The sequence below is a fragment of the Lagopus leucura genome, unplaced genomic scaffold, assembly GCF_019238085.1.
Source record: "Lagopus leucura isolate 7727_CA_CO unplaced genomic scaffold, USGS_WTPT01 Super-Scaffold_806, whole genome shotgun sequence".
Lineage (NCBI taxonomy): Eukaryota > Metazoa > Chordata > Aves > Galliformes > Phasianidae > Lagopus > Lagopus leucura.
Window position 1 is genome coordinate 6,960,893 of NW_024962260.1, and position 72,089 is coordinate 7,032,981.

Here is a 72,089-nt window from a genome sequence, read left to right on the forward strand (position 1 = left end):
TATGTTGACTTCACTCTGAGGGACAGCAAGTTTTAAAAAAAAAAACTGGGACTCCACTCAAATTACTGGACTAGAACTGAAAATCTGGAGCTAGTCATCAGTATTGCTGTACTCTTTGTGCACTGCTTGAACATCTTCTGAACAAGGATGACGACAAAAGTCTCCTTTCCTCAGGTTAGACCTGCCTTGATCCCGCATGGAACTGACTCCTTGCAGTTGGTAGATCACCAACAGTAAGTAGGTGGAAGTTACTCGAGACAATCTATTTGCATCTTTATATCTTCAGGGTGTGATCAGATTTCTCTGTACAAAAGATCTGTGGGGTTTAATCCCCACAAGTAGTGTAGAATCGAGGAAACAAACCCCAAAAGAGACAATATGCTTCTGTGAAATTAGGTTTGTGTAACAAACTACAACACATTCATAAAGTGTCTCAAACCATACATTAATCCTGCATGAAGCACAAAACAGCACGCGACCAAAGATGCATCTAGGCATGCAGCACAACGGCTACTATCTATCACCGAAATAGATGAGAAAAGTTGCCAGCAAGTGCTGCCAACTGCTGTTCTAATAAACAATATTTCTCTCAACACAAAGGCAGCACCATGCGCTGATTTATGGTAAGTGTGCCACTTTCTCTGTGCTATCAGAACTGAAGACAATAACAAGTAGTTTAGAGCACAAGAATACATTTTTATAAAAGCAAAACAAAGGGTGTTGGCACAGCAGCTTATCTCCTCTATGTGAGTGGAGAAACATTTGATTTGCCCCAGTGGACGCCCTAAGATCCTTTATTACACTTATGCTGCTGATTTCCTGAGCGCTGCTTAGAGAATGAAGACCCGTAAATCATCGGTGAACAGTGCTCAGCAATATATTTGACACAGTTGGATCTATGGATAGAAAGTCAAATCAAAGGCTGTGAAGCATAGCAGAGGTTACACCCTGCTGCAGAGGTGAGTCATGCGTACAGCCTGAACACAACAGCAGACGTTAAGAGCTGAGCAAATGCTCTGCTTCACAGATTAATTTGTTGGAATTCTTTATGTGTTTTCTGAATGCCTGCTATTCAATTACCATTGCTCATAAATGGAAAAGGAGTCTCCAGAACAGTGTGCTCCCTCGTCATCATTAACAGCTGATGAGGAAGCATCCCGTTTAGGAGAGTGCATTAGCCTACACAAGTGTGAAGCTGCAATGTTCCCATCTCCCATGATGTTCAAGATGTTGTCACGGTAGGCTATTAGCGTGGTAGCTGTACTAATGCTGTTACTGCATGGTGTGTGATGTAGGTTGCTCAGTCTCCCAGGAACGCCCTTTGGCTGGCTGTTTCCACAAACAAAACATCCTCCTGAGGCCCCCCACAGCTTCCATTCACATTTTCCCAAGATCTAATACCAAACATGAACTCTGCAGCTCCGCAGCTCTGCTCCGAGCTCTGCTGGAGGCAGCTGTGCTCCGTCCTGAGCCAGCTGCCCAGGAGGTCGAACCACATGGCTGTCTGCAAAAGTATCACACTTAGACCAAGAGCAATTACTTACATCTGACTAAAGCTTAACTCATATTTTGCTAAAGTTAATCTTCCAGAAAGATATTTAACCTTAGCTCAAAGACATTTCGGGGCAGAGAACTATGGATCAATCTCAGCAGTTGTAACATATCTCTGATCTTTTTAATTGGCATATGTTTGCCTTTAGTTTCCATTTTACAGTTTCTATGAAAACACTGTTTAGGACTTAACAGATTTTCCCCATGAAAATGCTTCCTCATTGTAATTGAAACATTCCAATCTCTTTAAAAAATACACTCAATAAAAAAGTGAAAAGCTCAGCTCACTTCCAGTTAAACTTGCAATCTTGGCTATATGCATTTCCAAACCATCCTCCCTTCCCAAAATGGGATTATACAAATTAATTTTGTTTTAATTTCCCCAAACAACAAGGTTTCAACTGGTGCTGAGAAGCATTCACTGCAGCCTCCTAACAGATCCTCTTCTGACTGGAGATAAAAGGCACTCACTGGGGAGAGTTTGATTGACGAGATCCTGCTTAGAGACGATAGTTATCTTCACAGATTATGATTCTAAAATTTTAATTAACCATGCTTGCAGGAAAATAAGATAGGGATGGTAACATTCACAGCAATTACTGCTCAGGCAGATGCTGGCAGAAATTTCAAGAAAGCCTTCAATTCTTTTGTCTGCTTAAAGCTGCCTTTTTGTATGTTGGTTTCTCCAAAAGCAACTCCTCTTATTTATTTTCATGGAAAATACAACAGGTAAAAAGAGCACAATTTGATGGAGCAAATTCTCAGCTACAAAATATTTTTCACCACAGTCATTACCATTAGCTATGCAATTTTTCTGGCAATGAACAAGAGCCTGCATGCAGCACTCACAAAAATCTGAAGCAGCAGAGGTGACCCACTGTCACTGATGCCAAAAGGCACCACCCACCTCCTCGCTGGCTTACATCCACTCTTTGATCCCCAAAAGCATTCAGCAAGCATTGATAAGTGTCAGTGGATGCTATTTTCTCCACATGGAGGAATTCAATGGCACACCTTTGCTTCCTACACACTTCAGACACCATTCTGTCAGACTGCCCATATGCTGCCATCTGTCACATGGCAACAAAATGTGAGGGAATTTTGTTGGGAAGGTTCAGCCTCTGTTTCCATACCACTAGCATCCGCCTCTGACATCATGGACCAACATAATAAAATAGGAGACCTTACTTTCAGAGCAGCCCTCGTACATTTAAAGTCCACGCTTTTTCATTAACAAACAACAGGGGTGGGTAAGAGTAGAATAAATGTATTTTGTCCCACAAATTCCCACCTGGAGAAGTGGGCAGAGCACAACAGTCAGCACTGGCAGCTCTCAGGCTGAGGGCAGCAGCAGGCACTCGTGGGGCAGGAGGCCCCATTTCTTTCCCAGAGCTTGGCTGAATCTCCGGCTAACACAGAGCAATGCCAATGCGACCATAGCTAGGTGATGCTTAAAAGGAGGCTTTTAGAAGCACAAGGAAGATTAATTTTCACATATTGCATATAAAAGGGAGCATTCCTCACGAAAAGAATCTTTTTACAACACATTGTCAAAGAGAGGTTCTGTCTTTTTAATTAAGGCTTTCATATCTCTCAAACACAAGCATTTATTTACAGAGAGGTTCTAAAATAGCATGTTAAGGAGAAACTTAGATGAAATTCAGTTTTATTCATCTGAAATCAGAAGAGGTCACAACTGGCTAATAAGCTACTTCTTATTCCTCGTCGCATAGTGTAAGTAATTAGATCAAGAGTAAACTTTTACTTGGTGTTTGAAGACTTTTTAAGCAGAAAATTGACTGTACAATATGCATACATTAAATCATAATCATGAAAATATTTCCTATGCAAATTTTAATTTATTTTAAATTGCAGTTAATTTTGTCCTTAAATTTACAATTAATGAAAAATATATCAAGGAATGAAGTAACTTACACAGGACCACATGTTTGTTTGAGACCTACCAAACCATCTAACAGATCTGGGCAGAGAAAACATACAGTCCTTTAAGTGAAGTGCAAAATTGTGGTTGGCATTATGTGAGAAAACTGAAAGCTGGAGTCTTCCACTATTGAAACGGACAGAATACCTTCCTGACCCTGGCATTAGGCAAAGGCAACGGAGGGGCTTGTGCAGTCAGGTTTAATGTGTGGGAATTATCAAAGAAGACAATAGGTTGAATATGTCTTTAATTGCACTATTTAGTACACCATTTGGCCTTCTTTGGCTTGGTGCTCTCAAGTTAAAAGCAAAAGAACACATCTTTATACACATAATGTTGCCAAAACATGTCACATGTCCCTCACAGTTTTAACTTCTAAAACAGTTTTTGGGGAGAAAAAAATAGGAAAAAAAAAGTAGAAAAAGAAGATTCAGGATGAAAAATTATGCAGAAGTGGAAAGAACCACACTCAACATTGAAGTGCAGTAGTGTGGCAGTTTTGGAAGCTGAAAATTATTTTTCGGGATACATTTTCAGGCAGCCTTAGAAGAGCTGCAAGGCTAATTTAACACTTTTGGTTTTTTATGTTTCGGTTGGCCAGGTCTGAAGTTATTTATACTCATATTGCACTCAGCTTTCTCTCAGCAATACCTCAATAACATTGGAGATGGTTGCCTAAGGAAGAAACCAGGTAAAAATGCCGGAATAATTGCACAGAAAATAATTAAACACCATGCTGCAGCTTCACACTAAGAAGTCACACTTCACTAGCTGAATACACAACATCATTTGGGAATTGTATTTTTATTTATTGTGAGCTTCATTATGTCTGAGGAAGATATGCTCTCAGGGAGATAAGTGGGTTGTAGTGGATTTATGGTACAAATACAAAATCCAGTAAAGGAAAGATGTACTGCGGATCTCGTAAGACTTGTGTTTGTTTTAAAGAAAACCTAAGATCAGATGCAGTGTGGAATTGATGTTGGAGGGGATGAAAAGATTATCATTTCCTTGTCTTGTGAGAACAGCAAGTCTCAGATGAACCTTACTAGTCTTCAGGAGTGGTTAGAGCAGATTACCACAGAGGAGAATAGAGTCATTTCTGGCATTACAGTTGCGGCAGCCTGAACTTTAAGACTTGTTTTGTTAAAAAAAGAAGTCTTATAACATTTAGTTATTCCAAATAACTGCTCAGCATAAGCCTTTGAAAAACAATAATATTAGCAGTAAGAAGAAGAAAGACATGAACTATGGTAAAGTTGCTTCGAGAACAAGTTGTTGTGGAGAGACAGGAAAGTGTTGCTTCCTGAGCCTGCCAATACAGAGACTCCCCAAGAGAAAGTCAGCTGTAAATAATCCAACAGAGTACATACATGTATGGGAAGACTGTGTGGTCAGATTGAGTCACCTCTGTTGGCAGAAATGCACGCAGTGGTTTCTCAGGTAAAGTATCTCAGCAGACAACTGTGCATTTGAGAACAAAATGAGATTTGCTTCTTGCATTTATAAAATAGTTTGCCCTCTTCAAATGTACTGCAGTTAGTGTGCAGTAAAACTACAAGGAAAAAACATGGACGTGCTCCAAGCAGGTATATTTGATGTGGCTGGAAGTATGAGCTTTTTATAAGCACAGTTTGTTTGATTTTTTTCCCCCCAAACATCCAGCGCTAATTAGGCAGGAACAAATGATTCACTTATGGATTTCTTCTCCCCAAAGGTGAATGATCAGCTAAAATCCTCCCTTGTAAGTTGCTCCAAGTTGCCAAACCAAGGAGAAATGGAGAAGTGGAGAATTTTCTCTAAGCATTAAGTTTTTTGCTAACGTTTGCAGGGCAGATTGCAAGCCAGCTCTTTCTTTTGAAGGTCAGAAAGTGTGGTATGGACAACTGGCATAATGTGAAGATCTCTAGATAGTGCTAATTGCACACAGCCTAAAACTTCAGATTCCTTGGTTGAAAAGTATTAGTTCTGTGAAATGTAGGTTTTGAAATACTACTTTACATGTGAGTTTTACTGTAACAGTTTCCCTCTTTACACTGAAAAAAAAAAAAAGAGTGAAAAGCGGGCACATCGCACCAGGCTAGCAAATGCCCAAGGGGTAAAGTGCTTTCTGAAGGGCATTTCACCTCCTGTTCAGAGCCAGGCAAAGCTAAGCCTTGGTTTCCAGTGTCTCCACTGAACACCATATCAAGAGTTTTTTCTACTTCAAAATTGTTCACTTCCCATTTCTATTGCTCTCTATGTGCTTGGTTGCTTATGTTCAATGCTGTCCATGAAGAATACAGTCAAAGTCTGCTTTGTGAGTGAAGCCATGAAGACTAACACCACAAACTACTCCATTGCTAGAACATATTCCAAACCATACTGACCCTTTGTGAATACAATTAGTTCAATAATTAATTAATGTAGAATGACCCAGAAACAAATGTTATCAAGACAGCAGGTTGTCAGGAATCACCCAGATACGAAACAACCAAAAAAAGCAGAGTGTCTTTGCTCTGTCACAATATAAAGATGATCCCATTCTGTCTCTAATAAATCACGTAATTTTTTGAGCACAGTAAATTTAGGTTCCTTCAGATTTGCTCAGAAGTTGCTAGGTCTGACAGCAGCTTTTTCTTAAGGTTTTCCTCTGTTGTGGAGGAAAGCCTTCCAGTTTAGTCTGCTGTCCTGTTCCAGTTTTTCTAATCCTGATGTCCTCTTTACACGAACTGATATTTTCCTATGTTTGAGACATTTGTTCTGCTGTCAAAGATCTCCCACAAAAGCTTTCAATTTTAGCCTCTGTGTTTTAAAAGAAAATACATTCTACATCTTCAGCTTAACGTCTGCATTCCGCACAAAGTTTTCACTGCTATAGTTCAATGCCTGGTTTGTACCTCAACCACTCAGCTCAGTGATCAAAGCTGGCTGATGTTCACTCAGCTTCGCAGCTCAAACTCGGTCCCTTCACTGGTTTCTGCACACAGAAATCCAATGATCAATATTCCTAAGTAAAACACAACCAGTTATTAATATGGTGTAATCCTTGATAGCCTTCCTCTGGTACTCCATTTAAAGGCCCTTTAAATCCACTCTTGGGTCACAAAACAAGAGCAGAAATTTAAGAAAGTAAGCACTCTTCGTTCCCCTGTTGCTAGCAAGAAAATCACACTCTCTCATCTGTATGGGGGTTACACACCCAAATATGCTATTTAACATTAAGAGCTTTTCATTGATCGGCATCTTGGCAGAAGTGCAGAAAAGTGATTCATGTAGCTGTACTACTGTCCACGTTGCTCAATGAAATGCTAATCTTGAAGCTTGTCATCTCACCTGCTGGCAACAGTGAGTTCCCAGGAAATGCAACAGGGAAAGAATAACTGCTCTGAAAAGAAGGGGAAAAAAATGAGGACCCTTCAGCAATGCTAGCTTCCTGCATTGCATGTTTTTTATTTCAGCCTTGATAATAAAGAAAAATGTAACCTCAGTCAAAATGCTGGTGAACAAGTGAAACTCTCCAGCTACAGAGGAAAACTTCAAAAGCAAATAAAATCCCTACGGCTCATTTTGGTTTTATAGCAGCATAGTTCCCACTCTCTACTCCTTGCTACCTGCACGCCCAGGAGACCTACTTGAAATTAATGGGATCCTGTATTCTTCACACCACGTATGTGTCAGTGGAAGAGACGTGTGGATTCACAGGATAATTCAGATCAGAAGAGACTTCAGGAGGTCATCAGTTCAACCTCCTGCCTGAAACAGTGACTATGAGGTCTGACAAAGTTACTCGAGGCTTCAGCCAAATCCTTGGGCTGGATATTCTATGTCTTTCAGAACTTCTTATTTGTTACTATTTTCTGAAGATGCTTTTCTTTCCAGAAACTGATTATATAGAAACTGTATAAAGCTTTCAAAAATCAACATTAAAGCATCCTGGAAAATTAGAGGTTTTCTGTGAAATAGCAACCCAGGACATGAAGAAGAGTTTCATTATTCCAGACTTTAGGGATCTGTGTGGCTGATTCTATTTATTTACTTGGTTTTATCAAAGAGTTAAAGAGTTTTACAATATACTAACATGCATAATTAACATTCTCATTTCAGTTTGCATGTTATTGTTGTCCATCTTAACTTGAGTGCCCATTACCAAAATACTGCTGCATGTGCCATAAATTAGATCTCTAAGACATTAATTTTATTTCCCAAGACACATCAAGAACCTACATTATGTTATTGCTTTATTTCCCTTTGAAACACGAACCAGCTGTCTGATCCAATATTTCAAACCCGTAAGTTCTTAACCAGAAACCACTAAGGTACTGAATATAAATGACTTTTACTGGAAGGAACTTCTGGAATGAGCAACTGCTGAGCAGCATTTATTTCCTTTCTGTGTTAACAACATTTAGGTGTGCTCTCCTTCACTCTGACACCTATTTAACAAGGTAAGATATGAACAAGTTTATGCAGATCAGAACAGAAGTGATACAGAGCTAATTATCGAGTCCTTCTGCCTCAGGTCTCTAGCAGTGGAAACCCTTGGGCTTACTGAAGAAGTTAACACTGATTGACCTTCAACACACCTATTTCTTTTAAAGTTCTTCTTTGACACATCAGGTTATTAAAGAACCAGAATCACAGGGTAACTGAATAATTCTGAGATGAGATTGACTGCCTTGGGTACACACATATTCACATTCAGAATGTGAATAAATAAAGATTTAGGATTGCAAACACTAAAAAGCCATGAAAAAAACTTTACTAAAAGTCTCATCTTACAGCTGGACAAGCACAGGCACAACCTGCCTGGGCAGCAGTGCTGATACACAGATCGTTTGGGCTGCACAGATGCAGATGCTAGGCTGCAGTCTCCCTCTGAAGTTCTCCTGTATTATGATGCCTAGCAAAATAAGAAAAATGACTTAAGACTTGGACTGCTTGTACACTGAGACTTCAACTTATCATGCTGATCAATACTGACTTCTTCTTATGCATACATTCCCTAGATGCTAAAATTACACACAGTTTGGAGATAGCAAATGCATCCTGTCTGCGTGCCTGTGGTAACCATAGCAGATTCTACTAACTTACTCAGCACGATGAAGCATCTGTTTTTGCTTCTCCAGTACAGGTAAGTCATATTGACTGCAATGCCTTCAGCAGTTCAGACTTTCAAGTTAAGAAAACCATAACCATTGCATTGGGCAGAGGGGCATCTTTCAGAAGCATCAAGAGAACCTGGACTGGTTTTTTTCCAGATGTGGTAGCTCAGTTTTTTTCCACTCAGAGCAATAATGCTTTGAGACTTACACACAGAATTATACATTATGAAAAGCAGTAATTAAAAACAGCAGAAAGAAGCTGTGGAAAGCAACACCAATGGAGGAAGACAGCAGGACAGGCACCACTTTGAACTCAGTGCTGAGATATTTCTGAGTAGAAAACGATGATTAGGTGATGAAAGAGGCATTCTATATCAGAATTTATTACTCTAAGATTTATTAACGTTTTTTGCAGATTGAAGTATTTGAAATAAATCATAGAATAGTTAGGTTGGAAGGGACTTTAAAGATCACCTAGTTCCACACCCCCTACAAATCACTGGGTACAAGTGCATGCCTGAAAGTACAGCTATCTTCTCCATCTTCATCCATTTTCAGAAATAGATGTTACCTCAATCAAACAGCAGAGGATAAAGCATTTAGGCACACTTCAACAAACAGCTGCACTGAGCTTTTTTGTTACTGCACCATGGAAACGCTGGCAGTTTATACACAGCAGATCCAGCACCAAGGTCTGACAGCTCCAATGGCCTCCTGTGTTCACCACTTGATCCCAAAGTGTGAATGAGAAAGGCAATAGTTGTGTGCTATGGATGATGACAAATCGCACTAGAGAAAAAAAGCACATGAATAAAGTGGCAAATTACATATAGTTTAACACAGACTGATCTGAAGGCGCAGTGCATACAATACTCTGAAACCACCACCTGTTGAGCATGAAACTTTTGACACTGCTGAGACACTTGGAAGCTAAATATTTAACACTGAAAGAAAAACCTAAGGAGTTTTCATCCAAGAAAACTTGAAGCATTGGAGAGACAAAAAAGGTCTGATTACTTGAACAGGCAATAACAATATGAAGGCCCTTCAGCCTTCTCATTTGATATCTCTCTGAATCATACAGCCTTACAGAAAGAAGACAGTGCAGCTAAAGGTCTTCTTTGCTCAATAGACAACTTCAGGATGCAGACAACAGTTGCAGCATGTTATCCGACTGTGCCATCTGGCACTGATTAATGCATCATCAGCAACTGCTTTCACACTCCCACCTATGAAACTTTTTATCAGGTTACAGTCAATGATAGGATTTTGGGAAAATATTTTAAAATTAGGTGCAAATAAAATGAAAAATAATCCACAGAACAGAAGATCAAAGTCCATTAAAGCTAATGAGCAATACAAACTGCTGCTTCCTTATCTTTTTTTCTCTAGGAATGAATAGTGGTCTACCAGGCCCAAATCTTTAGTAATTATGTCCACACTGGAATGCAGCATTGATTTTTTCTAAAGCACACAGCATCATTTAAGAGAGAAGGCTCAAAAAGCAGTGGCACCTTAAGAGTAACATTCATTTCATTTGCAAAAAGAAGAATTTGCAGAACCACAAACTTTGCAAGTAACTAGCTTCTACATTCATTTGATAATATGAAATGACAGCTATTTGTAATCTGTATTCCCTTGTTGTTACTAGTAATAAATACAGCCTCACAATCCATTAAAGCTAATGAATGTCTTCAGTTCTTTAAGTGTGCTATTATAAATAAATAGTAGTGGTTATAACCCAAGCTTACACGAGGCAGACTTGGATCTTCTGACATATGTATAATCTAACAGTGTAAAGTAAAAAATAAAAATCAGACAGCTTTCATTTCCTCATGTATGAAGCGTGGTTCTCTTCAAGCAGCAGATGAACAGTTGCCAAGGTTTGGTTAGGAACGCTATTGCACCACAACAAATGGTGCTCCTCACAGGAAAAATAAGCCTATTTTCCACATGCAATAAACTTACTCAGCTATGACCTTCTGAAAAGAAGAGAGGATTCCTCTTAATGGCTAAGAAGAGATTAAATACAATTGGACAGACTGTACCACAGGGTTGGAAGCTTTGTTGCATAAAGAATTCAGCATAAAAACTCCTTGCAGTAAGACAGATCTGCTATCAACTTTGAAGGTTGCTCTTAAAACATAACTATGGTATCGAGAAAGTAGCAGTCCATTTTGATTACTTTATCTGCAAGATGGAACATTACTTTAAAAAACAACACGAACACAAGACATAAAATGGAATGCAAGCTAATTTCCAGTGATATTATGTTTTGCAAACAACTTATGCCATGGGCTTCCACAATAACAACAAAAGCAAATATATAATGAAAGCTGAAACTAAGGAATTTGATTAATTATAAACTGAATATATTTTAAAACTATTTAACTTGCTCTTTAAATCTTTTGGAGAGTAAAAGAAAAGGTTTGTTACACATTTTAACTGCAGTGTCTCATACACAAATCACCGTTCTGGGGAAAAAACAGCATGAAAACAGAGCTACTGCTATAAGAGAATTCAGGAGCAAATTCAGCATTGATTGTTAGTGCTACTCATAAACCTTAATTTACTCTTTCCAGGCACACAGTAGTAAAATGCCTTTGATGATACAACAGCAAAGATGATTTTGAATAAAGAAATGGAACGGGGAAAAAAGGACAAGTTTATTTAATTTTGTTGTGTTTTGTCATCAGCTGCACATTGAATTCTAGTCCATCAAAATGAAAGTAACTGAAATTTCTTCAACCAAATGACAGCACCTACTAGCTGAGCTATGTTGCTCAGTCCTGTGACGAGGAGTGTCTGATAGAACCTGATGGGCATTTTCAAGGCAAACACCTCAGGGAAAAACGTTACACATTTTCCCAGATGCTCCCCACTCCCTTCCCCCTCCCTTTTATTCCTGCTTTAGTATAACATTTTCTGTTTATATTTATGTGCATCTTTTTTCTTAAAATCACTGTCATGGTTTTATGATTTTTGGTCATCAGTATTCCACACCATAACATCATGTAATGCATTGGGGGTGGGGTTTGATATCTGCCGAATGTTCGTCTGTCGGAGAAGAACTACATTTCCCCAGGAGACTTTGCGGTCAGCAAGGGGATATAACTCCAAGCAAGGTCACCTGATCCTTCTTCTTCGCCTGCTCTTCACTGTCTGCGCTTCGCTATCTGCGCTTCGCTGCCTGCGCTTCGCCATCTGCACTTCGCCGTCTGCACTTCAGTCTCTCAACTGGACTGCACTTCTCACCCCAGCATTGTGGTGAGGTCTATACAATTCAAACAGACTCTCTCTCTCTCTCTCTCTCTCTCATTGTATTTTACTAATACTATATTTAGTAAAATCATTTGTTCCACCTCAGATCAGTGCTGTTGTTTTCAAGTATTTTGGGGTCCCCTGCTTCCCCTTTCCCAGAGGCGCGGATCCGCAGATCCCTCCGCCCTGCTGGTCACGGAACTGGGCCGGACCAGCCCATAAACCGTTGACAATCACCCTCAATAAAGCAGACCTATGGCCAGAAGATCATAACCAGATAAATTAGTCATAGAAATTGGCAGCTGTGAAATGCACCTACACAGAAGAAAGAACCCAACAGAGGATACATAAAAAATATATAAAACACTATTCCTCAATAGATATAATGGTTGCATCAAAAAGAAGAAAGCATTTAACCTTATATTTTTATACAAACAAGCAAATATAAGCTTTACATAAGTAGTAAGTAACTCTCCAGAAATAAAGTAACTAAACTATGAATTACAGAAAGCTTGTAATAGAAAGAGCCAGAAATCCTCAGCCATTACTCTGTTACTCTGCTCCCAGTCATTAATGTGGCCAGTTACACACTACAGCATTGCCATACCTCTAAGTTGTTTACCTAGACACGTTTCATAGCAATTCTGTGTTTAAAATGTGATAAAATGGACTGGAATTACTGTATGTTTTACATGGGGATTCTACAGTAACGGCAGAAGTAACAGTAACATCTGCTTAAAAAGGCATGATAATCTAGAGCATATCTTCTTTAAGAGATTAATTATATACAATTTTAATGTTCAAGTAAAGCTCACTGATTCTATGCATACTTCCCTAAAGAACGCAGCAGCTCTTTCATTATAAGATACCACTGAGATAGAATAAAGACATCTGACAGAAGTGTGAGTTCACACCATGTTCTGTAATAAACAAGAAACCTTACATCTTGGCTGCAGCTTAAGTAGAGCATTTTCTACAAAAATAACAAACCTACTTTGAGCCCCAGTCTCAAAACTGATATAATGATATGTAAGCTTTCCATTTTTACTACAAAGGACAGTATGTGTGTGTTGATCAACAATGATCTTTTATGGTAGCACTCTCATATGCAGTTTTGTCTCCCTATAACCAAAATAAAGGAATTGAATCCCTTTCTTTGAATTTATATAAATCCCCACCCCCAAATTACAGCTTCTTCATTGCCAAAAAATAGCACATTTCTATTTGGAACTGCTTACCCTGTCTTTGCTTAGTTTTCAGTGAGGTCTCTTAACTCCAGCACTTGAGATTTCTTTCTTTCCTGTTTGACTGGAATAACACTGGATGCATTCTTTTGGTACACTTGAAATTTCTTTTATATCGCTGAAGGACAAAAAGTGAGGCAAACAGTATTTTTCTTTAGAATCAGCCCAACCCACTTTTCTTTCAAACCTACTTCAGAACTGAGATATAATATGGTTTTCTACACTTTTAGCTAAAGGTAAACTGCATGATACTAGATGACTACAGTTCTGTGATGGAGGAAATAAAGATAGGTATGAGCTCCAAAAAGAAGGGCTTCCTACCTCCAACAGAGTAAAAATAGAAAAACCAAGAGGGAGAAAGATTCATATTTACATTTGTTACAGATAGCTGCTCTTTCTCCCAGCCAGTTGAGCTAGAACTGAGTGTCTACATGAAATAATACACGCATTCTACTATACAAAGACCTCAAAATAGAAGCCTACCATCATTTCAGGTTGTATTTTCTTATTAGCTGGTATTAAAGTTCAATGTCTTTAAATGCAGTAAATAAGAAAACACAACATACCCTACAACTAGCACCAAGTTTCCTTTCCGACTATGATGATGACATATATTAGAATAAAAAATAAAAATGGGGAGGTTTACTTACACTTTAAAAATAAATCTATTACAGATATTTTTGTTACAGTGCAAATGTACCATCATGTGCTTTCTTAAACTAAGATCTCTAAATGTAGTTTGCTCATGTTCCTACATTTTTCCTTGAGTACTTTACAATTTGAAAGTAATCATTGTGCTGTACACGCCTGTTCCTTGAGCAGGCTAACTACATGTGAACAAATAGCCTAGAATCACTTGCTGTAATGAACAGTGAGATGATGCTAGAGCCCTTAGGTCTCACTTTATCCTCTTTCAAAAACAGACACACACTTGCTCTTACCCATTTCTCTACATTATTTTCACATCACCAAATAAACACACATTAGCTTTTATAGTCTTGGAGTTAGCATATCCCCTCCCGTTCTTAATAATTCAGTGGAAACATTGTCAGCACCTGGCGCCGTATTGTTCCTGGGTGTTCTGATTGCCTCTTGATTCTTCTACAAAAAGCTCAGCTGACTGGAAATTCGCTGTTTGTTCGCCTTTATCCATTTTAACATTAAAGAACTCATTAGAATATTCCCTCCATCTTTCTGTAATTGCATTCTTTGTAACTAAGATTTCCATGTTTGTCCTTCATCTGACTCACGCACAGCTCGCACGCTCATCTCAAATGCTGATATCCTGGTAAAATATTCTGAAGTTCACTTATTAGAAGATCACTTCAACTGCTCAGAGCCATTTTGGTGCTGTATTATCTTTATGCTGAGACACTTGCATTACCAGACTTAAGGAAGTAATGAAAACATCACCACATATCAATATTAAATTATTTTCATACACCCTCTCGTAAACAGTCTATTGTTTGTCCTTTGACTTCTGATGTTTTCTCTCTTTTTTTTTTTACTACAAGTTTTCCCAAGGGCACATTGTGAAGTGATGTTCAAGCCTGTTCCCATGCATCTCCTTGGTATTCATATTTTCAAAGAGGAACACAATAATAACTTCTCTCTTCTTTAAAACAATAGATCTTTAACAGATTTCCTCACTGAGGGCTGTGAAGCCATCAGATAGTTACCAAAACTTCCAATATTCATCATGAAGTTTGTTCCTAGGGATTTACAAATTTGTAAACTTCAGGAATTTCACTTTTTAATCATTTATTGGACGTGGAACTGCAGGTGCATTACATCACAATTACCTATAAGAAGTATTATGAAGTTTACTTCAACGTTGCAATTCAGTGTCAGAGATATGGTAGAATCCCAATGGATTCTGTTTTCAATTGCTTGGCCACTACTGAAACAAATAACTGTCCAAAGAAAGCTTTAATTTCTTCAATACAGGCACACGGTAGCAGTATTTCTTGATGCTGACACAAGCTGCACATTTGCTTCCCAGTGTCCAGGCACTGCTTTTCTCAGCCTGCTTTATGTCTTCCCTTCCATGCAGTGATGTCACTACTCTTTGTACAGGATTAAGAAAGAAAAAAAAAAAAAAAGGAAGAAAGAAAAAACATGTGTGTCCAGAATTGTTGTTAACAAAGGCTATGGACCAACCCCATTTCAGAGTGGGAAACATGATGCGCTTAATTACAACGTTTATTACAACACAGACAAATCATTTCCTCACAGCGAATTCTTGAAGAGCTCTGCTTTACTGAGGTGAAGAAAGTCATCACGCTGAGGTAAACACTACTGAAAATTCTGTCCCGGACTACGTGCTTTTAGCAGAAGTGTAGTTTTTCAATTGTTGGAAAAAATCTTCAGCGCAGCTATCCTCCTCCATTCCGGTTCCGGGGTTGCTATGCCCCGACTGTGAGCAAACCCGACGGGCTGCAATTCCCCACAGCCGCACGCCCTGGCCGCGCCGCACCGCGCCGCTCCTCCTGCTCAGCTCCCGCCCGCGAGCCCGCGAGCCCGCGCCCCCTCCCTCAGCACAGCGCACCGCCCCGCACGGCCTCAGCGCTTTGCCTGACGCACACGCGAAAGGCGCCTCAAGCAGGCCCGAGCTCCCACCCCCACTCTGCACTTTCGCCACGCCCTTGACGTTAGAATCCTCTCTAGACAACCGACCGTTCTGGTCACGCCGCCTCGAACTACCCGCACCGCGGCCGTTGGCAGCACGGAGTCCGTCCACGCTGCACGCTCGCTTAATTTCTCGCTGGAGTCCCAGAAATTTGAGGCGAATCTATCGAGTGCCGGAAACCAGGCAGTTCTGTGCCCAGCCAGCGGAAGCGGAAGGCTCGCCATTTTGTTTCGGGTGATGGCGACTGTGCTGTCCTGGAGCTGTGGAGTTTAGCGCGGGCCCGGCCTCCTGGGGGACTCGCAGCTCGGACAGTCATTGTTACTGCGAGTTTCTTCCTCCTCGTCGCGCCCTCCGCCGATATACGGAGGGGTCGGGGGCTTTCGACGGATCGCAGAAGAGGCAGGCCCGCCGCCCCTCATGTTGTTGTCAGGCGGGGGAGCGGCTCCCGGGCCCCCCGGAGGAGGTGGAGGAGGAGGAGGAGGTGGAGGTGGGAATAGCCGTGTGGAGCTGCTGGTGTTCGGCTATGCCTGCAAGCTGTTTCGAGATGATGAGAAGGCTCAGTACCAGGAGCAGGGGCGACACCTTATTCCTTGGATGGGAGACCCCAAGATCATGATCGATAGGTCGGTGTAACACAACCCCTAGACTGTGCTGCGAGATCTCCTGTTATAGCCTCTTTCTGTGCCTCCCCTTGTGCTGTGGGCAAGTGAGGGCGGGGGATGAGCGGAGGGCTCGCTGCCAGATGTGTGGGGATCTTCATTGGCAGCGTTGGAGGGCCGCGCCTCTTGCTAGGCTGCTTCCAGTGCTGTGTGTGGAACGCTGCTGTCCTCGGCAATGGGAACTTGGGGTTCCCCTCTCTGGCAGTGTTGGGAAGTTCCCTTCTTTTTGACACCATTATGCGGGGTCTTCCTCCTCCACTTGCTCGGTCTGAGTTTGCGCAGTGGAAGGGGGGAATGATCTGTTTTCCATGCAAACCACAGACATCTTTTCTCACTTGAAAACCAAGAGAACATGGGAGCTTTTATTAGGAGCGTTATGCATTCTCTTAGCAAGCAGGGTGCAGTGTGGGAAGTGAAAAGATGTCTACCCACCTTGCAGAAAATGAGATTTATTTCTGTATAATCTTGACTACAAGCTGTTGATGGAGTACCCCAAGAGCAATTCTTTGTCTGATTGCATTTTCCTTGTGCCATGTGTGAATCACGGTATCAACCAGAATGGCCCTGGTTTGGGGCGCTTGCTTTTCAAATTTTATGTTGTAGGTGGCTTTTTAGGTTGTTGAGGAATAGGTACCAGAGAGTACCATGGCTAGAGAGTGTATCAGAATCTGGTGGTTTGAGTTTTGTTCTGGTTTCTTAGCAATATCAGCGGTGCAGAGTGGGATTTAGAAACAGTTTATTCAGATAAATTTTCTGAGCATTTACCTGGAGAAAAAAAATTAGAAGTCAAGTTGGGTATACATGAGTGGAGCTCTAAAAGTACAGTTCAATACAATTTAAGAAGAGTTATGTCTGAGCCTGACCACCTCACTGGGAAAGATGGCAGGATTTTGGCTTGAAAAGGATCACATGGCATACTCTGCATATTTGTTCCCTCAATTTCATCGTTGATTTAATGCTAAGCATGATTTTTCTTGTTTCAATTTAATGCAACTCAAGACAATGCAATTATCTTGAAAACAATCCTCAAGAGTGGAGAAAAAAGAAACAACCTTGGTGCAATGTTGGATTCTTATGGTTGAAGTTTATGTGTTAAATTTGAGTAAATGTGAATATGTGAAAAGAACAATTGTATATTGATATTATGTTGCACTTCTTATTTACATGAGAAGTGTTACAATACAGCAGCTCACTTCTGTGGTAGAGGCCATTTTGTGGTTATATACAGCAGTAACCCAGTTTGTGGTAGTCACAGAAATTGTTGGGAGCAAAAATAAGTATGTGCATGTACGTACATACATACAATACCCCAAAAATTAACATACATGCTTAAGTTAAGGAAGCTTGCATTTACTAATCCTATAGACTCCTTTAGAAGCTTAGATTCTTTTTATCTCCAGCAGCAGGAAGTCTTCATTTTCACCATTTTGAGAAAAGCACGTTGCTGTGGGAAGACATGAGTTGAAGGTTCTCTAACAGAGCTTGATTAACCAGACCTACATGTTTCATTAACTTTTTGCTATTAGAATATTTACTTTCTTTGTTTTTGGTCTAGCAAGTTGGCACAAGTCAAGAGTTGTGTGTGGGAAGACACCTCAGCGGAGTGGACTTTACTGACACTTTTCAATCAGTTTCTTTTATGATGCACACACCTTATCCCAATGCAATGCTTTTCCTGCAAATAAAATTATTTCTGCGTAGTAGAAAGGAAGTGTACATCATTGATCTTTGCCGTTTTTACGGTGAACCTCCTTAAATTGCATGTATATGTTACTGTTCCTATGTATGTGTGTCTCTCTATCACATAACCCAGAACTTATTTCCTCAGCCAAATGGCTAGGGGCCGAGCCTAGCCATGATTTTACCTCCAATGGACGCAAGTTTCTATGGTGAAGATATCTCCTGAGAGTTCGGGACTAGCAGAAAGAAGCGAGGAAATTTCGACCGTTTGGTTCTTACGGATAGGTATTTATGTATTCGGGTTTGTGTGAATGTAAGCTATTTGACTTTCCAGAAAACGATATTTTGCAAGTGACGTTGATTGGTTGGTTGAACCACGTACGGTAAGAGCTGTTAAGGAAATGGATCCCGCTTAACTATTAAAGGATAGCTTTGCCTTTAATTGTAATAATTTTTTAGTTTCTTTGAGAGGAATTTAGACTATTAAACAAATTTTCAGTAGTTGGTGACAAATGATAAGCAAAATTAAATGTAAATTCTAAAAGGAAATATGCTTTAACATAAAAGTGCTTTTTTTGTTGTTGTTTTTTTTTTTTTTTTCACTTTTAATGGGTAAGTATTTAAGTAGTCACATGAACTCAAGCCCTAAGTTCTTTGCATTGACCAGCTTTTTCGTCCTGCAGGTATGATGGGCGCGGTCACCTGCATGACCTTTCTGAGTATGATGCTGAATATTCTACGTGGAACAGAGATTATCAGTTATCTGAAGAGGAAGCTAGAATAGAGGCCCTCTGTGATGAAGAGAGGTATTTAGCCTTGCATACGGACTTGCTTGAGGAGGAGGCGAGGCAAGGTATTGCTCAAGGAAACTTCCTTAGTTAGCACATGTTTAAATAAATAATTATGAAATTAAATTAACTCCTACTTATTTTATACTCTCTTTTTTCTGATGTTATCTTGACAGTATCCAGTGGATTCGAAAAACGGGAGTCTTTGCGTATGTGAGAGGACCACAGGATAGTTTAAATATAGATCCACACAGAAATTGCCCTGATTCTGAGGGCACTGGGATTTCAACCCCTCCCCCCAAAAAGAATAAAATAAACACATCCTGCTTCTTTTCCAGTGTCATATAACTGAAAGCCATTGTTCTTGTCTGCATAATTGCGTTAGAGTGTCTTAACCAGCAGCCTTTGTCTCTTCAGGGAGATATCAGTAGTCAGCATACGTACGTGCTGCCTTTCTCTATTTAATTTTTAATGAAAGTTAAATTGATTAGGTGAAAACGTCTCATCTGAAAACTTAAGTAAGAGTCATTACCTTTTATTTTATTTTATTTTTTTATGATGTAAGCTTTTAAATATGTTGTATTAATTGATAATTGTGTTTTTGTTCAAGAGGAGGAATATAAAAGACTGAGCGAAGCTTTGGCTGAAGATGGTACCTATAATGCAGTGGGATTTCGTTATGGCAGTGATTATTATGACCCTTCAGAACCCACTGAGGAGGAGGAGCATCAGCCTGCAAAACAAAGAGGTAAGGCATAAAAATAGTGAGCCTTAGTGAAGGGGAAGAGCACAGCTCTTCTGTCTCCTGTGATAATCTTTAGTTGAAGTCAGTTGCGTTTTAACATGAAATCTTAAGGAACCTTTCAAGTGTCTTAGTGAAGTTAGGATTGTTTGATTAGTGATTGGGCTTGCTTAACTTATGTTACTGGGTTACTGAGATGGGAGATGTGCTTGTTTTACCAAGGTATGGGATATAATGCAGCATTGATGGTCATTTGTTTGTTCTTGCTGTTGTGTGGGAAGGCTGGCTGTGTCAGAGCAGTGGCACTGGTGCTTGCATTCCACCAAGGGGGCTTTCCTCTGCTCTTCAGTACTGATGTTGAATTTGCATTGTCGTCTTCAATATATAATAATTTGTTTTATTCCCTTATGTTTGGTAGATTGCGTAACTGAATACTTTCCATGTCTTCTTTGCTTACAGTTTTTTAGTGTTTCTTGTCACGTATTTGTTTTGCATATTGTGAGGATTTGTGTACAGCTTACACTTGCAAAAAAATTGGGGATTGTTAAGAACATGTTTTTAGTTTGGCTGCCACATTAGAGAAGTGAATGTTCCCCTCTCTGTTGGTTGCTAAAAATGGAATCTGTTGAACCGTATAGCATGTCTTCATTGGAAGAAGCATTTGCAAAGCTGTGATAACATGCTGTAGTGTTACAGTAAAAGAGTAAGAGTTGTGAGTTCTAGTTTTATGTGGGTTGCTGTACATGTTTCTCTTTCTGGAACGGTGAGATACCTAGAAGGATATATTTCAGTTTTAGTGGAATCATTCTTGCAGGAGTAAGGTACAGCTTGAACATTACTGAGTCATTGAAAAAAAGAGAATTATTCCAATCTTCAAGTTAATATTTATTTAATCAATATTTGATACTGCATGATAGCGCCATACTAAACTATTACAAAATCTTTCATTGTAATGTGAGAGTTCTAATGCTGCTGACAAGAAGCAGAAGTCCTCATAGTAGCTCATGGGAGCATTATCTTAGTTGTTAATTTTCTTATCAGACTATGAATTGAAAACTTATAGTAATGATGGATGACAAAGGGGCACGTCCTAGTGGTATTTGAGAGTAGTTGGAGAAGAAGAGAGAAACATCAGTATCATGTTTTGCTGTAGTTGAAACTGTACAGCTTTTTAATAGATTGTTGTATGGTAGCCATTTCCAATAATATAGGACTATAAATCCTTAAATTGGTTGTTATAGATTGTAATAGAGTAAAATTCAGTATTGGAAGATGCATGTAACTGTAACGCGAATTACAGACCGTACTTCTGTGAACACTTCAAATACTGGCTGGAGCTGCTGCCAAATGACACAGAGCTGTTCTTTGTATGCTGCTTCTTCCTTTCCCTAATGTCAAAATTTCCGTGTACCTTTGTGGACTTTAAAATGGTTGAATCCATTAAAAAAAAATTGCATATAACAATAGAGAAGTTTGCTGTCTTTCTTGCATGGTAACAGTTTGCATGCGAGCAGTCACTATGGCTCCTGGTGCACAAGTAGGCTGTTCTGTTGCCTGTGTCCATAGTTTTCCTGACCCATTGGAGGTTACTAGTAGTTTACAGTGTGTAAAAGCATCTAGACTGCACGTGCATTTTCTAAAGGGCACAAAATATTGACTTGAACTTTCCTGCATGTATTACTGTACAAATGTCATTGCTTTATTTACACTTCTTGTTCCTGCAAAGTGAGTTTGCATTTAACTGTTTGTAACTTCTTGAAGCTGACCAGTAATAAAAATGTAACATCAGAATGATACCATGTTACCTTAAAGTACAGGCATAGACCTCTGTGTCCAAGTTACATTTTATCTCCCTTAAGGTTTCGTTTTATTTGTACTCTCTACATTGCTAGAATACAACTGACGTTCATTTTTCCTTAGAATGTTTAAACTATAATTAGAAGAATAGACAATACTGAAAGTTGCGTTTAAATGTAAACCACTTGAATTAGTATATTGTATAAAGCAAGATGTTTTTTGAGTAATATTTCTGATACAGCTCGTAATAGGATGCAACTGACCTTTGTAAGGCAATGGCTATTTTAGATGAGTCATTCATGTAATAAATCTGTTAAATATTTGGCTATGCTGAAGTTGATACGAAAGCAACCATACACCAACTTGAGGCTGAGCTCTAAGATGAATAGCAACATTTATTTAATCAATTATTAAGGCAACTACTGGTGTATCTCTATAGGTTATGAAAGTGGGTTTTATTCTCTCTATTGCGTTCTTCTACAGTTTTCATTAGGGTAAGGAATTGGTGAAAGTACTTTGGCTTGTTTGTATGTACTGAAATGGTAGATAACAAGGAACCGAAGTCAGACCTGATGCGTGGATCTTAATAGCCTTAGAGATGCTGGGTGTCTATATTTTGTTATGAGAAGATTCACCCAATGCATTAATTCTGTGTAGATTTTCTTGTAAAAACAAGGAGTAACAGTAATGAGAGTGCGTGTTTTCAGTTTGACTTGAGACTTATCTGTCTCCAATTCTGCAGTCAGGTCTGATGTGTATAGGTTTCTCTTCTTCCTAATACCTAATCTATGCAACCTTAGTCAAATTGAGTATAAACAGAACTGCATGTAACATCAGGCAGAGGAATCATATCTGCATGTCTTTAGTGTTACTGTTTACAGTTTCATCTGAGAAATTTCTGCAGTGTGTATCCTTTTAGATAAACTCTGTTGTAGTAATTTTTTGTTAACATTTGGTTACACTGTCATGTTATGTGCTTTAATAATTTCCTCTGTCATTTGTTGTAGAAACAGCTCAGACAGAAAATGTGGAAGAAAATGAAGAACCTTTTGTTGCCCCTCCAGGACTGAATGTACCTTCTGATGTGGAACTGGTATGTGTGTACTTCTAATATATACTGCATTTCTCTGGATTTTCAAGGAGTTTGTGGTGCTTTTTTTTTATTAATTTCATTTTGGTGGACTTGAAATTATTCTCAACTTGTAGCTTCATTTCAAATGTACTTCTTTAATTTTTAAGTTTTCTTTAAGTCTCTTGAATCTTCTTGTTCGTGCTGAAGTTATGACTGTGCTTACACTAAGTGTATTTAGTATCACTTCAGGTCACAGATCATGTGGAAAGATGGATGTGCAGTCCCAGTCTGAAGGGTATAGGAAGTGACTGGACATAAAGGCTGCATTTAGACTAACTTAGACAAAGAGGAAAGTAATAGTTTATTTTTAGAAGATTCTGAAATAACTTCAGAGTTGTGGAAGCTTTTCCCTACGTGTGATTGTACCAGGATTTGCTACATTCTAAACTATGGGCTTAATGGCAGCTTGCATGTTTTCCTTGAGGGATGCTGAACAGTTCTTTTCCTTCCAAGATTCTTCACTGAAGTAATACCGGTGTTTCAGTACAGTTGTAAACATGAAGACTTTAATTTCAAGTTTCATAAAGATACTGGAAAGTCTCATAAAATTCTTCTATACTGTGCTTGGCTTTGGCTTGCCTTCTCAGCTTGATAATCTTGGATAGTCAAGACATAAAGCAATTTCTTAGAATAACTGATCATGAACACAGCGTATTTGTTTGAGACTGTTCATCTGTTTCATTAGCCATTAATTGAAAATTCCTGCTTTGTTTTGTTTCTAATATATGACTAAGAGCTGTTTAACATCTCTATTATACAACTTTTCCAGCTTTTTTTCTGTGCAATCTTACAGTATATTTCAACAGTTAAGTGCTTGCAAACTTGCTGCTGAGTTCAGGTTTTTGTACATTATTGCCTTTATATTAGCAGTTACCCTTTAGTCTTAGGAGTGTTGAGTTCTTGGTCAGAAACTGCTTATTTGGCATTTGTGTGCAGTTTCCAAAAAGTGTCTGCAGGTGAAAGAAAGTTTTCTTGTTTAGAAATCTGCTTTGCTGACTTTTGTTCTGAAACTACTTATAAATTATACAGTTGCAGAGTGGAGTCTGGTGCTTAACGGAGTAATTTCTCATGTAAGTCAGCTATGGAAATTCAGTGTATTCAAATGAACAGAAAGTGAATGGGGGTGTTTAGTTTGGGTTTTAAAACAAACCAACAAATCCAGAAAAGTCTAGACAGTAACTCTAAAAACAATGCGTGCTTGATCCTGGACAGGAAATTTTGGGAATATTTTTGTAGCCGTGGTGATGATGATGATGTTGTTGTTCCAAGCAAATAATTCAGTTTTAATATTGAAAGTTTATATTCTGTTGGGGTTTTTTTTGCGTGTGTTAATTCAATTGCTGTGAAGCATATTGCACACTGTACCCAGCTGTCTAGAAATAATAATAATTTGCCATTACGTTGATTCACAATTTATTGGCAAACATGTACAGATGCATTGCATTTTGTAAACACTGCTGTTTAAATGAAGATCCAGAGGCTGAGTTGTTGAATGTTGAGCGTATGGAACTCCAGCTGCAGCAGTGATGTCATTCTGGAACATAAAAAACAAGAGTTATGTCATGCATACATGTCATCTACTGCTTAGATTGTGGTCTGGGTTCATGGGCAGAGTTTTCACCACTGCATTTTAAGAAGCCTGTGGATGCCATGGAAGTGTGCAACAAGAGGATATTATCAGTTTTATAAAGAAAGTTTGAAAATTGCTGTGTTTTCTCAAAAAAGAGCATATTTGAGAGGCAAGAGAAGATTTCCAGGCTCAGTCAAGAGTGAAGGGTTGTTGTTTAGCTAGCAGTGAGGAATACTCACTTGGGAAAAATTTTTTAATTACCATAGTAATTAAAGATTGGAACAGAATATGAGACTAGATGATAGCACATCCATAATTTGACTATTTTTCTGTGTTCTGGCAGGTAGTCTTGCTTTTAGAAGTTATAACAAATAGTTCTAATTAGTTTAATTCAGTCTTTTTTATTAAATGTTGTAGGAAAGTAAAATATATCTGTGACTTCTGCATTTACTTGATGGTGATTTAATGCATTTTGCTTTGTAAAATTTCTGAAGTTGTGCAGATCACTGGTGTTTCAGAGCTTATAAACAATATCAGTTTCCAATTCAAAGCCAGATAGTAATTTCTAGTACGATCTTTCTTGAGCTTCCTTGCTGATTTGTTGCCTCGTTCGTAAATCTCTAGGCCTTGAAATGCATGCTGTATTTCAGTGTAAGAACTGCAGGAGAGGATAAATTTCATATACGACTAAATTGTGAAACAGGCAATGAACAAAACAGTCGTTTGTTGAGAATCTCATTATCTCTAATTAAAATAATCTTCAGTAGTGTTCTAGAGGGACAAGTGAAATTTGAAACAACTAATTATTTTTCCTGATTGAACATGTTGTTCTAATATAGATTCCAAAATAATTTCTAAATATGTGCTGTTTAGTGTCATTCAGACTTTCTCCCTGAATAGAGCACCACTATCTCTTGTGCTTCTGATCTTCTGAAAAAGATTTTCTGAGATCTGTGGCATACATCTGCGTTTGGACCAATAAGAATTCAAAGCTGAAATGAATTCTTAGTGTGACGTTTCATTTGCTATAGGAATGCACAGTTTGTTGAGCACGAGAAAAAAAGACCTATCAAAGTATGAAATTAAGAACAGTTAATGGTAAATTTATTCATTCTTGCTCTTCTCACTTCTTGACATAGCATAGGATTGCAGGAATGGAAATGCATAGATGCTACTTCGATTTCTTCATTTTCTTTTATTGCTAAAGTAGCTAATGACTCTTTATGGGACATGATAGCACATAGAACTGCAGTATGTTTGCCTTACAATGCAACATGTCCCTTCCAAGAAAAGACAGAGTCATGGAATAGCTTGGGCCGGAAAACACCTTAAAGGTCATCTAGGCCTGAGCTCAATGCTCCAGATTGGGCCTCACAAGGGCAACGTTGTAAAAGATTTTTATAGCTAGGGGACAATACTTGCACTTTTAGAGATAAGACCATGTGTGGTGGATCTCCAGGATCCATGGTGGATCTGAAGGTAGATCCACTGTATGTTGGCACTGCTGTGTCAACAAGCATGTCTGTCGCCTCTCGTGTGCTGCCTGTGGTATGGCTCTGGACTGTGCCTGGCTTTAAAGAATGTTTTTGCTGCATCAAGCTCAACCAGAATTTGTTCCCTAGTTCAGTTTGGTGTGAAAGATGCAGAGCGTTTTGCAGAAGAAAATGAATGAGCTGCTGGGGGAGGTGGGGACTGTTCTTTTCTTTCTCATTGTTGATATGCTTCCACCAGTTGAAAGTGATGATGATACTGTTGGTAGAGGAAGCTGAGAAGCTGGTCAGGGAACTGCTGCTCTTTCTACTTCCTTCTGGAGTTTGGAGACTCTACAAGCTGCTTATGAAAATATAAATACATGTTATTTTACTCCCACAGCCACCAACAGCAAAAATGCATGCGATTATAGAACGAACTGCAAATTTTGTCTGCAAGCAGGGAGCTCAGTTTGAGATTATGCTGAAAGCCAAGCAAGCACGCAACTCCCAGTTTGACTTCTTGCGATTTGATCACTACCTCAATCCCTACTACAAATTCATTCAGAAGGCTATGAAGGAGGGGCGATACGCTGCTCCTTCTGAAAATAAAGCAGACGAGAAAAAACGTAAGTAGTTGCTTGTTAAATAAATGGCTTTGGGGTGTGAATCGTTGGGACATCCACTGATCTTTTTAGGTAACATAGCCATATATTTTGGGGGTATTGTAGTAGCAGCAGTTACACTGTAGCTGACATTGATGTGATGATTCAGAATTTTCCTTAAATTGGATAAGCTGTTCTAGAAGAAAAAAGTTTAGGAAAACTTGCTCATACAAAACTGCTGCAGTCTTGGAGCTTTTATAAACACTTCCATAGCACTAGTCCAACAGAAGGTTTACTGATGACTGGCAGTGTCGTCATTTATCTGTGTTTTTGTGAACAAGCAGATTTATGAAAAATGTTGTTACTTAAAAGAACATATGCTTGTCCTGTCCCCTCTTCCTCTCCCAATAAAAATGTGTAGCAAACCCAAGTTAAATTCAGACATTGCTTTTATTCAGATTCGAAAGTCAAATCTGAGGAGGAGGATGATGATGATGATGACGATGATGGAAACTATCTGCATCCGAGTCTCTTTGCATCTAAAAAATCCAGTAGACTTGAAGAGCTTGTGAAGGTACTTCATTGTATTAAAGTAACTTTCTAAAACATCTGCTTACAGGGCATAAAGGTTACGATGTGCAGGTGTTAATCTCCTGCTGACAAGTTTAGCTGTCCTTGAAACAAATTTATTTTGATAAAAACTGAAATGGAACGTTTTCAGATTTTAATAAATAAAATCTTGACATAATGTAACAATTTTAGTGAATAACTTTTCAGCATAATTATTGCTGCTCTTAAAGTGTAGGTCAGATTCTGTGTCTTATTCCAGCACTGTATGTAAGCAATAAAATAATAACCACTTATTTATTCATGATATGGATCCATGTTTCTATCAAATTAAAGTTTGGGGTTTGGTTTGGTTTTTGTTTTTTTTTTAACACAAGTTTTTGAAAAATAAGCCGATTCTGATATAGGAGCTACAGAAACAGTAATTTCAGTATTTGGACGATATTATTGATATTTAATTAACGTAACGTAATCCAAATTAGATTGACCATACCATGTCTTGTTAAATATGTACTTCAAGTTTTAACCTATTCTTACTCTCAAAATTTGTTCAGCCTTTGAAGGTAGTAGATCCTGATCATCCACTTGCAGCGCTGGTCCGCAAAGCACAATCAGATAATAATTCATCAACACCGCAATCAACAGATGGGGCAGCTGTACAAACATCACAAGTGGAATATTCCTCTGATTGTAAGTGCATTGTGATTAGGCAGCTGGTGGTGTGCAGAGGCTAGTGGGAAGAAAATATGTTGAATTCATATTTGATCACTCATAACTGATATTTATTCTTTTCCAATCTCCTCAGTCTTTGAAGGTGCATTCTTCCACTGAGTAGCCATCAAATTGCTACCATCTTAGAAAAAGCTTAAATGGAGTGGGGGGGGATGGGCAGATATTTAAACCTCATGCAGTTCTTGTGAATTCTCATAACCAAAAAAGTGAGGTCAAAATTAGTTGTATTTATGTGCCTCTAATTCTTTTCAAAGTCCCTAATGCTGAAAACCTTTGATTTCTTAAATATAAAAATACACTTTTTTCATTTATGTAAGTGGATATACAGTTGTAATAACATTGATACCAAACCTGGTAATGCAGATGTATTTGCCAGATCAGAAGAAAAACTGTTTAAGCATTCAAAACAGATTTTTACTAGCTTTACATAGCTGTAGTACTTTTATTTTGACTGATAGTATTTAGAAGGGTTGTTAATAAAGTGAAACTTGAAACAAGAGAACTTTAAAGTTAGTTTTCTGTATTGAAAATACATTTTGCTCTTATAGCAATGCTGTAATTTAATTAATTGGCCAGTGATAATATCCATCTAATTCCTCAGTGTTAGTTTTGAATATATGCTCATCTTTCTTAATGCATGTACAATTTTAACTAAGCTAAACTGCCTGAGGTGAGTTAGTTTAGGAGGAATTATTTTATATTAGTTTGTTTCTTGTAGGCTTCCTCTGGTTCACTTTTGTAAATTATTTCTACCTATTTGGCTTCCAGCTGTCTCTCAGTTTATTCTGATTCTGTCTTTGTTCCTATGCATTCCTTCACTTTTTAACATGATGAATTAGATACCATTTCTTAGTGTGTTGCATGAATCTAAATTCTCGTGGTTTTGTACTAATGTAGTTGTTACTTTATTTTTTTTATTAGATGTCTTTCTTTTAAAAGAAAATTATTCTTAAATAAGTGTTTTAAATGTTTCCTTTATAGCAACTGTGGCAGCCATGTATTATAGTTACTATATGCTACCTGATGGAACCTACTGCCTCGCGCCTCCACCTCCAGGAATAGATGTTGCCACCTACTACAATGCCTTGCCTGCAGGGGTGACTGTATCCAGCACTACAGGGGTAGGAACTGTACCTCCACCACCTGGTACGACACCTCCACCTCCCCCTGACACATCTGATAGCAGCAGTGGGTTGACCTCTACCACAACTTCTACAAGGTACCACGTAATTTTATAGATATGCTTGTTTGGTGGAGGAATCTTTTTCCTACACTGCAGTACAAAATATTTAGTGGCAGCTTTGTGGTTGGTGATGCCTCAGTCATGTTGCCATTATCAGTACAGCTTTGGTTACCTGGTTTCACTTTGGTCTTTGATATTATGGGTGGGTTATTTTATTTGTCTTCTGTGAAGTTTTTGCTAGTTGGAAAATCAGCAGTTGCTTTAACTGCATAATGAGACCAGAACAAGCCTCTATTTCATGTTTTTTGTTAAAACAGGAGACTGAAAGGTGTTTATATTCTATTTATAAAAACAGTGTATTTTTTATATTTTCAGCACAATTACTCCAGTGGTTGCCATTATACCTCCACCCCCAGATATCCAACCTGTTATTGACAAGCTGGCTGAGTATGTTGCTAGGAATGGGATAAAATTTGAAACAAGTGTTCGTGCCAAGAATGATCTCAGGTAAGAGAAAACATTATTTCACTCTTTATTTTAAAAGTTGAGGATTTTATTTGCAAGTATATTAAAATGGCGTGCAGATCTCAAGAAGGGGATTACTTTTATTTATTTATTTATTTTTAATGAAATTCAGGGACCTACTGAAAGCTAATGCCAGAGTATTATTGCTCCAGTCGTCAAAGCAACCAGGCAACCAGAAAGCTTCTGTAGAAACCGTGCTTTCAGCATATAAGACCTGGAAGTTTATGCATACATTACAGTCCTTCCAAATACCAAATAGGGTTCCATCTGCAAGAAAGATTTAGACAGCAGTGGATTGTTGGTATTTACTGTGTTCATGTGCATTTTCACAAATTCAGTTTTCCTTTAACAGATTTGAGTTCCTACAACCATGGCACCAGTATAACCCATATTATGAATTTAAAAAGCAGTTCTTCCTTCAGAAAGAGAGCAGTGACAACTGTCAGGTATGTGCGTTAAACTGCAGTGTAAGTGAGCAAAGGACTTGCTTACCGAGTGTATTGCTGTGAGACTTGTTAAGAATTGAACTCTGAATGATGGAGAACTTGTTCAGCAAAGGATGTGAATGCTTTTTTTGTTGCTTTTTAATTTTGTATAGCATTTAATTTGGGATATGTGATATTTAGTTCTTGCTTTTTAGTGTGATCAGCCACTCACTGTGGTTGTATTCTAAAATGGCAAGCCATGAATGTTTTGAATATATGCCTTGTGGAGGTCTAGAGACTTGTAGAATTAGGATTTGTGTTCTTTTTTCAGAAAGGTGAGATATAAATTTTTAACAGCTTCATGATTCTTTGTAAAGTAGTAGCTAAACTATGTTTTTGGCATGATTTTTTTTCTAAGGGAGATTTTAGAAGGGAAGAATACTGGCACGACTGACTGAAAAATACTGGACCTTCAAAATCTCATACAGCTTATTACTTCCTTTGCTTACTCTACTCGTGTAATTAGAAGATAGTATCCAGACTTGGCATCCTTATTTCTAACCGTTCTCATGTTAGCTAATAGCATTAGATTGTTTGTTCTCTTACTGAAAAGAAAATTGCAAATATTATCAGAAATATTTTATCTGATGTTAACTTTTCATGGGAAAGAGCTATTTTCTTTTTAGGCCCTATGTCATTTGTCATCTCAAGGCTTATATTGGAGTGCTCAACAATTAATTACTTAAACTGAAAGAAGGTAGGCCTGTGGGTATACTCCTCAAAATAACTTTCTGGAAAATGAAGAAATTCAATAATATTCAATGTTTGAAACACTTGTCTCATATTTTAACTGTGAAAAATGCTTTGAAAACACTGTTTTTAAAGATAAGCTGTAGTAAATATAATCTTATTCAGTTGATAAGTTACACGCAAAATCATCCTGTACCACAATGATAGCTTTTATTCTAGAATTTCTTACTTGCAAACTAGTTTGTTGAATTCATACGAGTTACCTAATTAATTAATTAATTGGGACTTAATATTTACTTTCTGGGGAAACTGCACCCCAACCGAAAATGTAATGACAGGAGTTTCCTTTTAGGTGTTCCTTTTAGGAACCTTTTCCTCCTAGGTGCTTGCTAAGAAGTGAGCAGAAAAACTGGTTCAGGTTCCCTGAGGTTGTATCTGGCAGTGTATATCATCCTACTGCAAGATTTTGTAGATAATGCCATTCTTTTTAATTTTTTAGAATAAAGATTTCAATATTATTTTTATGCTTTAATAACATAAGTATAGGCAACTAATGCAATTGTTTATTCTCAATTTGGCCATTAAAGTTAATAGAGAATTGTACTATTGGCTTCAGTAAATACACGAAGTCCATTTCTTCCCCAGGGATTTTCAGTAATTAGTTCTGTTGGTAAGGGAAGAGCTTCAGGGAGCAATGAATCTCTTCAACGCTTTATATTTCAATATTAAATATATTTAACACCATGTTGAGAGAGACTCATTTAAACGTTAAATTATTTAATCTGATCGCCCAACTTGCTGTGTAAATATGTTTAATATTCTACAACATCTGTCTTAGTATTTTTATAGTATGAGTTTAGAAGTTTTCTTGAACGATTCAGTCACATAACAGTGACTGCTTACTGTTCTGAAAATCTTAGAAGATCTGTACTACATCAATTTAATGCCACAAAAGCCATCAATAGGTCTGATGTTCTTCAGCAAAAGGCTAGAAGTCATCAAACATTAACCTGTGTTCATCTCTATAATAACTTGACTTTGTAAAGAAAGTATCGTGCAATTATATAGTAGCAAAAAATGTCAGGAGCTTTCATTCTGTCACTGTCAGTCAACTGTAATGGATTTTGTCCTGGGCCCTGGAGATCGAGACCTAAAAGGATATACTTTGGAAAGAAAGTGTATGCTTTTAGGGTCTAGTTTTAAAAAGCACCATTTTTAAAGCAGTTGCTTGGCAGAAGTGTACTGGCTGAAGAACGTTTCCTTACCTGTAAAATAACGTCTTGCTGCAGATCTTCTGTCTATGCAGCCTGTGGGTTTATGTGAAGCAGCGTGTTATAAGAAGCAGGCTTTCAGTCTTAACTGCTTACAGAGTACAATTAGCTGTTGATAGTGATTTTTGAAATGGCTGGCAGAATTGCAGCTCCCCAGGCACTGTGTTAACTCTGCCATAAGCTGTTCGGTAGGTAAGTTTGCGTATTTCTTTTGAAAAGGGAGTATCTTCATCCGAAGATGTTCCAGCAGATTCTACCACTGATGCACCAAGTGAAACTCAGCTTGCAGATGGGCACACACCTGACGATGCATCTGAGCCAAGTGCTAAGGGAGCTCTAGAAACTAAAAAGGATGTTCCTCCTAAAACTGTCAGTGATGGCAAATTGGTAAAAGGTATGTTGGCACAGTTTGTTGGCCATAAAAATATTTGTCAGCACGTATTGAAGAAAAAAAAAAAAGGGGGTGGTGGAGGTTGTGGGAAAGAATTTCAGCATGCAGAAAGCATTTTCATTAAAAGCGTCAAAAAGAAACAAATAATCAATTTGCTTGTTTTCATATTTTTTTATCAGACTCTGAGGTATTTACTGTCTGACAGAATAAATTGTTTTGTTTCAATTTTGTGCAAAGTTGAAAGCTTTCATCAGTGTTCACAATAGAATCTTATTTTTGTCATTTAAAACTTGACAGTTATAACCTCTGCGTGAGAAAGGAGTTATTCCTTCTGAATAAAAGCAACACTCTTAGAAACCACATGTGTGGAGGAAGTGCACTAGGCTTATTGGTTAATCAACATGTTGGACAGTAGTCATACTGGGAAAAAAAGACCCTTTTTGTGTCCAAGTGGACTGTTGTTCCTCTTGCATTTGTAGCAGCAGAGGGATAATGTGGAAGGATTTCTTGAAAGACAGTCACTAACACACTCTTGTTATTGTGTGAGACACATAATTTTGAGTGTGGGAGACCCTCAGCTAATTTTGAATAAATGGAGAAACATTTTAATAACCATATAATATGCTTGTGTCTAGAAGATGGTTTGTATCTGAAATATGGAGATTTTTAATTTGAGACTGAACATTACAGGGCAAATGAAGTTTCCAAAATTTCTTCAATGAAAAAGAGAAAGAATGGCTATGTTGTCTTCTCCCCCAGAATAAAATCACAGTGTGAGGATTATACAAGCTTACAAGCTTTTTTTGTTTGGTTGGTTGGTTGGTTTCTTTCATAGTACAGGCCACAGATGTTATGGATGGTTAAGTCAAATTCAACTTGCATTCCACTGTAGTCTAATGATGTGTAAAATCTAACCCATTCATTCACAGCATCATTTGCTCCAATAAGCTTTGCAATCAAGGCCAAAGAAAATGACCTTCTTCCTTTGGAGAAAAACCGTGTCAAATTAGATGATGACAGTGATGAGGAGGAAGAAGAGGGCAAGGAAGGCCAGGAGAATGCTAATAGTGCTTCAAATAATACTCCAGCTGTTACCACTCCTTGTGTTGCTGCTGAAGAGAAAAAGCCTCAACTTACACAGGAGGAGTTGGAAGCTAAACAAGGTATCTCATGTTACACTAAAAAGAAAATGACAGATTGAGTCCTTCGTAAAGCATAGCGTTTGGAGTATTTTCAGTCATCACTCTGTCATGTTAGTAGGAATTGGGTTCTTTTTTCCTATTCCCACAGTTCCTTGTTTATTTTTAATACAAATTTTCATTGGTTGCTCAACTAAAACTGGCACTGTAATATGTTGTCACTGAATGTTTTGACCTAATGCGTGATCTTACTGTTACTTATTTTATTCACAGCCTTGAAATAAAGCACTAAACTTCTGGTTTCCAGTTTGCATTAACACAGTCCACAAAAAGACATGTCCATTTCTCATTTTCTTCGCAGAACAGTGAAATGCTTCCAGCTATTTTTCAATAATGTAGCATGCCCATATACACTAATATCACCTTGCTGATGTTTTGCTGCTCTTACAATGAAGTGCCATTAAATCTTTGTATGGGTTTTTCTGTTACTGTGTTTGTGTATGTAAGGGCACAAAGGTAGGTTGTGTGAATTGGAATGAAATGGTCTTTTAAAGGAATCATCCCCCAGGCAGTTGCACAGTAGAGATTGTTTAATAAAGTAGAGATGCTGTCATGTGTACCAGCTTAAAAACTTCATATTTTTTTAGAACTGTAAGTATGACAGTGGAATTTAATTTTTTCATTTTCAAAATATACTTTTTTCACTCCTGAGTAGTAGTTTCTTTCAGTATGCTGTAGTGGTACAGATCTAAAGCAAATAGGAAATATTTTCCATGATAATACATGAAGCGTGAGAGATGACTGGAAAAAGCTGTATGGGGGTAAACTGCAACTAACCAAATAAGTTATGCTGTATGCACACAGAACACAAAACTGGAAGTGTAAGATGAAACAGGTTAGGCAAAATTTCCATTAGATGCGTGACTAAATGAAGTGGGTTGTTTTCTTTAATCACATAACAGTAATCGTTGCTTGTGACAATGGCAAACAGTTTCTGAAGCTATCTGGTAGTAAGTACCTTTTACTAGTGCTTTGAAAGGAGGTACTAGAAAAGGTTTGAGTATATAGCTGGGGAACTGTTTGGCTAGTCTATTGGGTTTTGTTTCTTTGAAGGAAACTGAAGTTGCAGATGTGTGGTTCACACTAAACTTAATGTTTGTCTCTCTTAGCAAAACAGAAACTTGAGGATAGACTAGCAGCTGCAGCAAGAGAGAAGCTTGCACAGGCCTCCAAGGAGTCAAAGGAAAAGCAGCTACAAGCAGAGCGCAAAAGGAAAGCTGCACTGTTCTTGCAGACCCTGAAAAATCCTCTGTCAGAGGCAGAAACCGAGAAGGTTGAGGAGAATTCCTTCAGTGTTGAGGTAAGGAGATAAATTTCTCTTTACCGTAAAGCTAGCAGAAGACTTACTTGCAAGATGTTAATCTGACAGTATTTTTTATCAGATTGACTGAAGAGATGGAAGATCTTTCCAGAAGGAGAGAGAGTTATGTTTTAAACACTATTAATCTTTTTCAGTTATCTGAGATGTTTCTTACATGTCAGTTGAGTACTGGTAGAGAAATACAATGTGAAACTCAGAGTTCAGTTTGTCAGTTAGAGAAAGCAAAATAAGCTAGCAAAATCAACTCTGCAGTAGTGGCCCCTGAATTTGAATGTTTCCCTTTCAAATTTATTTAGGTATTTATTTTAATGTTTGCTTATTTAATGTGTTTTGTTGTGAGTAGACATCTTCAAGATTTTGAGATAGTTCTCAGCAACTGAGCTTACTTTTCACTTATTTTGGTGCGTTTGTTGATTATTTTTTAATTTTATTTTATTAATTTAGCTGATGTAAAACTGTGACAGAAAGGTAGGGAATTGATCCATACAATTTAAGGCTTCTAGCTTGAGAAAATAAATGTGTAGATAGGAAGAATCTAGACTCTATCATGATTGTTACTCATCATTAAGTTAGTTGAATGTTTCATGCAGATGCTTTAAAAGACAATGCTAAGAGATTTTCCTCTTAGGCTAAATTTTAGTATAAGACTTAGTATAAGAGATTTATTATTGCTATAGTTATTAGACTTTAAAAATAAAACAGTTTATGAATAGTGGTGCAAAATTCAAACGTGTTTGTACATGCTCCTTTCTGGGCAGATTGTCAATAAAGAGTCAAAACAAGAAGTTCAAATTGAAGTGATTGAGCTCACCAAGTGAGATCAACATTGGTTCAAAATGCTTATTTCTGTGTTGTTTTAAAAAGAAAGAAATAGTCTGCAAGAGAAAAGAACTCGAAGTACAAGCTATTGAGAAATTCAGATTACAAATTTGTGTTTTATATTAATGAAGACAAAACTGGAATTGAAGTCTCAGCTTTTTCTTTGGTAATTTTTGTTTATTGTACTTCAGTCACGTTCAGCACTCTAGTAACAGTGAAATACGTTTTGTTGACTTACTCCAGTAGACTCTTTACTGTAACAGTATATTCATAACTTTGATTTGCATCTTCAAGATCACTATACAGAAATTGAGAGATGGTGTTTCCAGAATTTATCATTTCCAGTTTGTTGAAATCTGGATTAGATAAGAAGCATACAAATACTGCATTCTTCATCTCCCTTCTTTAGCTACTTCTAGAAATACTTCTCTGCAAATTTTATTCTTGAAATATAAAGCAAACTCTACAAAACTTGATTAATCAAAGCCACAGATCTGCTTTTTTTTCCTGTTAATGAATGAAAATTGCCATTCATGATAACTAAGAATTAACATATTTCACATAGACATTTTTGATTGCAGTAAAATAATCACAATTTTAAAAGCCTAAATAAAGGATTTACATTTATTATATAGGAAAATCCTTCTAGTATTGATTTCTTTATACACCGTAGCTCTGTCCTGAAGCTTTTCTCTCCGTCTGTAGGTTTTGGCAGCAGAGCAGTAATTTCAATCCAAATATCACATTCCCACATGCATTGTATATTTTCCATTCAAGTTTTTCTTTGCTTAACTTCATCCTTTCCCTAGAGGAGAAGGAGCTGGTTTTCTTCTTGGCTTTTGTTCTTTTTTTTTCTCTCTCATTCTGGCTATTACAGTGAGCCACTCTCTTTCTGCCAGCGCTTGTCATAGTTTATGAAGTGATAACTTTACTTCCAGGAGTGTCACCCTTTTTTTTTCCTTTCAGCCTGAACATTGTTTCATCATAACACATTCCAATCCAGTATGATGTCATGCATGCCTGCCAAAAGATGTGGCTGTGTGTTTTCAGCATCTGCATGGTCACTTCCAGCAAGTCCAGGCAACCTCTTTTCCTAATGGGAAAAAAAAAAATCACGTCAAAACCAATTTTCAGTGAAATAGGCTTAGACTCAGGGCTTTACTGCAGTAGCTGTCAGTGCCTGTGGGGAGAAGATAGGAATGAGATCTGGTGTAGGCTGTGTAGGTACCTGTAACTCAACATAAATTGGGTCTGAAGTTTATGTAGTTTCAAGGTATCGTTATGGGTCTTACACCAGCCAGAAAGATATTTTTGTGTTTGTCTATATGTGCTGCAGTTAGACTTACCGTGCATATTGCAAACACAAATACTGTGGGGAAATAGAACCTCAGTTTTCTGGTTTTGGAACTATGCCACTCCTAGAAAGGCCAGCAAGAAATTCTTGATTGCATTGATCAAGCAAAACTTTGGGTAGTGATTGAAAATTTCAGGTAATAACTGTGACATGCTGGAACATGAGTGAATGATGTGGCTTTCAATCATGTCCACTCCCACAGAAAGAATTCCAGTGCAAATACTTCATTGTCCAGTTCTTGATTTTTTTCCAAATAAATCATGAATTATCCTTCAAAAAACTTTTAGGAGAAGAGACATGTGAAAGAGAATTACATGTATTTTAGTTAAACCATATCAGCAGTGGCTGATTGGTGGCAGATTTGTGAATTAAAGTGACCACATGCTAAAAGAAATCCTGTTCAGGATTCTCATTGCTAATGCTAATGAATTTTCCCTGTGATTGGCACACATTCAGTATATTTTTCCAGTTATCTGTTGAAGTGTGAATGCAAAGAGACCATGCCAGTGCAGAATTCTTGAGTCTTTCAGTCTGTTCTTCTTAAGGGATTTTTTCAAGGACATAGATATTTCTAAGCTAAGATTCTTTTGTCATTTTTCTTTAAGGGAATGCTTGAAAAAATCAATAATTTTTCAGTAACAGTTGTGTCTTTTTCAGAAGAGCAGATGAGTGCCCCCACTCGCATCTGAAATTTCTGAAGTTCTAAGTTGAACTTATTAGAAAACAGGTCAACTTGGCAACAAAATCTCACTCTTATTCCACTTCTAAGCAAGCTTACTTGCTAAAAACATCTGTTTTTCTTCTACCACGTATGTGCAGTTTCAGAGAAGGCATTTCTTTTTCTCACAGATGAAGTCTGGTATATCTCAGAATTTTAAAGCAACCTGTTTCACTGCTTCTTACCAGTAGAAAAGGTTGGGAAGAAAATTATTTGTTTGTAAATGGGCTTATTTAGAATTTCAAATGTATATTGAAGTGTTACTGATGTGCCCTTCATTTTTGAAATAAAACTGGGAGTGCCAGTACTGGCTTACTGAGCAGGCATTTGCTGTAGTCAGTGCTCAGAATCCAGTAAGCTGCATCATGATATCCACGTCTATTTATAAAGGAATACATAGCACAGTTTTGTTTTGTTTATTTTAATTTATTTTAATTTAATGTTTTATTTTAATGTTTTTTATTTTAATGTCTTTTTCAGTCATGTTTTAGAAAGATTCATTTGAGAACACAGCTGGTCAAAGTATTCTCCAATAATAAAAGGTCACTACAGTAGCTGTAATCAAGGAAATACATGCAATCAGTAGAAAGAGAGATGTAAAACTAATTTTGCAGTTTGGTCAGTGGAACTAAAAGAAATTTAGTAAAATGAAAACATAAGCATTTTAGTCTACCAAAAATACCACTTAGCATATTTCACCTCCCTTTTGTGAATAGAAGCAACCAGTGTGGATCCAGGGAGCAAAAGTTGATATGCAGTGGTCATAGAGTTAATGTAGTACAGTGGTTTTTTGTAGCTTAAAATCTGTCTCAAACATTGCATAAGTGGTTGAAAAATACAATAAGGCATGAAAGTGGGTTGAGAATTTCCATGGGAGATGCATAATTCCCATGAGATTGTCCTTGCCAAAATACTGCATAAAAACTAGTCATGCTATTTATGCGTATTCTCAGCGTAGAGTGATGCTGAAAACCTTTATCACACTGTGTAGAAATGCATTAAATGAGCAAAGCTTTTTTGACCTCTGTCAGATTTTCCTGATACCTTGCTTTTCTTAAGAAAATGGCTGATATTGAGTATATGTTACATCTTTGAAAACAATTGATTGCACTAACTGCATGTGAAGGGCAGTCGATACCATAGAATATAGAGCGTGGAAGCTTTTTGGCTTCAGATGGATCACAAAAACAGTTAGATCCACTTTTTCCCCTAGCTCAATTCTTTGTTTTATATTGTTTCCTGCTTTCCTTTAAAGTGAAATGAAGCAAGAGGAGCAGAAAGCTAATAATTGAGCTTGAGCAGCGAAGCAGCACAGCTTTTCTGAAACAGATCCTCACCCTTCTTTGGAGTGTTGCAGGAGAACAGTCAGGGTACAGCCTAGTCCTTCCTCTGAGCCGTAAAACATGGCACTAGCTCGGTTTCCCAAGCTGATCAGCTTCCAGTAACATTGCAGCATGTGAAGCCTGCCCTTTTTGGAGACATGAGTAACAGCAACCGAGTAGCCTCTCCCTTTCTGTGTTCATGTATGAGATCAGTGCATGCTTTTGTAGCAAGAAAATCATGCTGAGAAATCTGCGGGGTTTGTCAATAAAGAGAAATTGCAGTCAGTCAGACACAAATGCAGAGGTATATTCTTTGTCAGAGAAAGAAGTCTTAAGCAACCATTGGAGTCAGTTAAGAGAGAAGGCATCTCCTAGAATTTACTGGTACAACAGACAACATGGGACAGTGGTGACAAAAATAGGAGGGAGCAGTGCTGGTGGCTGGCTGGGCAGAGCTTTATGTGCTCCCTGCAGCTTGGTCTATTAGACTTCTTCAAAGCAGCTATGTAGTGCACTGGCGGGTGTTCTGCATGTGTAGGACAGTGTAATTTTTGTATACGAGGCATGATTTACCTAATAGCATGTCTAGTGATGGTTATCACTGATGATGGTTATCAACTAGTGAGTATTCTGCTCATCTCTCGTGCTTTATCTTGTCAGAAATGCTTTATGGATAAGTACTTTAATCTGTATGTAAAAGACAGTTGGCTGTATCCAAACTGTTACCTATATAAACTCTAAAATCAAACTTAAACAAGGGGAAAAAGTCCACTATCATAGTGCTGCAAAAACAAGCAAGCACATGATTTGATTGGCTTGTCCCTAATGTCATCTGCTATTGTGCCTCTGAATATAAAGATTCTGTAGAACAAAGCAATACTTAACTTGTTTTGGCTCTTTCATCCTTTCTCTTTTGAAGACCTGGTTTTTGCTTGTTTCTCAGATGGCTGGTCCTTACTTTCGTCCTGTGTATAACAGTATTCTTTTCTGTGTGTGTGCAGACTGGTCTGTTTACAAGAGACATAGAAGCTGTAGTACAGGTTTAAAAACAAGGTGTTATTCAAGTTTTTCCAAGCTTAACAGGGTTATCAAGAACTGCAGGTCACATGCATCTTTCACATTTTCTGCTGTAGATGATCCTGCTTTTTGAGCAATAGGCAGTAGGTGTTACTGTATGCTTCCCTAGAATAATGATCATTTATAACATAATATTCTGTTTGCATGTAAATTTAATAAAAAATCGGTTTGTGATCAGAATGTATATAAGAATATCAGAATATAAGATCAGAATGTATATAATGAATCCCATATTCTTAGTATTCAGAGGAACAAAAAAGCTTTCAAACATTTTAGGGTCATCCATTTCTCACTTGACAGTTTGTTCAGAGTATATGTATCATCTTCTGTTTAACATGGAATGATTGGTGGGGTTGTTAGCTAGTCTGTTTGGAAATTTCCTTTATTTTACTTTTTCAGAAGACTGCATACTGGTGTGGCATTGGGGGCACAAGTAGTGGAGATCTTGCTGGCATTTAGAACTTGTTTTTTTTTTTACTGCAAGAACCTATCATTAAAAACAAAACAAAAACCTACGTGAGAGTTGTACTTCTTTACACTGTAATTACTAGGAATGTTCTACGGCTTGAATTTTATCCTTCGTGTTACTGAGGGTAAAAAGGCATACAGCTCCATGTAACTAACACAGATTCACAACCACAGGTTTTTTGGTGTGTGTGTGGGTTTTTTTGTTTTTTTTTTTCAGTGGCCTTTCAGAATTGAAAATGAGAAGTTCTGTTTTCAAAGAAATTCTCATGGTCAGTGCAGTGTTAATTGCTGTACATCCGTGCAGCAGCTGAACAGAGATGAAACAGTTGGGTCTTTGAGTATCTAGTATTTAATTTGTTCTATAAGAACAAGTGTTTTTATCACTCTTTTAATTGCTTTGGGGTAATTTATTTTATTTAGGGTAGGACTAATGAAATCTTCTTAAGGTAATAACTCTGCTCTCTTTGGTGCACAAAGCAATACTATGTTTTCATTGCTGGTAGACAGTTACTTATTACTTCTCTGTCAGGGAATATTTCAGCATAGTCTTTGGGGGAATCTGCAGTGAAAAAGGTTCTGTGGTAGAGCAGGGTGTGAAGCGATTTCACATTTCAGTAGAGTTATTAACTCTTTGCAGTTGTAACATCCTTCTCTCTTTCCAACTTTGATCTAATAAAGATTCAAATTAATGCAAAATAAAGCTGTTCGGAGCAGAAAAAATACTGTCCAGCTGCAGGAGTGTTAGTTAAGTTGTAATGCTCTTTACCAGTTAATTTAATTTGCACCTGGAACAGTGCCAGTGTTTTGTTCTGCTGTGATAGGCACCTTTTTGGTTCACTTCAGATGTTGCTTTTGAGTATTGATTAGGTAATGTAACCCCTGAAAAACTGTGTGTGTCCTGCTCTTATGGATACGGCAAATAACTAAGTGCCTTGTTATGAACTGGTCTTCTGGTTTTGTTCTCACGTAGCTGTAAAGCCTTCCTGAGAGAGAGAGAGCTCTTTCCTAACCCATTGCTGCTAAAGAAGAGTTGTTTGGTCATCTTTGTTTTCTGAAGAAGCATGTTTGAATTGTTTCTCACAAGGAATGTTTATTTTAGGAAGCTTTCTTTTAGAGGAATTTCCCTCAGTGATCCAAATACAACACTGAGGAGGAACTCCTATAGTCTGACACTATATATTTAAGGAGGGCTGAAAAAAGAGGCTGTTGTCCTAGGTGGGCAAAGAAATGTGGTTCGTTGAACGCTTCCTGGAAAATTTCCTAGCAGAGCTCTCAAAAAATGTTAATCTGTCTTCCCTTGAGATGCATCGTAAATCTTGTCGGGGAACCAGCTTGCTGCCACACTTCCTGAAATTGCATTCTGCTGACCTGCAGGTTTGCACAGTCTGATCAGTAACACAGCATTTTGGAAATGCTTAGCCAGTATCTGCACTGGCTTTGAGTTTTTGTTTATTTGCTCCACTGCTCCACTCCCGCTTCCAATCTCTTGCATTTGTTACCTTAGTTTGCACGGATCAGTTTTCCCTTGTAAAAGCTCAAGTCGCTGACAGCATCTTCCATTTGTGAGACACAAGGCAGTTTTGTTTTCTTTCAAAGATTTATTCTGAAGCAGTATTTATATACACTGAAATTTTTGTGTGTGCCCTGGCAACTTGCTGGCATTTAGTTATTTCACAGAGCTCCGCTTCCAGGTCTGTTTCCAGCCATTTTGTTGATGATTTTTGTGTTGATGGCAAACAGAGCTGCAGCTGAGGGGCTCAGCATGTTTATTGGCAGCTGATCCTGCTGTTGGAACCTGAAGACTTCTGAGCACCTGGTCCCAGCAGTGCTGCCTCAGCTTGGCTGATATGTGGCTTCTCTCTCTGTGTTAGCTGTAGTCTTTCACTTGGGACCTACGTGTTCATTTGGAGGATCTTTCCATTATCTCAGTATGGTTTCTGCTGGAGCTTTCCAAATATGGTTCATTAGTAAGTTGGAGCAGCTAAGAGATGAACACTCTAGGAGTGGTGAGTGTCCTGTAAGACAAGGGGAGACCTCCATTTCAGCACCCAGTGCTTTTGGTATCTATGTAGGGATACTTAGCATTGGAGGGGGTTCTTCATTTTGATTGCTGAAATAGTCTCTGAGTGTAAGCTAAAAGTACCCGTGTTGTTCAGTTATTAACTTCCTTTTTGGTAGTGGTATAATAGCTGATGTTTCATGCAGCCAAATAAACTCGGGCACTGAAAAATGTTGTTTTTTCTTTCTCATCTTGTTTGCCTCTTAACTCTACTTTGCCTACAGCTATTTTGTTTCAGGCTATTAGAGTTATCTACTTCAAGGCAAAATGGTCTATTACATATTCAGCAGTGTTCAAAGAAAAGGCTGGGGTACTGTATAAAGACATGAATAACATTGTGAAGGAACAAAAGTAGGCTGCAGTAGTCTCTGAGGAAACCCTTGAGTTTGGAAATGAGGTGTCTGGAATTGCACGTGGATTGTGAAGTTAGTGAAATTGGAAATAGGCCACCAGTAAACCAGTCACTCAAATGATCATGACTGAAAATATTTACAGCCCTTGAAGCAAACCACTTTAGTGCTGCTTTATTGCTGTTTTTGTAAATATTGTGATAACAGTTATCAGTTAAATCTCAGGAAAGAGTCATTGCTCTAACGTAAAGCAAAACCAAATTTCTTATTATTCAAACGTACTCAATTATTGCCTTGACATATTCACAGTAGGAGAGGGGTAAAGAGAGAGGAAAAGATCACCTGCTTGTAATTTGGTTACTTTGGCTTTTAATGTATTAGTTTCCATTCTGGTCACGGTGAGCGTTCTTGTATCAAACAGTGAAAGTGTCAGATCAGGTGGAGCAGAAATTATGATAGGGAAACTGTTTTTTTCCAGTTGCCTTGAAATGGCAGCTGAGGGAATGACAGATTTTGAAATGAGGAGCGTATCAACAGTGCCTGACTTGAATTGTTCTACACAAGGTGCTGAGCAGAATACTTTTGGGTATGAGCAGATAATTTGAAAACTTCTTGGAGTGTGGTAGGTTTTGCTTAATTGACTTAATTGTAGTCAGAATTACTGACTGACTAAACATGATTTGAGCAAGGACCTGCTCCATCGTTAGGATTATAACTTTTGTCTTTGTTCCAACCCTATACATGCAAGAAAACTTATTTCAAATGACTTCTATCAGCTGTATTTCATTTTGCTGTTTTCCTTGAGGTTCTTATCAAACTAACAGAGCTCAGGGAGGAAACTGACTTCAAAACTTGATGTTGAGTATCAGTAGATCCTGATTGTATTCTTAAATTTAGCCCTTTATAAATGAAGGGACAAATGGATAAAAAGCTATCTGATAGTACCCATTTTTTAGAATACATTTCTTCTAAAAGTTAAAGATGAAAACGTCAGGACTGTGTCCTAGTTAAGGTGACAGCCTTAGCATGTGTGTTACAGCTTGCCTGTATAACTGTGAGGGACTGTATGAGCCTCCATTAAATGCTGTTAGATCCGTACTTTTGGAGATGTGAACCTTACTTACACGTGCTTTACGTAATGCTGATGCACTGAGGATTTAAAACAGTAATGGAAGGTTAAACTGTTATTGATTTAACAACTGTTTTCTTAAGATGGTTGTATTTTTCACAAAATGAGTTAAAAAAAAATATAAGAATATTATTAGTTACTATCTTCCTTGCTGTTGTACTTGTTATCCTGCTTTTCTTCTATTTAAATGTATATAGATGTATATTGACAAGGCTACCAAGTGGGATATCTGAAGTTTCTTTGCTGGAAGTGTGTACTTATGTGTCATGCACAGGAGTAGATGTAGCCCTCTGTTAGTATAAAGGATTGGAGACACTTATGCATTGCTTACACGTGTATGACTTTTTGAAGATCTGTATGCAACTTAAAGATCTGAATGCTGTTGTTCTTTGTTTACATTTAATTTCAGAGTGTCAGTAGTATATCATGTCCTGTGACTGCAGTCAGAACGTTACCTGCCTTAGAAGTCAGCAGAACTTCTGCAGCAGAAAGGCCTTCAAGCAAAAGCAGAGATCCTCCTCGGGATGAAGAAAAAGAAAAAAAGAGAAAAAAACACAAGAAAAGATCTCGGTCAAGATCTCGATCACCTTTCAAGTATCATTCATCATCTAAGACCAGATCTAGATCACATTCAAAAGCAAAGCACTCACTTCCCACTGCCTATAGGACTGTCAGGCATTCAAGGTGGGTTTGGAAACCAACCATGTTCTTTAGTGCTGTGTGGCTAATACTGAAAATGTTTTTGCACTTCTTTAATTATGTTTCATTTTCATACCCATTAGATGAGATATAGTCACCCTGAAGACAGTGAGCAAATATGAACGGTGGAAAAGCTCTGAAAATATTTTTTAATGAACTTTCTCTGAAAATATTTTCTAATGGAATAATCATTCATTTCTAATTACACAGTGCAAAATGTTCATCAGTAAATTTCACTCTGGTCTGTGAAGTACTTGGCAATATTGTATAGGAGTCTGATTATAACAAAAGGAGGAATTTGTGCCTGTTGCTGCAGTACAGTAACAATATGTCCCAGCTGAAACCAGGACACGATATTAACGCAAGAAATAAGGAAAGAGAACCAGGTAGTTGAACAGCAAAGTTCAGAAGGAAGGCAAGCAATTGGGTAGCATATGAAAAGATGTGATTGATGAATTGACTGGAGAGATGTGGCAGGCATCCAAGAAGGGTGAAAACAGAGTTGGTGAAGGAAGCCATAGGAGAGTGTAGCCCAGCACAGTTCACTGTATATTTGGTTATTAATAAGGGTAAATACATTATGTTAATTATCCAGCTGTAAGCTAATACATATTATGTTCCATTAATGTTGTTAATTACATCTAAGACTTTTGAGTCTCAGAACCTTTAAAGTTTGCTGTGTGTAAACTTTGTCTTGTCCTAACGTCAGGCCACGTAGCAGTCACTGCAGTTGGTCAGAAAGGCATATTATTGGGGTTATAGTCTCTGGATCATGCAATAGAATACCTAAACAGTACTTCTGTAACTTGTAGTTCAAATGAATTGTGCCTATAAATACTACCTTAGCTATGTGTGTGTCTGATGCAGAATTATTTATTATCTTAGTGGACATGCCTGTGGCTTAAATGCTTCTTCCCCAGAAACAGATGGCCCAGTTATTTCTCAATTTTTTTCTAGCTCTTGATGGTGATGTGACAGATCTGCTCGTCATATATCTTCCCTGTACTTTTGTTGCTGTTGTTTATTTAACAAAGTGTCTATGTATGGTAATGTGAGCAAGTGTTAATGCTTTACAACATGTTACTTTCTACTGTTTTTTTTTAGGTTTGGTATGGTACTTTACAGAGATGAAGACATCTCTGTTGTTCAGAGATGAAAGAAATTAAATGAGCATAACTTGGCCTTAAACAATCAGTCTGACACACTGCTTATTCAACTAACTGGAAGTCACAGTACTATGTATGTTATTAGCTGCATTCCAGAATCTGGTACCATTCCTTTTTTGTACGTAACTAATGTGTAAATGGAATGGTGCTAAATTAAGCTTTCCTTGCATATGAATTGAATATGAGTCTTTTCAGAGTTAAAGATATCTTGAGGAGAAATCTCATCAACTGAATCACTTTCTTTTTTTTTTGACTCCCTGTCAAGTATCTTCACTCGGAGCTCCAGCATCTCTTAATTCAAGCTATGATTCGTATTTTTATCCATTATTTTATTTATCAGTGGTAAAAATAAGAATAGAATTAGTAACATGAGTGTGATGATTTTAAAAAAATATATTCTTTTCTAGCACCTTGAAAAAGAATCATCTGAGAAGATTCTTATCAGCACCTGTGTATGCTGCTCAGTGACGCTGATCTTTGTGTGCGATGCTGAACACGCCTTCTGGCACAAATTGATTAATAGTTACATAGTAGTCCTAATGTAATGAATCAACACAACACCTAATTAAGTTTGGATGGATTTTTCCTAGGTCTCTGTTGAATGATACACTTGAGAAGTCCAGTGTTTTTGCTGGCTGGCTGAATTTTCAGAACTGCACCAATTCTTGCACTGAGAACATTTTGCACATCATAAAACTTTAGCCAGGTTAGAACTGAACAGGAGAGGACTCTCATTTATCATATTTTCTGATCCAAGTGTACCAGTTCAAAGACCTCTGGAGGGTCTTCCGTTCAGAAACCAATTGAGTACAGGAACTTAAGGCAGTATCATCAGTGCTGAGTGGTCACCTGTTCTCTTTGAGATTTCTGCAGGACACATGTGAGACTTCTGATCAAGAGACCTGTTAGAAATCAAAATTTACCTTACTAACTACAGCATATCTCAAGACTGTAACTAAACTTCTGTTTGAGGTTCTCTAATTAGCACAGAATACCTTCTTCTTGGATCTTGATGTGGTGACTGTATTGGTTTACTTTTATGGAAACGTATCATTTTATCACATATTTTTTGTTATTTATCGGTGAGAAGTAGGCTGATGGGAATATAGTAAAAATTTGACATTGGAAGAAGTCAGGCAAGACAAGCAGGTCTTACATAGTGTTGATAGAGTGAATCCTCAGCTAGAAGACAAGTTCCAGAACTGCAAATAAGATTTATAGAGATATGTTTAAAATGGGAAATATTTTTATTGTTGATTTGTTTGGATTTAGATAGGGTGAGGGGGAGAAAATTAGAATGATGACTGAAAAAACTGGAGAAAGATTAATTGAGTCATTGTGTATGCCAAAAAGAGAGGTGTAGAACATTCTTCTTCAGTCTCTAGGGTTTGGACAGTAAGTAATGGATGTAAATTGATAGAAGAGAGACTAGAAAGCTTTTTATAGTTTCTCAGTGGTTAATACAGCTTGTAAAAGCTTCATCATGGGAAATTTCTGCATTAAGAATGATGGTTTGGAGAGTATTAAGGAGTCTGATTTCTTGAGGTTTTTCTAGCCCTGTATTTCTAATTAGGTCCTTGAAAAATTGTCCATACAGTCTGACATTGTACAAGAAACGATTGTGATAGTTAGCCAAGCTTTGCTGAAAGTGTTTGCTATACCTTAACATAAACAGTATATTTCCAAAATTAAAGCTCTTGCTCCTGAAACTTGAAAGGTGTTAAAATAATCAAGTAATCAAGAGTGGGAGGCTGATTCAAAACCCATTGAGACACTGAAGTGTTTTGTCTCTCAAATGTTTTGGAAAAATAATGCCTTGTCTTAGTAATTTCCCCAGAAGAGGCAAATGTTGGTGCCTAGCTAGATGTGATTTTTTTCTTTCTTTTCATATTCCCGTATTTAGTGTAGAAAATTATTTCCATTTGTTGTCTCATGCATGGTAATTGCCAAGTTATGGCCTGAAACAATGGTTGAGCACTGGGTGAGAATGTGTGGCTAATTCAGGGAGCTGGGGTGCAAACAGTCCCGTAAAGCTCCTCGGATGGTCCAGCTTTAATTCTAGACCAACATGACAGGTTAAACAAAAGCCATAGAAACAGTAAGCCATGTAAAAAAACTGAATTGTAGGGTATTCCTGTGTGGCTTATTTTGGAGATGTTAGTACCAAAGAGATAACTATTATAAATAAGTAATTAATGTCAAAAATGAGGCACATGTGTTAAATCTTTATTGGCAAACAGACTTTGGCGCCTTCTGGTCGATTCTGGTAAATGCTTTGTGGTACCTTTCTTCTAATCATCTTGGAGGTGCCATAAAAAGTCCACGTGAATTGTGTACATTGTCAGTTGCTGAAGTTTGAAGTATGCTGCCTCAGTGGGAAGTTTGATTTCACAAGTGGACAGTAAGAGTAAGGAACGACTGTGTTTATCTGCATCAATTTTCTATCAGTGGATCTCTCTGTAGCGCATCTGAGCTAATGATGTATGGTTTATGTGAGAGGAGGAGATGGAGAAATGCTCTTTGCTTATTGAATGGTGTAGTGATATGGTTAGTTGAAATCTGAAAGTTTATTTTGAACAAGAGTAGAGATGGAAATTTGGAACTGTTGAATATTGATCCTATTTCTTTGTACTGTCTTTATACCGTGTGTGTGAGAGAGATACTTTTTGCCTCATCTGCAGAAAAATGAAACGTGGAAGTGACTGCTCTTTGTTCCAAACCAATTCTCTTACTTTTGAGGCAGTATCAATTCACTTAGTTTTAATTCTAATGTTGTAATGAGACATGCCAAGCTTTGTAATCCTTTGAACTTCTGGGACGCTTCTTAATACAAGTTCTATTGACTTTAAAGGAATGGAGTGTCTTTAAATAATAGTGTAATGAAGGTAATAATTGTAATGTCACAGTAAAACTGTTAAGCTGTTTTTAATTGTTTGAAACTAATGGCCGAAGTTCTTAACGTTTAGCGATTGGAAGAATGTTGTAAAACCAAAACCATCATATCCAGTTCATAAAAATGAAGCTAATGCATTTTTCTTTCTGATTGTTTGGACTTTTTTTAGGCTGGTCCATATAGGCATGTTTCACTAAGGTTCAGCTTTTGGTTAAGGGAGCCTTTTCAGGATTCTAGTTAATACCAAAACTAGCACATTTTATTCTGAATGTGAAGTATGTGCCTCCGTATCACAGACTCACAGCATCCACAGGGACACTGAGCATGGAACCGAGTCTGAGCAGCTCATCAGTGGCAGCAGCAACAGAGCGGGAAAGTTATCAGGCAGCTTCGACAACGAAAAGATTTGACTGCTGGCGCTCTTTTGAGGGAAATCCTGGTAAAATGTCAAGGTGTCTGACTGACCCAAACTTTATGATCTGTTGTTTTTATTCCTTTTTTATTCCTTCTGAAAGACCTGGTAAAGATCAGATTTCTAAGGGACTGAGCAGTTAATTTGCAACACTTAACTGCCATTGTGATTACTTATTCATTTTCAATCGATCCATTCTGTTGTAGGTATAAGAGAAATGGCTCAGGAACGTGTGTATATGCTAAATATACAGTTTTAAGTCTTCAGAAGATCAGTGATTTCACAAATTGCTTCTCTTTTGGTCACTGCAAGAGAATGAAAGAGAATGAGTGCTTGGTATACATGGAATGGTGTACCTGTAGTACATAGATAAACTTGAAAGCAAACAAATTATTAGAACTATATAGGTCAGTGGGATCAAAATTAACTGCAGCTACAAAGAATTGGGGGTACATCCTGGTTCTGGTGTTTTTTCTTTCTTTTTTTTTTTTTTTCAAGCTGGAACCTTATCTTGTCCCCTTCTCAACCTTATCTCCCTTTCCCTTCCATCCTTCAGGACTTTTCTCATTCAATTTATTTGGTTATTAAAAAATACTCACTTTTTTTCATATCCACTTAATTGCAGATCATAGAAAAAAAGAGTTATGCTGTTAAGTTGATCTCTGATCTTAACTGGGCATGCATTCTTTATTTTCATCTTGGTCTTTTTCTAGGAAAAAATACTTTAAGTTGAAGTGCTAGTGCCAAACAATGCCAGTTGTGGGTAGTTGGTCCCTTGCACAGGTGAAAATATTGGCTATATTAGGTTTATTCTGCAGCAGCGGGGATAAAATTTCCTGGACTTGTCAGTATTGGAGATGCATTGAAAACAAAAACTTGCATTTATCTCTATGATGCAGCAGTTCTGAAAACATACCATTAATCTGAGAAGACAAGGTTAAGCCTGGCAGTTCCAGGCTTCAAGCCAAATTGGACTTCTGTGTACCAGCATTAGTAAACTCTGTTGCCACAATAGGTGACTGCACTGAAGAGAAACATTCCCACCTACTAATACAAATACTGATGTTAGCACATGATACTGGAAAAAAGAAAGAAAAAAAGTTCTTTTTCCCCACTGTTGGCACTGAAAAGCATAACTACATCCTAAATGCGTGAGGTGGGTAAGAAATTCTTGTGCAACTGGCAAGTCTTGGAGAATAGGTACCCCATATTGGTATAAAATAAAAATATGAATGGTGATATGTTTGCTTTTGGTGACAGCACAATTCCACTGAAATAAAAATAGCAGTGCAAATAACATAAGTAACAAAAAGCAAACCTTTGGATGTTTTTTCCTGCTTAGGTCACGATCAAGGTCACCTAGGAGGAGAGCTCACACACCAGAAAGGCGGAGAGAGGAGAGGAGTGTTCCAACAGCTTATCGCATTAGTAATAGTCCTGGAAATAGTAGGAAACGTGCACAATCCAAGTAAGTACAGCTCATCCAAGTGAAGGTTATGTTCTGGAATCACAAGATACTTTAAATGTTGCCTGAAGTATTGCATAGTCCCTACGTGAAATTCAGATGTTTTTGCTATGGGGCTCTGTTTTAATAAACAAATACGTCTGTGGAGGATAAAGAAAAACCAAGCACTGGTTCCTCTTAACCTGATCTTGAGTATGTTTGAACGCTGAATGTACAACTGATTTAGCAAGCATTAATACACTACTGTCTACAGACTGTGAAACTTGAGATTTATTTGGAGTTTCAAATCTTCTTTGGCTCCCTACAGAGGTCATATGCTATGTTATTCTTACTGGTATTTGAAAGTTGCTTGGGTACTCACTGTATCTGCACAAATAAGGGGAGAATCCAGCTTAGCAGATGGTATGCTTTACATTCAACAATTATGTTACTGGCTGAATAGAATGTGAAATATGAAACAAGTAATGTCTGTTTTGAGAGCACCTTGCATGCAGTCTCTCTGAACCTGCTATCATCGAGGTAGTATAACTGCCGTTATTTCTGATCAACAGTTGCAAAATAAAAGCATCTGGAAAGTGTGTGCACAAAAGGCTTGAAATATTTTGTCTCTAAAGTCAGTATGCAAATGAATTTTTAAAATTCATTATATATGCAGCTAATGTATATGCAAAATACAGTAATACCTTAAGGTTTCTAAACTGAGCATACGGAATTTTTTTGTCATCCATTAAGATTAGGCTTTAAGGTGTTTTTCTGTCTCTCTCGTGGAGTAGGAAGCAGCAATCACTTTCACCTGCGATTTTTAAAATATTTGTATTGTTTCATAAGATAGTTTTCCATCTTTTGACAGCCCCCAATGAATTGATTTGTATGAATGAGAACATCATCAGTATAGTTCAGCTGATTGTTTTTCATATTCATCAACTTGAGATAATTTTAAAAAGCAAGCAAACCAACTGTGGATTTGCATTTCAGATCTTTTTCTTATCTATAGTTCCATGGTTTGTTCATTTATGGGCTAAGAAATACAGGGAAATATAAATGCTTCTGTTCCTCATTATATTCCAAGTCACTGATGTTGTTTGGAAAGGAACTTACTTCTAGCAAAGTTATTCTGCAAATTTTCAATTAAAGACTTTAATTGTTACCCTTTAGACTATCAAATACTGTCTGTAATTCCTCTGTACCTGGGAAGTAGTATTCCATGTGGGCTCCTTAAATACTAGCAGTTGCTTATTGCAATTTATTAAAAAGAGCTTCTGATACAGCCAGAGAAATGCAGTATTAGACTTAAAAGTATGATATCGAGGTACAACTGTAATGCATCCTCAGTGCATGTGCTCTATGGAAGAGGACTGCATAATCTTTTAGAAGTGTGAAAAGTGCCTTCCACTGAGCTAGTTTCATGCTGCTATAGATACCCTTCAATGGAGTATTTTCTCCTCACAGAAGTCCCCATGAGAAGAAGAAGAAGAGGAGGTCTAGATCACGAACTAAGTCCAGAGCTAGGTCTCCTTCACCTGCTGTGTCACCAGGCAAACCATCCACACACAAAAATTCTGTGCATTCAAATAGTGTCTCTCCTGTGGAGAGCAGGGAATCCAGCCAGGAACGCTCCAGGTAATACGCTTTCTTATGCTGATGACTCTTGACTATGAATGTGTCTTTTGATATATTTTGGATGGTAAGAAGCTCTGTGTGCAAATACATACGTGTGCTTATTAAAAGTAGAGAACACTGGAAGAGCAATGCTGCGTACATCAGTCTAACAATGACACTGTTGTCTGCTGGAGTTTTTACATAATCCAGGACCAGATTTAAAAACCTGGAAAACACATAACGCTTTCTGTGCTACACTTGCTATTTTAAATAGAAAATCCCTGTACAAATTTAATCTGTCAAAGGATTTTTCATGTTGCATTTGAGATGAAATAGGATCACTTATGTGTGGTAAACAGGTTCTGCTTCTTGTTCAAGTATACATCTTGACATACTCCTACAATAACAGTTGTGTGGAATATCCCACAACGTAATTCTAAGTTTGTAATTCTCATTAAGCAGGATAACTCTTTGAAGTAAAAATTTTAACAGAATGGTTTGAATTTCAGGTCTCTGAGAAGTTCACAGTTAGGTTATTTCCACAGAGTATTCTACAGTCCTGCTGATAATCCCTAGCCTGTTCAGATTTCTTTTAATCGGTTGTGTAGGAGTTAGTCTTGTGACCTTGACTTATCCTGCCTTCTGGTTGAATGATAGAACTTTTGACTAATGCATAAGATAGTTGTACAGTGGTGCTCCAAATTGTGGTGATGAGTGAAATGCATTTTGAAAACATATGCTGTAGAATTCTAATTCTCATTGTACTTTTTAGGGGAGTTTCTCAGGAAAAAGATGGCCAAATCTCTTCAGCGATTGTGTCTTCAGTGCAGAGTAAAATCACTCAGGTACAAATAGACAAATTAAACATGTTGCTTAATTATGTGTGTCCATCATAGGAAATTCTTAATACTTTGTGCAGTTCTAGCTTTGCATACAGCATAGAGACATGTTTATTGTCAATCTGTTTGCTTATGAGAAAAGCAATTTTGTTGCTTATGTAGCAGCTCTCTTTTCAAGTTTAATTAAACCTTCAAAGATCAAGCCCTGTTCATCATGATGCAGCATACTGTTAAGATATGAAAGTCCACGTTATGCTAGAACAGTACACCAACTGCAAACAGCAGATATTACTGAGAGTCCGTCTTATCATGTAGTGATCTTAACAAGTTCTATGAAAGGATGAAGGAACGTCTTGGCAAACAAAGTTTGTAGTGTTGTCAGTGGAGGAAAAATGTATCCTCTTACACTTAGTTTAGTTTGCATGCTTTGCATTGAGCAATATCTACAGCTCATTTGTCTTACCCTTGTTGCTGCTTATGCCTATGAACTTGTTGCTATATTCAAGCCTGCTGTGGCTCACAGCATAGCTTTCTACAACTGTATCAGGTATGTGTATCTATGTGGCATGCCATAAATTAAATGCATTCACTATCCTTATCACAGTTTTAAGATATCTATTCTCTGTCAAAATAATACAGTTTCTTTTTTAAAAGCTACTGCCTGGTAAAAACTGTTCTAAAATTTTTAATTTTACTCATCCTCTTAGAAACTTCATGCGTTTTGAACTTCTTTCGATTCAGTATGCCAAGTGTAGAGGAGGAAAGCTCTTTATTATGCTCTGGGAAATTTACAATATAGAATCAGAATTGCTTTTTATATTCCCTTTTTTTTTTTTTTTTTTAATGAGTAGATTATCCTTTCAGTATCATTCCAAGATTTAGTTCCTCTAGAGAAATAGAAGTAATTGGAAATTAATACAAGTAGACTAATATCTTACATAAAATATGTCATTCATTTTGAAAAGAAACCATAAACAAGAATATGCAATCAAATAGGAAGTGCAGGCACTGGCAAAAGAAAATGGAATACTGACACCGTAGCACTTCATTAACTACCAGAGAAATGCATGGAAATTCCTGGTAAGAGTAGAGACATTAAGTCTTAAAAGTACAGTAAATGCCTTACCTATTTAAAAACATACTTCTTTTAGACAAAGGTAAAGTTCATGAGTTTCTGGGGTTAAATATTGTTTATGCCACCGGATTTGCTAGCTAGTATTCATCTGATTGCACAAAGGAGCTGGAATGGGCTGCCCAGGAAGGTGGTGGAGTCACTGTCCCTGGAGGTGATCAAGAATTGTGTAGATGTTGTACTGAGGTACATGGCCTAGTGGGAAATACTGGTGGTAGGTGGACAGTTGGACTGGATGACCTTAGAGGTCCTTTCCAACCTTGGTGATTCTATGATTCTGTGAAAGGGCAGCTCTAAGAGGAGCATATATCGCCAGCACTGCACATTGACTTGCAGTACAGTTTAAAATGCATCTGTTCAGTAGCTTAGAAATGATACTAAAAAGCAGTTCTTACAGTTTTCAAAAAGTAAGGAAGAAGAATTAGACTTCTGTGTATCTCCAAGATATTTCCTGGTGTAATTTAGTTTGGCATGTTTTTATCTGTGAAGGTCCAAAGAAATTTTAATTTGCCTCATTATTAGAAAGATTTTTTTGCTGCCAATCTGCTAGTTTACCCTGGTTTTAGTATCTTTTCTCATTCACTTCCTTACATCTGCAAAGTGAAATAGTGATGCTGAATTCTACCATCAAGTGTTTTGAGAGCTTTGGATGAAAAATGCTTTAAAAGTACCAAGGATTATTTATGTTACATGTGTGAAGAACTGTGTTAATTAATCTGTAATTTACTACTGATAAACACTCTTTATTTTCTGATCATGTTTTGCAACCCAATTATCAGATGTGTGTACGTGGAAAATTTCCTTTTGTAATGCTGTTTCCACTGGATACTCAGACAAGATGGAGAAATGCTCTTGGGTTCACAGTAGTCTTAATGTTTCTTTCACTGTTGTATGTAAAAATAGTGCTGCTATGTAAATTTTGGGCTCAGCTTTACAAAAAGCTCTCTGTTAAAGAATTGTTAGTGCTTTCATCTTAATGAGCTCTTGCACTTTTTCTTTACCTTGATTGGTTAGTAGTTTTATGTATTTATTACAGTTTTGAGGAAGGTATAATTTCTTTCTGTTTCAGATAAGATGATTGCTGTGCTTTGTTGTTTAGAAACGACTCCAATTACTTAAGCACAGCACTTGGTAGCACTGCAGTGAAAACAGACTTGCAAGAACAGTTGCTGTGATATGAACGTTCTCCAAATTATTTCACTTAGCCTGGAAACTGTTATTATCCAGTGATCATGAATTTCAGTATTTTACGTGATCAGAGTCCTTCATGCAGTTGTTGTTTTTTTTTTCTGTCACATGCTTTATCTTTATTTAAAGCCCAGACAAGCCTGATCATTTTTTCTCTTGTGTTCTGCAGGATCTTATGGCCAAAGTGAGAGCAATGCTTGCAGCTTCCAAAAACATTCAAACTAGTGCCTCCTGAGACCTGTTGATCTGATCATCAAGAAATTATGTAAAAGAACAACGTTAAAACTGCCTCATCTCAAATGTACAGCTGAGCGTAGCTCACTTGGTTCACAACTCTCTAATATTACCAGAACTTGAGGAGCTAAAACCTGTCTTTCTGTACAGAACTGTCTCCTTGAAATTTCATTAAATTTTTTCAGGCAGAATATCTTTGGGAAGTTTTTGGTTTTTGTATATTGATTTTTTTGACTAATTCTTCAGTAACATTTTATGATCAGCAGTCTATATGTGTATATTTGTAAATACTACGTTTCTGTGATAAAAGTATTACACAATAATAAAGGACGAAACATCTTTCATTAGCTCCAGCGTTTTTGTAGAGTCCTTAACTGTTTGAGGTTGACTTCTGTTACGTATTTCTTTTCTTTAATTCTGGTTTTGAAATAACAACTGTCTAGCTTCTTTAGGATGAAAAATAATTTTAATCTCACTTCAGGTACAGGGTTATCTAAGAATGCTTGTTTATATGGATGTTAGTAGTGGAGATTTCCAAATAGGGGGACATAATTACTATCTCTTATTTAGAATGGTCTGTGATCTGATCTGTAATCAAATTGTAGTTACTATGACTTTGGTTGTAATTTTCACTAGTTTCTTATAGTTTAAGGGGTATATGCATAGTATCTGTTACTAAAGATACTCTATTTTTAATGACTTAGCTTTCTAGTTGGCTCTTCAGTCAGCTGTTGGATAACCTGTTAATTATAAAACCAAAAGTCAATTATTTGGGGATCTTAGTGTAGAACGTTTAAAATTAATTTTCCTTCAAGTAGAGAGACCTTGCTTTACACAAAGTGCAGCTACTATCAAATTGAGTTAATGGTTTGGCACTGAACTACTTGGCTCTACGAAGAAGCTGACAGCTGTTGAAATATACCTGCAGTGTCTTGGCTTTGATCACGATTTCACATCAGTTGTCACTTGTAGCTCTTCATATTGTAACACTTTGACACCACCAATAATTTTGGAACATACACTTTCTCACTTGTTAACCTTCATGCATTAAGACAACTGAGACCATACTCCCATTTTTTTTAATGGAACAACAAATTATAACATTAGAATTAATGTTTTCCTGGATTTAAGGCAGTATCATCTTCTGTGAAGAAAATGCATCGCAAAGTTCCCTTTAATTAAATTTCTACTTAAATCAAGTTTACTGTATGCTTAACTTCTCCCATCCTTACCAAGTGACTAACTCCATGAAGCAAAGAAGTAGACCTGTGGATTGAGGTTAGTAAATCATCATCTTCTTCACTAATTTTAATTTTGCCTCATGTTCTGAAAGCATTCAGTGCAGCATTACACTGTTAACATACTTGTTTTTGTTCCATAAGTTTATCTGACTATATTAAACAGTCTTTGGAAATTCTCTGAAGGTGCAGCTCTTAAAAGTTGGAACTTCAGACTTTGTTTCTTCTGTTGATGATTTCACTGTGAGCATGATCTGAATATTTCATTTTGGTTATAGATGTGCTCTGTCAGCACTGAAAGTGTATTTCTTGTAAGGGGAAAGATGCTATTGAAGCAGTTTGGAGGCTAATACCTGCCTACCGGCTGAATACCTTTCTGTCTTTCTGATGGTCAGCTGGTGGGGTATTTCGTTTGTTATTCTGTTTGTTCTCTCAGAGGATTCCTGATAATTCTTGATGTAAAGTGTCTTTGATTTCACCTTAATATTCCCTGCTCCGGATTACACGGGAGGTGAGTGTAGATGGAGAAATACCCAACTGGATTTTATGCCATCTTAAAGCAAATTCCTGACTGCTTATAACAAATCCACTTCAACTTTCCAGTGAATTTGAAACTTCTGTGCTATTAACACCTTTAATTTGAATGAAGATGATAATCTCATGGCAACCATTAATCCTGATCATTTAGCATGATAAACATAACAAAAAGCTCTGCCAGGCCAATTTAAAAGCTGTGCTAATCTGCCATTTTTGGATTGCTGCCATACTCTCCTCTGGAGATGTACTGTGTCTTTTTTTTCTGGTACAGACAAAACGGCCACACATGTGTATGGATGCTGACAGACTTATTTTTAAGACTGAATACTAAACTGTTAATCTCTGAACAGAAAATGTGATGATTTCTTGATGGTACTTGACAGTATTATAAATACTATTGGTGATAAAGTGAGGAACATCCTAGCATGCAAGACTGGAGAGGGACAGATGCTGACTTCCCCACACAATGAGTGGCAGGTGTGATACATTTCTTCACTGAAACTGGCACAGTTTAAGGATACAAGCATTTTCTTGTCCAGCATTTTTAAAAATATATTCTAAGAATGTGTTCTTCCAGGGAGAAGTCTTGTATATGCTCATATTTCATCCTTAAAATGCAGCCTTCAGGTTTTCTTGTTAAAATGCAATCCGAGGATGTCTGTGCTGCTTTATTTATTAGGAGGTGGTAGCCTTGGTGACTGTGGGAATGTCTTTTAAGCCCTCATTTGTATAACAGCTTTTTTTTTTTTTTTTCTTACAGATATGGCAAAGCTTGAAGAAAACTAACCTTTAACTGCGATTAAGAAACAGCTCAGAGTGTTTGGCTTTACCAGGAAGGAAAAAGTAATGGCTATTCCTTCTTTCTGAAGCTTTAATGTTTTAATTCATTTTCCAAGGATGATTGCTGAAAAGATAAGTATTTTTCTAGCCTGAGTAAGCTTAAAAGATATTTCAGCATTAAGCTATTGAAATAATCAGAATTGCATTGTCCACAGGTCTCTGAGTGCCCTACCTTGTGCATAATGGTTATAAATCACCAAGTACAATGATTAACAGACTTTTATCAAAATCACATGTTGCATTTAAAGAAAGGTTGGGAAGTGGGAGAAGCCTGGGTTACAGCAGCATTACAGTCCATTTACAGCAAGCTGCCTATGTTGCAACAGGGGTTAGAAACCTGTAGCAACTCGTCTTCATCTAGAAACCTTCTCCCAGTGGATTATCAACATAGTGAACAGGCAGCTATTAAGAGGTGCAGAATCACCAGAGGGAAGCCTCTTAATTCCCTTGGATTGTTATGGTGGGGAAGATATGTGACATGTAAGTCTGATATAGTAATGACATACAGAGGAGTAAAAGTTCTTTATAGATGCTCCAATCTATTGTTTTGTTTTATATTTCCAGAACAAAGCATTTCATGTATTTGCATAATAAGAAGCCACCAGTTTACTCTGTTGAATCATGAATAGTGAAGGCGTTTAAGTTTGTAAGTTAATGGTTTTCTCAGCAAAGAATAGATGATCATTATTCTTTTGTGCAGGCCCCTTATCTGTTTGCGTTCATACTGTTCCTGTGAGCAGTGCTGCAATCTATCAGTGGGAATATATTTCTATTTCATTTGTGTTCCCCCTGTCAGGGCCCTGAATGTAGTAATAGACCTTAATGGCTCAGTATGGTCCATTCACCCACATCCTCTGACCAGAGGCTCTATTTCAGCTCAGCCCTGGCCTTTCAGTTCCTGCTACGCAGGCTGTGGGTACATCCATTTTCCCAGTCATGCCTGTGCAAGGCAACGGGTCTTGTTGCTCTGGTCCTCTGCTCTAGTCTAATTCTCTGGCTGCTGTCCTCTTCATCCATGCAGATGGTTAGTACCTATCTGCACACAGTTATGAGCACTCTGCTCCAGCTCACCCTGCTTTGAGCTGAGGGCTCGGGTGAAATGATTTCCAGATATCTCTTCCAACCTCAGCTGTTCTGTGATTCTCTTCTAGCAATCGAAGACTGGCTGTCTTAATCAGGATTGAAATGACTGCCTTGCCCTGCAGTCTGTCTGTTTCAAGGGAAGCTGTCCTGTGTGTCTTTGTAATAGCTTTACAGAGGAATATTAACTCCAAAGGTGAATGATCTCTGTCTTACTACAATAGGCAATAGAAATTGTCTCAGTGGCTGAAAAAAAGCCAGTATACTAAAGCAGCCTTCATTGAACTCCCTTCCCTTCAAAAAAGGATACTTTTTAAAAATGATAATATGCTATGTAATCTGAGAGTTCTAATAGCAGGATATTGGCACATTCTTAGAATGTGATCCAATTAAAATGTTCTGTGAACCTGCACATCTCATTGCCAAAAACTTCCTATGCTTTAAGTCTTCATACATCACATAGCTGTTTGTCCTCAACTGCATCCTCTGTTCATGCTTCTTGAAAAGCTGTAAGCTTATCTGATGGCTTTTAATCAGCAAATGGCAGAAATTGACAGCCTCAAGCTGTCACTGCACACAAAGGCATCATGAGGCATGTATCTATTAATCCTGTGAAGGGAGCCCATTCAAGTCCTGCTGCTCATAATCTCCTGTTGGAACCAATATTGGCTAATGACTTCAGTGGTATCACACTTGGCAAAAATTAAACACATATTTTATCCTATCCTAAAGCTATTTCTATTTTCAGGCATCATAGATAAGGATGCAAAATGGACGAGTATTGATATTCCATGTTGAATTTAAGACAATACTGTAAAAAGAGTGAGCAGTGCTGGCAAATCTGATGGCATTTGTCTGGTGATGTTTAGCTGGCAAAGAAGTATCAGTTCAGTTCTGACAACCTAATGATTCTAATGGCCTTATAATGGTTTTTTGAGAACCTGTTGTTCTATTGTGACAGTGACAATTTCCTGAGTATTAAGTCCTATGCCAAAGAACCTGAAGAGTAAGGTAGCAGGCAGTATGCATGCGGTCAGCTGCTTGCTGTACAGAATGGTCGAGCTACTGACCTTCAGAATCACTGTCCTTGCTGCTGCTTTTTGACAATCCTCCAAGGCCGGAGTAGAAGTTATGATTTAAGAAAGTTAGGAATATGTTTGGGAGTAGGACCCTGCATTTTACAAACCTGGTTGACAATGTCCAGTCCTCACATGCTTATAAACGTGGGTTTTTTTTCCTCCTTTAGCCTGTTTTCCATTTGCCTAGCGATGCATTTGGATCAGCTTCATCCTGGGCTTCCTGAAAGTGCCTGTCTCATACTGGAAGGAATGACATTTTTCTGGTCATCAGGCCAAATGTGTTGATGACCCCAAAGCAGCAGTGGCATGCCACATCTCTGTGTTTCTGACAAACACCTTAAACCTATTCCAACTCTGAACTTCACAACCCATTCAAGCCTCATTTTTCTGAGGCCTCATCATCTTAATACTGGAATTTTCAAGACCAAACTTCTTCTCCTTTTATCCCTTCACTGGTAATGAGTTTTATGCCTTAATAAAAGATACAACAAAGTACAATCTAGCTGCAATTTCTTTTAAGTCACTGTGGAGTCACTGATTTCATTGTGGCATTGTCAGCAGTACAAAAGCAGCTTCCCAGCCATCTTCTGTAAATTAAGTATTACCTTAAGAAACAGCTTTCTATTACCTGTTCTTATACAGTTACTTTTTCTATCCAAATCAAATAGTTTGAGTTCAACTGAACTCTTGCTCGCTCTGTTAGAAAAAGCTTTCAGTACCATTTCCACTGCCTAGACAGAAATTTGCAGTGAGGAGGTTTTGTAGAACCTCCCTGAAAACGTGTGATCTTTGTAGAATGGGCTGCTTGTAAAAAGCCTTCCAAATCCTGCCATTGTTCATACTGCACAGGCCTGGGCTGTGAATGATCTGCCAGTAAATAAAAATGGCATGCCGATCTCTTGCTTGTCCCCACCTTCTCAGAGGGGTATTTTAGCTCTGACTGCATAGCTGAGCACTCTGAAAAGCATTCCGGATGAGCAGCATGTCGACTTATGCCATGTTATGGAAAGAGGCTGCTGTTTGCTGGTGGGCAGCTGTAATTTGAGTCACGTGTGTGGGTTTATTAGGCATGGCTTCAGATAACACTGTGAAAAGAGGGAATTATTCCCTATTTTACAGCCCAAGTGGTATAAAAATAACTTAAAAAGAGCTGGTGGTGGCTGGGCCTCTGGCTGCCATGGGGCTGAGAGGAAGGGATGCATGCATGGCTGTGCTGCACTGTGTGGGGTCTCACCTTCTGCTGGTTCCCACAGTGCTAAGCTCTTACATGGCTGGTAGAACTCAGGGCCATTTGAGAAACCATTGCTGATAACCAAAAGGTTCAGGAGATTTTAATACATTTAAGAGGGGAGGAAGGGATAAGAGCTAAATCTTGAAATACCTAAGAGCTTGGTTCAACTGTGTGGCTGTAACTGCAGCTATCAGAAAACCTGCCTTTATGAGGAAAATGAAATGCTGTTGCTGCGATGTAAAAATGTTCCTTTCCAAAAATTCAGCAGTCTGCAAATGGAAGTCAGGCCAATGAACAACAAATCAGATAAAATGGATTTTATTCTGCCAACTGTTGATGTAATGAAATAATGAGGAAAAATGCTGTAAACAGTGCTTGTATTAAAACACTGCATCTTCAAATCTAACTTTTCTTTTAATTGGACTGTCAGGATGGTGAGACCTCACAGTGCTTACAGGAACCCATGAAAACTCAAAAGGGACAAAAGAAATACAGTAAAGCAGCTAATTTCTAGCACAGTGCTGGTCTGTCTGTCCCTTTCTCCCTATCAATATAGATCATAACAGACTGATTCCTCACTGCAAAATGTTCTTTGTTACCAGTGGGTCTGAAGCTGATGGAATGCTGCACTGAGTGGGAAGTGGGGAGGTAGCTGCTGCCAGCACAGAAAGCAATCAGCTTTTCCTTTTGAGTAGAGCTGATAAAACGTTCACCCTCACCAAAGGGATGGAAAAATCTCTCAGCTGTCTTGTGGGAAACAGAGCACTTTGTGTGAGGCTTGTGTGTGAGGCCTTGGGCATAAAAGGGTTAAGGATATCTGCAGGAAATATTCTTGAGAGGTTGCATTATAGCTTCAGTTTTAGTTTATTACAATTTCTATGTGTACACAATTTAGCTTAGCACTGTGATTGTTATTACCTGCTGCCTTTAGTTGTCAAGATTCCTGCAAACATGTTGCCATTTAACTAATTAAAGTTGGGCCAACTGCACAGCATCAGGCTGTGGACTCTCCTGCTAATTGCACTGAGCTTTCTACCTGTTAATTTATTAAGATAAATATTTTCAGAAGGCTTTGATAATTAATAGCTATTTGTGAATTGTACCTCTCACCTGTCACTATCCTCTTAGCTTACATGTTCCCGAAACAGGAGATTGGAGCATTACTCCCTACAACATCCTAATAACGTGACAAGCAGATCTGAGAGAGAAAATGAATCTGGAAATTGGAACTGTCTAAAAGTAGGGCAGGACTGGGTGTGGGCAGAGCATCAGGTTGGTGGGAGTTTGCTCTGATCCCAGCTCTGCCGCTGCCTACTGGTGTGATTTCATTCTGATCGCATTAGACTTCTATGGCCCAATTCAACATCAGAAAAATTAAGATCATTGCATTGTTTGCTGTGCTCAAGTGACACGTAACCTGGGTTGAAGGGCACTGTGCTGATGGGGAGACCTTTCATTGTAGCCCCGAGGTGACAAGAAGGAGAAGCTCAGGCTGAGCCCTGCAGGGAATGCAGAGGTGACACTGCATGATTGGAGGCTGCTGCTCAAAGAAATGTACCTCGTACATTTGTTGGATGTACCGTGTAACAAGACTAAAATCTTCTGGAGGCCACACTGTAATGGCAGCAGTAACTACAGGGAGATGTCTGCGCCTCTGTTCTACAGGTGTGATGCTCTGACACCATACATGCACCCATACTTGATGTGAAATTCATTTCCAATTGTGTGGAGATGGATTGAGGGTTATGAGTACCAGAGATGTTCTACAGGACCTCTAACTTTTTTTTAACTGCATCCTCTTCCACCTTTGCTAGAGCCTGCAGTTTCAGTTGCACGGCAACATTAAAATTGACTTTGGAATTAATTTTCAATAGATTAAATACTTGTGTCTTGGAATCTCACAGCAAAGGCCCATAATCTGGCATAGCAATTTTCTTTGATTTACGTCTTAAATATCTTCATGTAGATAAGAGGTGTTTTGTACCCATTTTTTAAAAAGTGGCTCAGTGATGAGTTATGAAGAAACTTTTCTTGCCTGGCTTCTGCCGCGTGTTTTTTCCTTCTTTCCAGCAGCAGCAGAACTGAAGACTTACATGACTGATGGATTCATTCAGGGCATCTCGGAGGTAGGTAGGAAAGATAACTATTGGCTTAATGGATGATGGTGGTTGATGTGAACCTAAAAGATTAATGCATAGCTAAAAATGACATCTCAGATCTTGAAACATGTAGTTTTCTGGGCTGTAAATATTCTCTATTTAATACCAAAACGTAAAGTTGAACCTTAGTAATAATTCTTTCTTCAGCAGTGATCTGTCTGTGCTGAGATATTTTTATAATGCTAGCCATTGATCTTCCCAAGAGCTGCTGTGTTTGAAATAATTATTTCAGAGAAACACTGAAAAAGAAGCAGGATCATCTTTGCACGAGATATTTTTTCATCTCTTAAATATATTCACTGTACAAATACCTCCCTCAGAAGAGGTGAAGATCATTCCCAGCATCCTAGGCTGCTTTTTTCCTGCTCCATCTGCCAGAAGTTTTGCAGCTGGCACAGTTCGTTTATTCTGTTCAATCTGTGCTCTCTTAAACCAGCAATGAATTTGATGATCAGTGTGCTGGGTTTTTAGCGTGCAGTTTTCTTTCCACTCTGAGCTACTCGTTGACTATTACCACACATCACAGTAGCTTTCCAGTGCTTTCTCCTGCAAGGCAGAGTGGAAGCAGTAGCAGATGGATTGAGTGATGGGGTCTCTGCCTTCTTGGTAGGTACCTGGTGAGTGGAGCTGAAACCTGGCACTTTGTTCTGTTATTGCTGTCAGCACAGAGTCCCCAGCTGCAGTGCAGCGATGAGAGTAGTGACAGTCTGCTTTTGCAGACATGAAAGTTGTGAGGAGCCTGTTAGCTACCAGAAGGCCAGTCTTGGTAAGTACTAGTCCTAAGATCTGGAGGGTAAGACCAGGAAACAGCACCGTGTTTGAGGCAGCTGTTGAGCAAGGAATCTGAGTCACACAGCTCTGCTCCTGGCTCCGTTGTTTGGCTTCTGTTGATCAAACAGCCCTGGCAATGGGCTAGTCCTGTTACCTCCCTTAAGGGAAAATCCTGCGCTTAACAAAATGCCTTGGAGCATCTGAGTGAAGTCAGAAAGAGACTGAGAGGAGGGAAAAATTTTCAACAGGACAGCTGGAGAACGTGGATGGGGATGTAGGGACAGGGAGGAGCTACAGGAGCAGCGGGATTGGGCAGGAACAGGGAAAACTGAGCAGTCAAAGTGTGAACAGATACAGACAAGGAAGCAGGCATTTATGACTATCTCCATAACGAATTATACCATTAGTACAGTCTTCACAAACATACTGCCTCCCTCTTCCTATTCTCCTGAAAATTATTGCCTCCCAACAAAGCCCCAGCCCTCCAAATGCTCCTGATACATAATTCATGTACATGCAGGACTGTCATTTTTTTTCCCTTGCAGATCTTCCCAGAGCACTCAGGAGAGACCCATTTATCAGATCCAAAGCAAAGCTTTGTTTTCCTCTCTCCTCCCAGACAAAACCCTCACGCCCAGTGCCAGCACTCGCAGCAGCCTGTGTGTGTGTGTGTGTGTGTGTGTGTGCGTGCTCAGGACCCTGGCAGCTCTTGGTGAGTGACAACCTGCTGTCATCGTCATCTGCACATGTGTGCAATGTTAATGACTGCTTTGATGACCTTCACGTTTTCTTTCAATGTGTCTCGGTAGAATTGAAGCGATACACAATTTTCCACAAGAAATTACAGGCGAGTGGCTTAATGGAGAAATCCACCCACTCCTTTCCACTACCCTGTACAAATATTTCTAGAGCTGCTGGTGAATTTGTGTACACTAACAAACTGAGAGCAGCTTTCTAGGGTGGGAGCCCAGCCCAAGCCCTTGAGATTGATCCTAGGAATCAGTGCTTTTTGTGGAAAACGGGTAGTGTGCTTTATTCCCCACCCAGCTCTCATCTGTTTTACACCCCTGCCCTCCACCACTACAGGAGGAGTGTTATGTTCAAAGAAATTTTCATTATGGCTGTTTTACCCTTGCCCTTTTTACATTCTGGCTTTGTTTTGTACACAGCACAGAAGAACAAAGAGGTTCCTTTAAGTAATTATATTCTTCCTCTGCTAAATATAGATTAGGTTTGGTTTTTTTTTTCCTGATGGTTATTAAAAAAAATCATGCTAATTTACACTGCTAATGACAGATTTACTGGCATTTGTGCAACTCTTACTGTCAATATAGTTTCTGAAAAATGGCTGCATGGGTGTTATTTCAGAAGCCAGTGCTTCTGAGCTGAATTTACAGCTGGTGGGTGCCATTCTGCTGCCTTCCTGGCGTCTCTGTATTCATCAGCTTCCAGTTACAGACCCAAGTGCTCCTAGGGTGGTTGCTACAGAACCTTGAGGGATTCAGGAAGTCTGCATTTAGTTCTGAGATTTGACCCTAGTAAATTCCCTGAGTAACTTGCAGCAAAGCAGCCTTTTGGCTCAGTTCTTTCGTAAATAAGCACGTAGTTAATAGGGCCTCTTGTCCCATGGTCACAGCTCCAAAGGAAAATGGTGGTTGGCCCTGGCCAGCAGCGAGACATCGCCACAGCCATCGCTGAACTAATGTTTGAAGCTTCTCTACAAAGCAAGTTTCCATGATCTGAAGTGGGTTTTTCCTTTCTTTCCGCACCCACAAAGACACATCAAATGGTTCTTCATTATTTAAATCCTTCTTTTCAAGAGGAATTAACAACTGGGCAGGATGCTGGCTGTTGAACAATGTGTGGTGTTTCCAGTTTTAAATCCCACATAATTAGCTAAGTGTACCGGAGGAAACCCTAATTTGCATAAGATTGCTAAATAATCGCTACATTCTTTTAAAATTACTTAGACTGGAGCATTTTCTGTTCTGTCTTTGCAGAATAGAAGTGGTGGAGACCTGGCTGTAGCTGAGGACAAGGATCCTGGGGACAGGTGAAACAGGACCTTTCTGCTGCTGGGGCACTTCCTCTCACCTCAGCACGCCAACAATTTCTGCACTGGAGGGCAGGGAGCTGGGGAAGCACTGGAGAGTTTCAGATCATATAATTGACTTTTTTCCTCTTCCCTCCCCCAGCGTGCTGAAACACCTGTAAAGGAGCCATGCCTTCTTCTAAAAATAAGCAAAAGAAGCAGTCTCTAACACCCAATTGTCTCAGGCTGGGAGAAACAGATGTGATTAAGGTTTTAAGGCAGCCTTCAAATGGGCATCTGAAAATATGTCCAAACTGCAAACGACAGCAGATGTACGGTGGAAGGGAATGTGGATGGCAGTCATTGACTTGAGAAGTGCACAGGATAGTGAAAGAGGTGTTAACAGATGGGAGATTTAAAAAAAAAAAAAGAAAGAAAAAAAAAAAAAAAATGAAAGAAAGAAAGAAAAAGAAGGATGTGGGAAGAGCAAAGCCCGTGAAGTAACTGTTCATAAAAGAGAAGAAGTGGGAAAATGTGCTTGGGTGGATACGTTTGGAGGAGGGGTCTGAGGCCACCAGATCTTGTCCAGCAGAATTAGCATTTTCCTTCTCTTGGGAACTGAGTGGCTGAAAAGCTCTGGTCTGGGGAACATTTTTTCCAGGTGTGTTTCTGTATTCTAGAGTAAAAACACAACTTCTCTGTGCCATGCTGTCATCGAGGCAGTCCCATACTGCCTGGCACCAGCCGTGTCTGTCCCATGGACTGAGTGCTGTGCTGGCCTGCATGTCATGAAATGTACTCAATTCTCAAGCCCTGTCTAATTCCACGAGCAGACAGCTAATCCAGATAATCCTTTTTTTTTTATCCCCCCCTCCCTGCCTCTAGAAATGACACTGCTGTTTTGGTGCCAGGTTTAAAGCCTTCTCCGAGTGACTCCCAGGTACAGGGAGGCTGAACAGTCTGAGAGACAAAATAAGTTCCCGTCCTGATGCTTGTTGCGACCTAACTTACCCAACACATTCATGATTGCTGCCAACAACCAGAACAGCTCAAGTGTCTTTTTATGACACTTGCTTTTCTTGCAGAGGAGATGACATCTGGCTCTTCTCTCGGTAACAAAACCCTCATGACAACTCGAAGGACTTGCTGAAATTGCCGATGTCCTCTCACCATGCACCAAAGCAACAGGAGCCAGGTGAGGCTGCGGGGAAGGGAGTTGCTGCTCTCCACTGACACCCATCCCAACGTGAACAGTGAGCCCCAGAGACAATAGTGGTCAGCAGCTCCTTTTCTGCAAAAAATATTTCACAGTCGGACCATCCAGGATTTGTTTTCTTGCATCACCAGCCTTCAGATGTGCAGGAAAAGTGATGTTTGCAGAGGACTTTGCTGCTTGTGCCAGCAATCAGAGCCGAATTAAGGGACTTGACGCTGAGAGGGGATGAGGACACTGAGTCAACGTGCAATCTAATCCGATATGTCAAAGAGAAAGAGGGGCTTTTGTGCTGGTTAATGGACTGTCCTTTGGAGATGCAGCACTTGCCTCCGGGAATGACGCAGGCACCGGCCAGGCTGGAGTGCTCAGAAGGAATTAGGCTGTATAATTTCAGGTTGCCTTTGACTCGAAGAAAGTTTTTAGAGATTCATTCCTTATTTATTGACGTGTTTGCTTTTGCTGCAGAGAAAGAAAAAGTCCTGTGAGATGAAAAAAATAACAAAACACTTTCCATCTTACTTCTGAAAAGCGCCTCAGGATTTTTTACGAAGTCCCAGTTACAAATTGCCTGCAAAGTTAATTGGAGGACTGGACAAAAAGCATGGTTTTTTTTTTTTTTCTTTACATGAATTCTTGCCTTTGCTTTGCCTAAGTGCACTCTGTGCTCATGATATTGAATGTGACCATGTGCAGAATAAAAAATGATTGCTTCTGGAAAGTTCTTTTTCTTTAAAAAGGCAATAAAAAGCATCCTCAAGTTGCTCAAAATAATTCTTGCCTTGTATGTCCTCGGCTTAAGGCTGACAGTGGCTCAGAGGTACAAAACAGACGAAGCAGCCCTCTTTCACAGAGCCAACCTGAGCAGTAAGCATAGTGAGCTTTCACTGTGCCTTCATGCAGCTGTGGCTGGAAACCACTGATATGTGGGGCTTTGTACCCGAGACCCATCCTGAGTCAGTGCTGGCATCCCCAGTGCCCTGCAGTGCATCTCATGCCCACTGCGGCTGCAGCTTCCTTCCCACTGCTGTCAGTGCAGCCATTAAGCCCTCTGCATAGAGCCCACCTTTTGGTTTTGGCTCCTGCAGCAGTGGAAGAAGCAATGATCCGTGCTGAGAACAAACAGGAGCTAACAGGCTTCAACACGCTTTGCTGCACGGGAGTTACAGCAGCACAGCAGCTGTTATCATTCATTTAGGGGCACGGAAGCTGGCTCGTTGGAAATAAGCTACAAAGGTGAAATCTGCTCCATTATTTTCAATAAGAGATGCGCAGAGCATAAAGAGGTCAGTGTCTTCAATATGGACAGCAAAAAAGCACTGGTTTAACTGCTGTGCATTGCCCCACTTTATTTACTGCAGCCTGAGCGTGGTTCATGCAGCACGTGTCCCCAGCACAACCAGTGTCCCCACCTGCAGCAGGCTGGTGGCCCCATGGCTCTGCCAGTGTAGTAAATGGGCTTTGTTCCTGGGACTCCTCTCTTGGCTCAGCACAAGGCTCGTGCAATTTATGGCAAAGAGCTTCCACACCAATAAAACAGGGTAATTACGTGTGCTGTCTCCTTCCTGCTGCCTGATGAGGGGTTTCAGGCTCAGGATCCTTTCTGTAGCTGTATCCTGTACCCATTATTGCACAGCCTGGTCCCGGTGAAGCTCTTTCAGGGCTGTTTTGGTGCCAATAAATCCTATCACACGCAGGTTTGCTTTAGGCTCGGTGGCACTGTTATATCCCAGGCACATTCCTGAATGACAGCCAAGGTTTCCTGGCTGGTAAAGGAAAATATATAGCAGCCAGTTTTATGGCTTCCTGAGCTTGCGACAGAGGATGCGAGGTGGAAAGGCCTTCTTGGGGCACGCTCCATTTCATGTGAATGAACTGCATCTTGAAATTAAAAAAAAAAAAAAAAAGGGTAAAAAATGAGCATGGAGGTGTTTTCTGGCACAAGGGACTTTCTCATCTACTGCAAACCACTGACCACGCTGACAGCTGGAGTTCAGCAGCCAGACCCTGCTAATGGCCCAGCTCTGCCTGAAGTCCACGTGGCATCGTGGTGGAAAAATGCATTTGTAGCAAGAGAAGACACTGGGGAAGGGCTGGGTCCAGAGGGAAGCTGCCTGGCTTCTCCCACTCCCCCACATTGTGCCCATGTCCTCTGTTCCTCCACCTCCAGGCTGAGCTTCAGAGCTGCAGGGCCTGGCCAGGCTGCACCATGCCAGCTAAAGTGGTGCTGCTTTGGTTTGCATTGCCAAGATCGTCTTGGGGGACAAATTCTGCATGCTCTTTGTCATCTGCATGCTGATGGCTGATTTTCACCTCCCTTAAATCTGAGTGAGGTGCAAGAACCCTGTAATCCTTTTTGATCTGCACATCAGTGCAAAGCCTCATGAATCTCTATTAAATCAGGATGAGAACATGGAGATAGTTTGCAGCTGCCTTGTTGATTTTGTATTTCCTCTCATTGCTGTGCCTTACCATGAAGCTGAGGGTTAAATGGCTGATAAGGCATTTGCTGTGAGCAGGAACCTCGAGATGGTGACAAAAACAAGTTTGGGTTATTGGCTTTGCTTGCTGTCACATAAATACATGTGATCAAAACCTTTTGGGACTCCTGGTTAGAGGCAGTGACGGGCTGAGCTCCTGCATGCAGTCCTGCCTGGAGAAGCAGGAGTGAAAGAACCAGGGCAGCACTGCATGTGGGAACTTGGATCAGGACAGAGAGCCTCACCAGCACGAGGAGATGCCAGGGATGTGGAGCTGCCCTGAGCCCCAGCACCCAGCACCATGGAGGTGGGTGGGGGCAGTAGGAGCACTCAGCACACAGAACAAGCATTGTGCTCTCCTGTTTCCACTTTCATGTAGACAGCTGATACTATTGTTTTGATCTTCTTTTTAATGGTAGAAATACAGTGTCAGACCTGTCATTTTCATGTTCACTCGAACCCCGAGTTAATTATAATTCAATTAATTAATGCTGCAGCTTGATGGACTGGGTCTTATCTGCTGTGACTATGGCCTTCGTTGCTGTGATTAGCAATGCCTTAAAGAGAAATCAAGTTTTCAGATGTGCTGGGCATTGCTGATGCTGTTTCCAGTTAGAAAGTGTTGCTCTGTGCCGGGGTCACAAAGTCACTGCGGCTGCTGCTGTGGTGCACCTAGGAAAAAGCAAATATTTCTCTTATTAATGAAAATGCATCCATTTTCATTAAAATAGCCATGTTCCAATTTGTTAAAATATTTTTATAATGATTTTTATCTTAATGGGAATTTTCCATAGACCAGTAACACACGTTTTTAGAGAGGAGGTGTTGGTACTAATGCTCTGAACGGCCATTATAGCCAAGCTCGGCTCATCACTCCCAGAAATGAGGGCACTTTGGCTTTCTGAGCTGAAAAAACATTGGCAGCAGAGTAATGATCACTCCGTGTGTGGAGCAGTCTCGCTCTGTTCTGCACTGATGATGCTTCTGTGCAAAAACGTCATCTGCTGGGGACTCCTGAACGTTGCTGTTCCTTGCAGTGTTCCATTATTTCTGCCGAATGTCACTGCTGTCCCTGGAGCTGAGGTGCCTCTGCAGCTCCTGCTGCTGCCAAAGGCACCCAAACCAAAACGTTCTGTGATTGTTCCAGTAATTAAACCTTCATTGAACTTCACCTTTACCATCCTCAGCCCCTAAGTTTTGCAGCACAGTTCTAATTAGCTTTTAGGTAAAAATGTATGGCTAACAAACAACTGTCTTTGCTGAATTTGGGCTGCATGGAATCACACAGAAGCACACGTACATTTTTCTTCTCTTCCTCCCCACCTCCCAGGCTTACTGGGCAGGATCCCCCCAGGATGAATTGTGCTGCAGTTAAATATCATCCAAACAGTTCAGCAGGAGGCTGTGCTCTGCCCTGCACGTCTGGCACTGTGTGAATGAGTTGCACATGTTTTCAGTTCTGACAGAACCTGATGGATTGCTGTGATTTGGTACTTTCTTTTTTTTTTTTTTTTTCCTGCTGCAGATGAATTTCACAGTTAGAATTGGAATTTTCTGCGTTAAAAATCATCCCAACGCACAGACCCAGTTCAGCGTGGAAAGAAAAGTCCATTTGCCCTCTCTCCTATAGTCAAACAGGTGCCACGTCTGCTTGTTCCATGCTGCAGCTCCTCCTCTTGGCTTTCTGGTGCTGCTTCAAAGCAAAAGCAGATGTTGCCCCAGAGACCCCTTTACACATATTCCATGTGTGTGCATCACACCTGGAGGAGTAATGAGGATATCGCACACATCGATTTCCCCCTTCACCCCTTCAAGGACTCTTCTCCTCCTGTTGTTGTGATTGATTGGAAGAAAAGCTTTTGGGCTGCTCTGAGCGTATTTCACATCGAGGGGCATTTCCAGCTAAACCAACAAAAGCTTTTAAAGCCAGAGGAAGGCAAAAGAATCATTATGGGTTGCTCTTTACCAGGAGCACTTTGTTAAAGCAGT

At 38.8% G+C, this 72,089-nt stretch overlaps 1 protein-coding gene across 5 annotated transcripts; it reads left to right on the forward strand.

Annotated features, from left to right (window-relative positions):
• The first annotated feature begins 15,801 nt into the window (after positions 1 to 15,801).
• On the forward strand, positions 15,802 to 55,787 carry LOC122176739 (splicing factor SWAP). Of its 5 annotated transcripts, none has more exons than XM_042865572.1 (19): positions 15,802 to 16,334; positions 18,734 to 18,903; positions 19,449 to 19,586; positions 22,385 to 22,470; positions 25,952 to 26,177; positions 26,612 to 26,727; positions 27,275 to 27,410; positions 28,434 to 28,671; positions 29,011 to 29,142; positions 29,513 to 29,606; positions 31,826 to 32,000; positions 32,927 to 33,160; positions 34,306 to 34,496; positions 44,223 to 44,497; positions 48,868 to 49,010; positions 50,326 to 50,451; positions 51,898 to 52,068; positions 52,820 to 52,892; positions 55,376 to 55,787. In XM_042865572.1, the coding sequence occupies exons 1-19, from the start codon at positions 16,129 to 16,131 to the stop codon at positions 55,392 to 55,394; spliced, it is 2,949 nt and encodes a 982-aa protein (XP_042721506.1). In that variant the 5' UTR covers positions 15,802 to 16,128; the 3' UTR covers positions 55,395 to 55,787. The 5 variants fall into 5 exon arrangements, with proteins under 5 accessions (XP_042721506.1, XP_042721505.1, XP_042721508.1 ...); XM_042865571.1 differs by having other exon boundaries at positions 15,803 to 16,334; positions 48,868 to 49,023; XM_042865576.1 differs by having other exon boundaries at positions 16,243 to 18,335; positions 18,734 to 18,856; positions 48,868 to 49,023.
• Positions 55,788 to 72,089: the final 16,302 nt, after the last annotated feature.

What these genes read in the sequence shown, in the direction of transcription:
- LOC122176739 (XM_042865571.1), top strand. Translation starts at nt 16,129, where the DNA reads ATGTTGTTGTCAGGCGGGGGAGCGGCTCCCGGGCCCCCCGGAGGAGGT. An exon ending in TAAAGCAGACGAGAAAAAAC is followed by an intron (nt 26,178 to 26,611) that starts GTAAGTAGTTGC and finishes GCTTTTATTCAG; the next exon opens with ATTCGAAAGTCAAATCTGAG. An exon ending in AATCCTGGTAAAATGTCAAG is followed by an intron (nt 49,024 to 50,325) that starts GTGTCTGACTGA and finishes TTTCCTGCTTAG; the next exon opens with GTCACGATCAAGGTCACCTA.